This window comes from Cervus elaphus, chromosome 24 (genome assembly GCF_910594005.1).
Source record: "Cervus elaphus chromosome 24, mCerEla1.1, whole genome shotgun sequence".
NCBI classification, from domain to species: Eukaryota; Metazoa; Chordata; class Mammalia; order Artiodactyla; family Cervidae; genus Cervus; species Cervus elaphus.
In genome coordinates, this window is record NC_057838.1 from 19,492,527 (window position 1) to 19,563,418 (window position 70,892).

The 70,892-nt window shown below is 47.4% G+C and overlaps 1 protein-coding gene and 1 non-coding gene across 4 annotated transcripts; both read left to right on the forward strand.

The window, feature by feature from the left end:
* The first annotated feature begins 3,532 nt into the window (after positions 1 to 3,532).
* On the forward strand, positions 3,533 to 50,279 carry CMTM7 (CKLF like MARVEL transmembrane domain containing 7). 3 transcript variants are annotated; one of them, XM_043886240.1, is made up of 5 exons: positions 3,550 to 3,778; positions 40,772 to 40,945; positions 44,627 to 44,725; positions 48,000 to 48,081; positions 49,678 to 50,279. In XM_043886240.1, exons 1-5 carry the CDS (start codon positions 3,620 to 3,622, stop codon positions 49,686 to 49,688), a joined length of 525 nt encoding a protein of 174 aa, XP_043742175.1. In that variant the 5' UTR covers positions 3,550 to 3,619; the 3' UTR covers positions 49,689 to 50,279. The 3 variants fall into 3 exon arrangements, with proteins under 3 accessions (XP_043742174.1, XP_043742176.1, XP_043742175.1); XM_043886241.1 differs by lacking the exons at positions 48,000 to 48,081; positions 49,678 to 50,279 and adding an exon at positions 45,200 to 45,319 and having other exon boundaries at positions 3,547 to 3,778; XM_043886239.1 differs by lacking the exons at positions 44,627 to 44,725; positions 48,000 to 48,081; positions 49,678 to 50,279 and having other exon boundaries at positions 3,533 to 3,778; positions 40,772 to 41,326.
* On the forward strand, positions 21,630 to 21,702 carry TRNAG-UCC. The gene has a single exon. It is a non-coding gene; the product is annotated as a tRNA-Gly (tRNA).
* Positions 50,280 to 70,892: the final 20,613 nt, after the last annotated feature.

A 70,892-nucleotide genomic window follows, 5' to 3' on the forward strand; every position in this document is an offset into this window, starting at 1 on the left:
GGTGTATATAAAAGAGGGAAAGTGCTTGGCAACCCAGAGGCGATGATTTTTCAGAAACTTAAGGTGAGTGGCAGGAAAGTTGAGGCATTCATTTCATTTGGAAGGTGTGTTTCATGTCAATAGCAGACTTCTTTTCTAGAGTATTCAGACTAACATTTAAGTCAGGATGTAGCAGACCTTGCCACCGCGTCCTCAGCATCCCTTCTTCCTCTTGTCATCTGACTGCCCTAGTTTTTTTTTCAGTGTCCACACCACCCACTTACACCCCAGCGACTTCAGGGAAAGCCAGCTCCACTGTGCCCTGGGATGGAGCGTGTGGCCAGGGCTAAGCCCATCCCACCCTGGCCGCAGCAACTGGCTCAGGAGCATGTGACCCAGGCTTGCTGGGGAGTTCTGAGGAAATGTACAAGCGGAAAGTTGACAATTATCTTGTGACCAGGAGGAGGAGCCAGCCATGGGATGAAGGCAACTGGAAGAAAGATGAAGATGGAAAGATACTTCAGGGAGACACAGTGGAACTGCCAGCTCCTCCTCCAGCCTAGCGGACAGAAAACATCTGTACTGTGAGAAAAGGAAGTAGGTGAACACTGCATAGGCTGTGGGAGTGAAGTGGCACAACATTTCCAGAAACCTGAGTGTGTGTGTGTGTGTGTGTGTATATGAAGAGTCTTAAAAATGTTCATTCCCTTTGATTTGGGGATCCTTCTCTTAGGAGTCTTAAGATTCATGCCTAAAGATGCTAATCCTGGTCTTATGTATAATAGGAAAAAAAAAATTAGCCTAAAACCCTAACAGTGGGAGAATGATGGGTCAATGAATCATTGAATGAAACTTTATAAATGAATGCAGTGTAACCCAAGTTTATTCAAAATCAGAATTGGCTAGCACCATCATTGATGATTTAACTTTGTATTTCTCTGGGTCAGGAAGATCCCCTGGAGAAGGAAATGGCAACCCACTCCAGTATGCTTGCCTGGAAAATTCTATGGACCAAGGAGCCTGGTAGGCTACAGTCCATGGGGTCGCAAAGAGTTGGACACGACTGAGCGACTAACACTTGTATTTTTAACACATTTTTTAAGCTGTGCTTGAACTGTGGTTGGTAGGTTGATTACAAAATTGAAAATCAGTTGTTAAGCTGCTGTCTCTTTAAATATATAGAATGAGGAAAAATAAGCTATACACACACTAAAAAAATCAATGCTGCCACAAAAAACTCTTTGTGAGGAGTTTCTAACAGGAAAGTGTGGTGTAACTCAGAGCTTAATTGTAAAGGATCATGCGGTGATTTTTAATTTCTTTGTTTTTCCTGGAAAAGAAAAAAAGAATACACAGTGAGCATTTCTGTTCAGACTTAATTTAATACAACAGTGAAATTGATCTGACCTGTTTGATGGTCACAGTTATTCTTGGGCTGCATGGCTGTGCTGTGCTCAGGTGTGTCTGACTCTTTGCGACCCCATGGACTGTAACCAAGTTAGTGGGCCCCCTCACTCTTGTGAGTGCACCCACCTAAGCCCTTGCTCCCCAGGGGGCAGCCCTTCGCACCAAGAGGGCATCCCATTGTGTAGACATATCCATGTACTTGGCCACAGGTCTGATCTGTGGAGCCTCTTACCCTCCAGGCCAGCACATGGCTCTTGTGCTGCCAAGCCTCTTGCTCCAGCTTTTTAAAAAAGAAAAAAAAAATTTATTTGCCTGCACCAGCTCTCAGCTGCAGCATGCAGGATATAGTTCCCTGACCAGGGATCGAACCCTAGGTCCCCTGTATTGGGAGCGTGGAGTTTTAGTCCCTGAACCACCAGGGTAGTCCCTCTCACTCAAGCTTTTAAGTGATCATGATAAAGTGATTAACACAGAGTGGGCCACCACCAGTGATCTAGGCTGGATGGCACGTGGGCCAGGGGCAGTCAGAGAAACCCAGCCCAGTCTCAGCTCCACTGGACTTGGAAAAGACAGTGGTTCTCAAACTCTGAAATGCATCTGAATCACATAGGAGGGTGAGGGCCGACCTTGCCAGAACACAGGTTGCTGAGCCTCATACCCGGAGGTTCTGATTCAGCAGGTCTGGGCAGATGGAGGGGGGAAGCGGTCAGATTTGCATTTCTCACAAGTTCCCAGGTGATACTGGGAACACATATTGAAAATCACTGATTTAGAAGATTGGTGGCCCCTGGAAGGAAGCGTAATCCAGGGCTGGTTTTTTTCTGCTTCCCTGAAGCCTTCACAGCAACAAAGACCTCTTGTCATCTCCACAGTGTGTTGTGAGCCCTTGGAAAAGCACAAAAGTGAAGATGTGAAACTATATAGAAAATGGCATGCGATATCAACTTCATGCCTGTGGCGTCTGGAGCTGTCACAGAGCACCTGCACGGCTGTCCCATTGTCACAGCAGCCCTGAGATGCAATTACCTTTGTTTTAGAGAATGAAATGCAAGTACCAGGCACTATGACTGTTGTCCAAACAGAAAAGAGATATTGGAGGCAGTTTCTTTTTTTGGTCATGAAAATTTTCTAATGTACACAAAAGTAGAGAACGTGGCGTCATGAATCCCCAAATGCTCCAGCTTTGGCAATGACTGGTTCTCCAACTTGAGCGTTCAGTAGAAACACCTGGCAAACTTGTCAAAGCAGAGATTTCATGAGTATCTCTACATTCTAGAATTATCAAAGGACTTCTCCAGTGGTCCTGTGGTTAAGATGCCATGTTCCCACCGAAGGGGGCCTGGGATCTTAGTTGGGGAACTAAGATTCCAAATACCACATGGTCCGACCAGAAAAAAAGAATTATCAAGACTTTGCCAAATTGACAGTTCTCTGTTGACAGGATAGCACAGGCATCCAGTGACCTCAGGAGGTAGGTTTTTGTGTTCTGTGGAAACATTTGATGGTATAACAAGTTTGATGACTATCTCCTTTGGTATGATATGCTTGCTCATTTGAAAAATAACCCAGAACGCGGGAAACAGCATCTCTCTTGGATAGCTGTTTGACAGCTTCTTCTAGAGATAAACCTATGCACACTTTGTGACCCAGCAAACCCAGTGATAGTTACCCCCCCCCCCCAGAGAAATGAGACCTTCTGTCCACCAAAAGAGTGGACAAACGAAAAAGCAGCAAAACGAATCTATAGCGACAGGAAGTGGGAAAAGAGCGATGGAACTTTTCCCCCGTGGGCGGTGATTATACAGATGTACACTCATACAGAACAATTAATGGAGCTGAACACGGAAGGTTTGGGCATTTCAGTGAGTGTAGTTTATACTTCAGGGGCCCTTAGCACACATCCGCAGCCGCGCCCACACCAGATCCCAGGAGGCTCAGACCAGCTGTGCCCGGCCTCGCCCACCTCGGAAAGGCTAACACTCGGGGCATCCGTTTCCCTCGCCCCCTCCAGTCCAACTTCCGCGCCTCCCCGAGGGCGGAGGCTGCAGCCACCTTTCAGCTGCGCCCCGGCCTGTGGGTGGGTGGGCGTCGCCCGCGCGGGCCCGGGGCTTTGCGCCCCGCCCACCAAGGCCCCGCCCCTCCACACAGAGGCCCCGCCCACACAGGCCCCGCCCCTCTGGTACTGGCCCCTGGCCTCCGCCGCCGGAGGCGGCCCGCGGGCAAGGGCCGCGCGATGTCGCACGGAGCCGGGCTCGTCCGCACCACGTGCAGCAGCGGCAGCGCCCCGGGAGCCGGAGCCGGCGCGGGGCCGCTGGGCGTGAGCTCCTTGGAGAATCTGCTGGATCCCATCTACCCCCGCACCCACGGGGCGATACTGAAGGTGGCGCAGATGGTAAGAGAGGCCAGGGCGCGGGCCGGGGTCCTGCGGCGTGACGCGGAGAGCAGGGTCCGGGGAGCGGACGCGGCTGCGGCGGGAGCATCGCGCCCCGGGCGGGGTCGCGAGTCACCCCAGTCAAGTTGAAGGGGGCTTCCTCCGGCGAGGAACTCGGCGCACCCCCCCGGCCTGCTCCCCCGGCCCCTGCTCCGGGCTCCCAAGTTTCTCCAGCCGCTCCGCGGGGTCGGTCTGCCTGGGACCGTAAGAAACCACGGCCAAAGTTCCCGAGCGTCTTCCTTCCTCTTCTCGGGCCGCGCCGCTTCGGACCCGCGCAGGGGGTGGGGAGTGCCAGGGGCGGCGCTCAGGCCGCGGAAGCCGACCTCTTCCAGCGCTCTGGCCGCCGCGTCTTCCTCGCGAACCCCGCGCCGCTGGGCTTCCTGCCACCCGAGCGGCCTCGCCCGAGCGCGGGGTCCACGGCCCGGCCTTCCCGGGGGCAGAAGGCGCGGGGACCCTTGGGGCAGCTGTCCCGGGCCCTGCCCCTCGACTCCCAAGGGAGGGCTGGCCCTCGGGGCCGCTGGACGGCAGTGGTCACTGGGGAGGCCTCTGTACTTTGTTGGGGAGTGGGCATCTCCGGAAAGGGAGCCGGGCGGGACAGAGGCGGGGGCCTCCAGCAGGGCAGACCTTGCCCCGGCGTGTTCCCCATTCTTCTCTCTCTTCCCAAGTTTTTCTTCCTCACAAGTTTTAAACCTGAAACACCTTTCCCCTTCGTCTGATGTGTTTGGAAACTCGGCCGGGCTCTTTTTGATTCCACTCCTGATAATGTTTGCAGCGAGAATGGTAGAGGAGAAAGTGGTAGTTTTGAAAGGAGGGAGGCATGGGGCTTATACACAAGGCCACAGACCCAGAGGCCGGGCCTGCCTGGACACAGCGTGAGGGCCTCACAGGCATCCACAGCTCTGTTACTCTGGGGGCCAAGGGTGTGTAGAGGGGGCTCTGGTTTCCTGCTTAGGCCAGACCTGAAGGGAAGAGGGACTGAGTTCCCTTTTCTCAAAGAAGAGCATCTAGATGGACTAAAAATTAGGAAGTGGAAGTATTTTAGCTACTAACCAAAATAAATCATGTGCAGCTGTGTTGGCTTTGAGTAGGGCATTTTGGGGGATTCAGACTGAGAGATCTGATCAGCCAAATAGAGGGGACCTACCTACCTCCCCATCCTTAAGAAAGATGAATGGGAGCCTTGGAAGGTGTATCAGGAGCTGAATGATGAGTTTGGTGGACAAAGATTGGGGTCAGAGCCTCTATTTTCATCCATAAGTTTAATAGACACACACAGTGGAGAAGAGAAACCTCCCCTTCATTCAGCTTCTAAACTAGCCTCTTACCTTTGGCCCTTGGGCCAAGTTGCAGGTGACAGTGATGGCCTGATGTCCCAGAGAGAACAGAGACTTGGAGAGTTGCATCTCTGAGTGCCCAGAGGGTTCTTAACACCTTCTTCCTTCCCTGGGGACTGCCCTGTGGATGCAGGCTGGTTTGAGCAGACCCTCTGGGAGTGAAGTTGCCGTTGCCATGGTCATATTACTACACAGAGACCATTTAGGGCTGATCTCCTCCTCCTCTTCCTCTTCTCTGGGAGTCCCCCCAAATCCACTACTCGAGGAAGGAAGGCCCATCTGGATCCTCACAGAGTGTGAGCTGGAGGTGGGCCTCCTGGCATCATCCGAGTCCTTGAGGGGCCTGAGCTGGAAGGAGTGCCCTGACCCCTGCAGGCATCCAGAGGGCCTTCCTGGGGCTCCCCCAGCACCCCTCATCATTTTATTTGTTCATCAGACTTTGGTGAGTGCCATGTTCACCTCTGTTTCTCCGGAAACAGATGGCTGTGACAAAGCCCTTGCCCTCAAGGATTCTGTGGTTTTGCTGAGAAGACAGACTTGTCCCCAAACTGCCTGGTTGAGGAGTTGAAAGATCTGTGGTTGCCCACATAAGGAAGGAAGGACGGAGGGAAGATTAAGGTGACATTTGAGTTGAATCTTGAGTTGAGTGTGGGTGTGTCAGGCTGGGCATGCCCTGTTGGCCTCCTAGTGACTTTAGTCCGGCGATTCTGGGCAGGGGGACGTAGAAAGGAAGGAGGTAGGGTGAGAAGAGGGCCAGTGCTGGGCAGTTCTTCCTGACATTTAGAGAGGGGTTTATCTCTCTTATTGAGCATCTGCTCTCTTCTTACCTCTGTAGAAGCCAAGCCTGTGGAGTACAGCCGTTAACAAGATAGATCCTTTCGGCAGAGATTGTGACATTTGCAGAACCATAATAAGCACGGAGAATCAGAATGTAGTTTCATAAGCAGTGAAGATGGCAACCTTAAGTGTCTTCCAGAAACTTCCTTTTTTTAAAGTTTTATTTTCAGTCACGCTGTGCAGCTTGTGGAATCTTAGTTCCCTAATCAGGGATTGAACCCAGGCGCTCGGCAGTCAGAGCACCGAGTTCAAACTACTGGACCACCAGAGAATTCCTAGAAGGTTCTTTTATTTACTCAGTAAATATAGAGCACCTGCTGTATGCTAGGACAGTGTGGAAGGCCCAGTGAACAAGAGGGGTCAGGAACAGCCCCTGACCTCTTTATAGTATAATTGGGAAAATAAACATTAAGTGGTTTTAAATATAAAATTGTACACTGGGACAAAAGTTATGAACAAGAGGCCCATAGAGCAGCAGTCCCCAACCTGTTGGGCACCAGGCACCAGTTTCATGGAAGACAATTTTCCATGGACTGAGGGCGGGAGATGGTTCAGGATGATTCAAGTGCATTACATTTATTGTGCACTTTCTTTCTATTATTATTACATCAACTCCATCTCAGATCATCAGGCATCAGATCCCAGACGTTGGGGACCCCTGCCGCAGGGAATTAACTGGGAGGTCTACCCTGTCAGGGAGGTAAGAAAGGGCTTTTCTGTGGAAGGGATATTTGGAGGATAAGGGAACAGCATTGCCAGAAGAAGGAAGAGCACAGACAGGGGCTCAGTGACCGGAGGAAGGAGGAGTGATGATGGTTGGAGGGAAGGGGACAGGGCTGGGAATGGTGTGAGTGAGTCTGGAGAAATATGCCAGGACTAGCCCATCCAGGGTCTGCCGGAGCATGCTGAGAATACAGTGCTTGTTCTGAGATTATCCTGGAAGTAATCATATCAGTATCAATTCACTATTGAAGCGATGGTTCTCAACCTGGGACTGCACAGCCCCCTGGGGTCATTTTGGAACTTCATGGAAATTGTCTTTTGGTTGTCTTTGGGATTAGGATCGTATCCAGGATGTGTTTCATTCATTTCAGCAAAATAATGAAGGCATGACAAGTACTTAACTATCCTAAAGAGAGGTGTTATCAGGAATGCTATTGAAGGAGGAGACTAAGTAGGTGTGTGAGTCTGGGGAGAGTTCCTGAGTTTTCCTGGCTTCCTAAAGACTTTCTAGGAGTGTGGGGCAAGTACAGACTTCCCTTGGGTATTCACAGCCCACATCCCAGATGGAGTTAGACGGTGGGGGATCGCAGCCTCTGATACAGCCATGAAAAGACCTGTTAGTGGAGAATGAGCAAGCATAGCTCAGAATGGCTCACCTTTCATGCTCTGTCTCAGGTCTGTGTGGAAGGAGGAGCCCCAGTTTGGTTCCCAAATGCAGTTGGCATTCCCATGCCCTGTTTCATGGCAGCTGGAGGGTTGAGGGCAGCAAAGAACCTCATGTCATGAGTTTTTGACCCCTTGGGACTTCCCTGGTGGTCCAGTGGCTAAGACTCCAAGTTCTTAATGCAGGGGGCCTGACTTCGATCCCTTGTCAGGGAACTAGATACCACATGACACAACTAAGACCTGACCTAGCCAAAAAATAGTCTTTCACCCCAACCCAATCCCAATCCAACAACAAGAAACTGCTGTCCATCAACGGTCAAACAAATTAAAATAATAAGACGTAACTTACAGGCTTTATTCCCGATAACAGAAGTAATACTTGTTCATTGTAGAAACTTCGGGAAACCAAGAAAAAACTAGACCCTCCCATTCCCTCTCCCCCCGGGTTTATTACTGAAAGTAAAATTTTACACTATTTCATAGGCGACACACAATTTGCGGTTGCTGGTTTTGTCTTATTTTTAGAAAAGTAGGATGACACGCTACAGTTTTGTAAAGTGCTTTTATTTGCTTAACAGGTAATGGGTGATTTTTTCATGTCACCTAAGGTTTGCACGCAATGAGGTTTTCAACAGTGTTTTTGCAGCCAGTTATAAGTGCATCATGGTTTGTGTGACCAGCCCCCTCCCCTGTTTTTGTGGCTCGAGGAGCTTCCAGTTCTGCCTGTGGATGAACAAGACAGTGATGAACCGCCCTGCGGAGAAGTTTTGGTGTGCAAAGCCATTAATCCTTCCTTCGGATAAATGGCCATGACCTTTCACACAGAGAGAGATGGAGTGCGTCTTGCCCTGCTGAGCATGCTGGCATTAAACAACTCTCTAGCCTTGTTAACGTCCAGAAATCAATGATTGTCTCTGTATCATCCAGAAATTTCCAGGAGCCAAATGTGGTAGTAATAATATTTTAAGTCACAGTCTTCTTTTCAGTGTCTGATGGTTTAGAAAAGAAACAGGTGGGCTAAAAGACTTTGTTAAGGGTTTTATTTTCTTTTTTTAAGAGCTTCATAAGAAAAGATTTATTTCTTTGACGTTAATATCAGTCATTGGTTGCTGGTGTGAAAATATCTCTTTTTTAATTCTTTGACTCAAGGGTGATACCGTTGGTCAGAGTAGTCACGTGTCCTTTTCAAAAGCAAGAGGTCTTGGAGAAATCTGTGTGTCCAGAATGAAATAAGAACTGTATAATGTCCATTGCAGTCTCTCTCTTTTATCACATACTTTTGATGTGGACCATTTTTAAAGTCTTTGTGGAACTTGTTACAGTGTTGCTTCTGTTTCTTATGTTTGGGTTTTGTGGCCACGAGGTATGTGGGATCTTAGTTCCCCGACCAGGGATCAAACCCGCACCCCTCAGTACTGGAAGGCTCAGTCTTAAGCACTGACCCACCAGAGAAGTCCCTCTTTTCATCCAATACTTTGAAAGGCAGTTGTGTTTAAGCAATGGCAACAGCCTCCACGTACATCGGAAGGATGACGACACCTCATGGGTGTGAGGATTTATTTATTCAGGCTGCAGACCATGTGGATTTCCTAGCTACTGGCAAGAATTCCCCTGCAGGACACCCCAAATAACTGCACCCCGATCGGGAGCCACTGGCCAGAGGAGAGGGTCCTGATGAAAACAGCAGCTGAAGGGGTCCATCAGGCTAGGGGATGAGGGTGGGGGTTGGGGGGCTGTGTGTGGTCTCACATGAGTCCAGACAGTCTCACAGGGTCCCTGGCATCACCATGGATCCTGGAGACCCTCCAGAACATTCCGAGGCCTCCCTATGTGGGTCAGCGCATTCATTTCAGTTCTTTCCTCCCTTCCTCCCAGGCACATCCCCTGCTGTCCAGGCTGACGCTTCCTGCCTGGGGGCCCCTGGCCGCCCATCTGTTTCCTCACCCTGCCATCTGCCCGCGGCACCGGCCCAGGCCTGCCGCCCGGGAGCCTCCCAGTGACCCGCCGCCTGCCTCATGCTGTCCTCCTTTGTCACCAGTTTGGCTCAGAGGTTTCTTTGCCCGCTGCTCACTCCCGGGCATTCCTCTGCCGGGTTCTTAGCAACCCCCTGGCATTGGTGGCCTGGCTCAGGGCCTGGCACTGGCTGCTGGCCCTCCATCCCCTAGCCTTCCTGAGAGATGAGGGCTCGCAAGGAGAAGGGGCCCTCTTCCCAGCGCAGCCGCATCCTCTGGACCAGCGGCAGTCCTGCTGCGAAAGCCTTTGACCTGGTCTGCGTTTTACTTGGCAGTGACAAGGCTCTTCCTTTCCCTGGGGCAGCCTTTTCCCTTTAAAGAGATAGGTGGACAGATTCATTGATAGAGAAAGAGAGAAGTTGTCTCGAAAGTGGTTGCCACACATTACCTGCAGAAGAGATTGCTGTGAAACTTCAGAGTAATGCGGGTATCACTCTCATTCATAGAGGTGGAGACACTGAAAGGAATTCAGAAGGGAGTAGGAAAGGGAGAGGAGAAATGAAATAAATGCTTTTGGGCACAGGGTGACTTGGACCTTCTGGAGTGCAGAGAGAGTGACTGAAGAGAGCATGACCTCCATGCCTTTTTACTCACTTCTTCCTCTTAGGTTTTCTTTTTTTTTCTTTTCAATGTTTATTAATTTATTATTTTTTTTGGCTGCTCTGGGTCTTCGTTGTGGCATGCGGGCTCTCTAGTTGGGGTGCTTGGGCTGAGTTGCAGCATGTGGGATCTTAGTTCCCCCACCAGGGATTGAACCTGGGCCCCCTGCTTTGGGAGCGTGGAGTCTTATCTACCAGACCACCAGGGAAGTCCCCTCTTAGGTTTTCTTTATTCCCCTAGGGAGGCGGCAATAATGCTAGTATTGTTTAAAGGGAAGTCTTTTTAAAACTTTTTCTCTCATATGATGAAAGTGATACTTAGCTAATAATAATAGTAATAATAATAGCATTTATCATACATTGAGTTCCTGTTAGGTGACAATGACTAGGCTAGGTGTTTTACATGTGTGGGCTTATTCAGTCCTCAGAATAGGTAGTTCCTATAATTATCTGCATCTTACAGATGAGGAAACAGAGAAATTTGGCAACTTGCCCAAAATCACAAAGCCATAAATAATGAAGCTGCATTTGGGGCAGTTTGAGTCTAGATCTTGAATTCATAAAAGGACAACTTGGAGTCACTCTTTTTCATTATCAATATGCCATGAAAAGTTTCCCGTGTCTTTAAACCTTTTCTTTTTTTTTCTAATTACTTATTTGGCTGTACTGGGTCTTGGTTGTAGCACAGAGGCTCTTTGATCTTCTTTGCTGCATGCAAGATCTTTAGTTGCAGCGTGTGGGAGCTAGCTAGTTCCCAGACCACGGATTGAACCCAGGCGCCCTGCCTTGGTAGTGCAGAGTCTTAACCACTAGACCACCTAGGAAGTCCCCTCATGTCATTAAATCTTAGCTGGAAAGGATGCTGTGGTAACTACATATGAGTCCATTATTTGGTTAGAGGACCCACCTGGCTCCTCTTTGGTGGGCAGGCAGTCACAGAGTTAAAAGGAGGTGCTCTGAGATGTGCCAGTAGATGCTGGTGACAGTTTCACCTTTTGCCAGAGATGAACTCAGTCTGAGTGGGGAAATCCCTCTCTGGGGAATAGGACAGACAGAGTGTGTCGTATTTTAGAAAGCATTTCACATATTTCTCTCTGGGCCTCTGGAAGGCTTAAGAGGAAACCATTAGTAGCACTTCCCTGGCTCCCTGGTCAGAGAAGTAAGATTCTGCGTGTCACGTGGAGTGGCAAAAAAAAAAAAAAGTGAAATCATTAGTATCATCCTGGTGTTATGTCCTAAGTTCCTCCCAAGAGAAGAACTAAAGGGCGAGTGTCTGCTTTGTCATGTCAGGCAATTTCACATGCAGTTTCCCTTGGCTAATCCTTAACGACTATTTGTTAATTATTTTCCTTTCTTTTCTTTTTTTTTTTTTTTCCTTTTCCCTTATTTTCATTGAATGAAGGCTGAGAGATTTTGTCACTTGCACAAGGTTGGAAAATTCTATTTATTTCTGGAGCCAGAATGGGATCCTAAGTGTGGCCACAGACTAACCCTTCCCCTGCCATGGTGTGCTATCCCTCTGTGTGTGGCAGGCAGGCTCCAAGGCTCCCCCTCTGTGGCTGACACACCCTAGGGGGACCCCTCCCGTGAGTCCCTTGTTGTTCAGTTGTCTGTGATTTGTTGTCAGACTGTCAAGTGTCATGACTGTGGGCATGTTGTAGATCCCATGGGCTGCAGCATGCCAGGCCTCCCTGTCCATCACCAACTCCCGGAGCTTACTCAAACTCATGTCCATCAAGTCAGTGATGCCATCCAGTCATCTTATCTTTTGTCATCCCCTTCTCCTCCTGCCTTCAATCTTTCCCAGCATCAGGGTCTTTTCCAGTGAGTCAGCTCTTTGCATCAGGTCGTCATAGTATTGGAGCTTTAGCTTCAGCATCAGTCCTTTCAGTTAACATTCAGGGTTGATTTCCTTTAGGATGGACTGGTTTGATCTCCTTGCAGTCCAAGGAACTCTCAAGAGTCTTCTCCAATACCACAGTTCAAAAGCATCAATTCTTCGGCGCTCAGCCTTCTTTACAGTCCATCTCTCACATCCATACATGACCACTGGAAAAATCATAGCTTTGACTAGATGGACTTTTGTTGGCAAAGTAATGTCTCATCCCATGAGTCACAACCCTATGCAGTTCCATCCTCTGAAGTGTGGACCGGACCTTCGACTTTTTCTCACCATTCAGTTCAATTCAGCTCAGCCGTGTCCAACTCTTTGCGACCCCATGAGTCGCAGCACGACAGGCCTCCCTGTCCATCACCAACTCCCAGAGTTTACTCAAACTCATGTCCATCGAGTTGGTGATGCCATCCAGCCATCTCATCCTCTGTCGTCTCCTTCTCCTCCTGCCCCCAATCTCTCCCAGCATCAGGGTCTTTTCCAATGAGTCAACTCTTCGCATGAGGTGGCCAAAGTATTAGAGTTTCAACTTCAGCATCAGTCCTTCCAATGAACACCCAGGACTGATCTCCTTCAGGATGGACTGGTTGGATCTCCTTGCAGTCCAAGGGACTCTCAAGAGTCTTCTCCAACACCACAGTTCAAAAGCATCAGTTTTTCGGTGCTCAGCTTTCTTCACAGTCCAACTCTCACATCCATACATGACCACTGGAAAAACCATAGCCTTGACTAGACGGACCTTTGTTGGCAATGTAATGTCTCTGCTTTTTAATATGCTTTCTAGGTTGGTCATAACTTTCTTTCCAAGGAGTAAGCATCTTTTAATTTCATGGCTGCAGTCATCATTTGCAGTGATTTTGGAGCCCAGAAAAATAAAGTCTGACACTGTTTCCACTGTATACCCATCTAGTTGCCATGAAGTGATGGGACCAGATGCCATGATCTTACATTTCTAAATGTTGAGCTTTAAGCCAACTTTTTCACTCTCCTCTTTCACTTTCATCAAGAGGCTTTTTAGTTCCTCTTCACTTTCTGCCATAAGGGTGGTGTCATCTGCATACCTGAGGTTTTTGATATTTCTCCCGGCAATCTTGATTCCAGCTTGTGCTTCCAGTCCAGCGTTTCTCATGATGTATTTTGCGTGTAAGTTAAACAAGCAGGGTGACAATATACAGCCTTGACGTACTCCTTTTCCTATTAGGAACCAGTCTGTTGTTCCATGACTGGTTCTAACTGTTGCTTCCTGACCTGCATACAGGTTTCTCAAGAGGCAGGTCAGGTGGTCTGGTATTCCCATCTCTTTCAGGATTTTCCACAGTTTGTTGTGATCCACACAGTCAAAGGCTTTGGCATAGTCAATAAAGCAGAAATAGATGTTTTTCTGGAACTCCCTTGCTTTTCCGATGATCCAGTGGATGTCAGCAATCTGATCTCTGGTTCATCTGCCTTTTCTAAAACCACCTTGAACATCTGGAAGTTCACGGTTTACATATTGCTGAAGCCTGGCTTGGAGAATTTTGAGCATTACTAGTGTGTGAGATGAGTGCAATTGTGCGGTAGTTTGAGCATTCTTTGGGATTGCCTTTCTTTGGGATTGGAATGAAAACTGACCTTTTCCAGTCCTGTGGCCACTGCTGAGTTTTCCAAATTTGCCGGCATATTGAGTGAAGCACCTTTACAGCATCATCTTTCAGGATTTGAAATTCTCAGCATTAAGGAATAGCAAAGGAGATGTGATGTCATTCCCCTGGTTATGTGATGTGCCAGGGGGAAGGGATGCTGCAGATGTAATTAAAGCTCCAAGTCAGTTGATTCTGAGTTGATCAAGATGAAGTTATCTTCAGATGAAAGTCCCTCAGTCATGTCCGACTCTTTTTGACCCCATGGACTGTAGCCCGCCAGGCTCCTCTGTCTGTGGGATTCTCCAGGCAAGAATACTGCAATGGGTAGCCATTCCCTTCTCCAGGGGATCTTTCCCATTCAGTGATTGAACCCGGGTCTCCTGCATTGCAGGTGGATTCATTCTTTACCATCTGAGCCATCAGCCTGGCTTAATCAGATGACAGTCCTTAAGAAAGACACTGGGTTCTTCCCAAAGGGAGAGATTCTCTTGCTGACCCCGGAGAACTAACCTGCCTTCCTGGGCCCAGCGGAGGCCACGTGGGGTGCAGCTATGGGTTGTGTCTAGAAGCTGAGAGCAGCCCTCAGCTGAAATCAGCCAGAAAATAGGACCCCATAGTTGCAAAAGCGCATGAGCTTGGGTGAGAACTCCAAGCCTCAGAGGAAACCCCAGCCAAGCCCCCACCTCGACCGCAGCCTCATGAGACCCTGAGCAGAAGACTAGCAGAGCTCCCGACTGCTGGAAACTGTGAGATTTTAAATGAATATCAGTTTAAGCTACCTACTTGGGGTAATTTGTTAGGCAGCAGGAGATATCTCATACACCCACAGAAACCCGTGTCTCCTGCATGAGATCTGGTGCTTTCACGGCTGCTCCTCAGCCAGAAAAGAAGGGGAGTGGAGCGTCAACAGCCGTGCAGGAGGTAGGAGGTACAGTGGCCATTGAAAAAATATATTTACTTTACTTGGCTGCATTGGATCTTGGTTACGGCTTGTAGGATCTCTGTTGTGGCACTTGAGCTTACCCTGTGGCATATGGGATCTTAGTTCCTGGACCAGGGGTCGAACCCATGTTCTGCACATTGCAAGGTGGATTCTTAACCATCAGACCACCAAGGAAGTCCTTACAGTGGCCATTTTTACCATAACAATTAGATAAGTTTTTATCTCGGCTGTGGTCTTGTGCAGTCAACCTGTTGGTTGGAATCCTTGCTCTGGGCATTGTGCTAAATGCTTCAAAAGCCAAGAATTCACTCACTGTTAGGACCCAGGTTCAGATCTTCCCTGGTGGCTCATATGGTAAAGCGTTTGCCTATAATGCCGGTAGACCCCAGTTGAATCCCTGGGTCGGGAAGATCCCCTGGAGAAGGAAATGGCAACCAACTCTGGTACTCTTGCCTGGAAAATCCCATGGATGGAGGCTGGCAGACTACAGTCCATGTGGTCACAAAGAGTCAGACTCAACTGAGGGATTTTCACTTGAAGAGAACATTCTTTTCATCAGCTCAGAGTCAACTGATTTGGAGCTTTAATTACTCACCTCTGCAGCATCCCTTCACCCCAGCATGTGACATAACCATGGGAATGACATCACATCTCCTTTGCTATTTCTTAATGCTTAGAACAGTATTTCCACTTTACAGATGAGGAGACTGTGCGGGGAGTTTAAATACCTTCTGTGCAGAAGAATGGCCATAAGACAGGCCTCCACTGCCCAGCAGTCCCACTGTCCTCCAGGGTCCCTTCCTAGAGCCATTCTAAAAAATGAAAATGCTGATGCTCACAGTAACTGTGGTTGTACAACTGTTAAAAGTGTATTTCCTATTTTTGAGTAGATAACATTCACACGATCAAGATTTTAAAAGTGCATAAACTCTTCCAGTTTCCACATTTCCTTCCTGGAGGCTCCCACTGATAACTGTTTTCTTATATATCATCAGGAGTTATTCATAGTTTATGTTTCAGTGTGTGCTACACACAGAGAGGTAAAATATTAATCTCTCCATTGGCTTTCCGCCTTGGGGATCATTCCGTATGCATTCAGAGTGTTCTCATTCTCCTCATGTTCCTTAAGAGCTGCGTTGTGTCCCAGAGAATGGATTGACCATATTGTTTTTTAACCAATCCCCTGTTGATGGGCACTTGGGTTATTTCCCATCTTTTGTTATGTTGAAGTGCTGTCGTAGATACCATTTTACATATCATAGTTCTCTGTGTGTACAAGCTTATAAGAAGGAGAAATCCCTGAAGGTGGAATTCCTAGGCCCGCCAGCTGTTGCCTGCCCTTGGCCATTTTTTCGTCTGTTCTGTAACTCAGATTCTCAAACATCTCCTGTGATCTCCTCCCAGGGGGTGTCAGAGGTTTTCCACATCCACTGTCATTGGGAGGCTCTACTTGGGGTTCAGGGTTCAGAGTTCAAGCTGTCTAGACTCCTACTTGACTTAAGATGTTAGGGACCAGAAAAGCCTGGAGAACAAGAAGACCTGTGTGATCAGCATAGTTAGAATTTCCCAGAATCCATCACAGGGAGTGTTGAAGTCAAGCTTCTTAAAAATAGAGCTCGAGATGGGGATTCTTTTACTTATTTAATAATATGTATTTTTATTGGAGTATAGCTGCTTTACAGTGTCATGCTAGCTTCTGCCGTATAGCAGAGTGACTCGGCTGTGTGTGTACACGCACCCCTCTGTTTTTCCTCCCTCCCCATCTAGGTCCCCACAGAGCTCTGAGTAGATCCCCTGTGCCTTGCAGGAGGTCCTCAGTAGTTCTCTGTTGTGTACATGGATTGTGGATCCCAGTCTCCCAGTCCATCCCACTCTCCCGTCCCGCCTTGGTGTCCATGCTTTCGTTCTCTGTGTCTGTGTCTCCGTTTCTGCTTTGCAAATAAGATCACCTCTGCCTTTTTTTCCCCCCTAGATTCTACATATGTGGGTTAATAGCAATATTTGTTTTTCTCTTTCTGACTGACTTCACTCTGTTTGACCGTCTCTAGATTCGTCCATGTGTCAGCATATGGCACAGTCCTGCTCCTTATTATGGCTGAGTAATAACTCCTGCAAAAATTGCCTGAGTGAGGGCTGCAGTCCAGGGCAGGGGAGGACTAGACCATGGGTTTGAGAAGTCTAGCCTCAGCCTGATCTTGCCGGGAGCTCTGGAGAGTGAGGGGTCCCAGAGAGATGCTCCCATTTGGGGCAGTGGAGCTGGGCTTTGGTTCTGTTCATTGGCTGCAGACCAGAGAAGGGGAGTCGATAAACTCAGGATGGGGGGCCTCTGAACCAGACAGCTCCCACTGTGCAAGGAAAATCTTTAGAAGGTTGCAGGTGGGCGGAGTGAGCTGTGCCCTCTGCGGTAGCTGGGATGTGGACACTGACCTGGTAAAGGGGAGCTCAGTGGAGCCGGGGTGTCCCTGAGAGCTCAGTTGGTGAAGAATCCGCCTGCAACGTAGGAGACCCTGGTTCGATTCCTGAGTCAGGAGATCTGCTGGAGAAGGGATAGGCTACCCACTCCAGTATTCTTGGGCTTCCCCAGTGGCTCAGCTGGTAAAGAATCCGCCTGCAATGAGGGAGACCTGAGTTATATCCCTGGGTTGGGAAGATTCCCTGGAGAAGGGAAAGGCTACCCAGTCCAGTATTCTGGCCTGGAGAATTCCATGGACTGTATAGTCCATGAGGGGTCGAAAAGAGTTGGACATGACTGAGTGACTTTCACTTTCACTTTTCACTCACTTTCAGTGGAGCAGCGCCTGCCTGTGTTTCTCAGGAGCCTTTGGAATGAACGGCTTTGCCTCTGGTTGATCCCTGACAAGGCCCTAAGGTGGTGTGCTCTGGGGACATGCAAACCTGACCGAAGCCTCCCTCCACCTGCAGAACTGGTTTATCAGTATTCTTCCCTGGGGCACACCCTGGATCTGCAAGGCCAGTCTGCACCGAATTCGGATGTTACTTTTTGCTGTTCACTTAAGCAGTTTTGTTATTTTTGTTTTCAACTCTCATTTGAAACGAGGGGAGATGAAAAGAAATCAATATTTACTGAATGAAAAAATAAAATCAATAGGAACCAAAGTTATTTCTGTAACCTTTCAGGAAAGAATTGTGAGCAGTATCATGGTGGTATAAATAACTTGACCATATCTATTTTAACTCCTTGGAGGGACCTAATGATTTCAGAGATGGGGGCCTTATTGATATATCGTGTTTGTTGTGAGTCTCACATGGGGAAGGTAAAAAGAAGCACCACTGACCTTGTGTTGACAATGTGCCATTGGTTTTACAAGGGTCCTCAAGTGTCATCATTATGGAGCAGTGTTGACTGACTGCCACTTTGGGCAGAGGACAAGCTGCAGTGTATACGAGAGAAATTAACACAACATTGTAAATCAAAGCAAAACTGCAGTGTAGGGATGTCCCTGGTGGTCCAGTGGTTAAGACCCTGCCTTCCAATGCAGTGGGGCATGAGTTTGATCCATGACTGGGGAGTTAAGATCCCACACGCCTCTGGGTGTGCCTGAAAAAAACACCCTGCAGTGTGACATGCATCCCCTAAAGCTGATGGGCGTCTCCTTGCGGACGGAACGTCTACCATCACAGTTTGTTGTGTACATTTGGTTCCAGACCACCGCAGTAAAGTGAGTATCACAGTAAAGTGAGACATGAATTTTTTGGTTTCCCAGTGTTATATAAAAATTATGTTTGTACTGTATTGTGGTCTATTACCTCTGCAATAGCATTATGTCTAAAAAATGTACATACCTTAAGTGAAAAATACTCTATTGCTAAAAAAAAAATGCTAACCATCATCTGAGCCTTCATGTGTCATTGTCTTTTTGTTACTGGAGGATCTGGCCTTGATATTTGATGACTGCTGACCGATCAAGGTGGTTATTGCTGAAGGTCGGGGCAACTATGGCAATTTCTTAAAATAGGACAACAGCAAAGATTGCCGCATAGATTGACACTTCCTTGCATGAACGACTTCTCTGCAGCCTACAGTGCTATTTGGCAGCACTTGACCAAATAGTGGAGAACTTCTTTCAAAACTGGAGTCAGTCCTTTCAAACCGTGCCACTGCTTTATCACCTTAGTTTATGTAATATTCTAAGTCCTTTGTTGTTATTTCAGCAAACTTCGCAACATTTTCACCAACAAACTTCACAACTCTGTCTCAAGACACCACTTCCTTGGCTCTTCCGTAAGAAGTGACTTCTCATCCACTCAAGCTTTATCAGGAGAGGCAGCAATTACTTCCCGTCTTCAGGGTCTACTTCTAATTCTAGTTCTCTTGCTGTTTCCACCATATCTGCAGTTACTTCCCCTACTGAAGTCTTGAAACCCCTTGAAGTCATCTATGGGGGTTGAATTCAACTTCTTCCAAATTCCTGTTAATGTTGATATCTTGACCTCTTCCTGTGAATCATGAATTTTCTTCATGGCAGTGACAATGGTGGATCCTTCCCAGAGGTTTTCAGTTAACTTTGCCCAGATCCATAAGAGGAACCCCTGTCTATGGCAACTGTATAGCGTTACAAAATGTATTTATTGAATAGTAATACTTGGAAGTTGAAACGACTCCTTGATCCATGGGCTGCAGAATGAATGTTGTGTTGTGTGATAAGTCACTTCAGTCATGTCCAACTATTTGTGACCCTGTGGACCTAGCCTGCCAGGCTCCTCTGTCTGTGGGATTCTGTAGGCAAGAACACTGGAGTGGGCTGCCATGCCCTCCTCCAGGGGATCTTCCTGACCCAGGGATCAAACCCATGTCTCTTATGTCTCCTGCATTGGCAGGCAGATTCTTTACCTCTAGCGCCACCTGGGAAGCCCAGCTATGTAGCCTTACAAAATGTATTTATTAAATAATAAGACTTATAGCATACTAACACATATATATGGAATTTAGAAAGATGGTAATGATAACCCTATATGCAAAACAGAAAAAGAGACACAGATGTACAGAACAGACTTTTGGACTCTGTGGGAGAAGGCGAGGGTGGGATGTTTCGAGAGAACAGCATCGAAACATGTATATTATCTATAGTGAAACAGATCACCAGCCCAGGCTGGATGCATGAGACAAGTGCTCAGGGCTGGTGCGCTGGGAAGACCCGGAGGAATTGGGGGGAGAGGGAGGTGGGAGGGGGGATCGGGATGGGGGATACATGTAAATCCATGGCTGATTCATGTCAATGTATGACAAAACCCACTACAATATTGTAAACTAATTAGCCTCCAACTAATAAAAATAAATGAAAATAAATAAATAAATAAAAATAAAAACATTTCTTGGCAAAATGCCTATTTACATTAAAAATAAATAAATAAATAATAAGACTTGAAAGTTGAAATGACCCATGAGCTGCAGAATGAATGCTGTGTTAGCCGGCATGAAAACAACATTGACTTTGTACATCTCAGAGATCTTGGATGACCAGATGCCTTGTCAATGAGTGGTCAGATTTTGAAAGCAATCCTTTTTCAGAGCAGTAGGTCTTAAAATATTTAATAAACAATGTTGTAAACAGATGTGCTGTCATCCAGGCCTTGTTGTTCCATTTTGAGAGCATAGGCAGGGTAGATTTAGTGTAATTCTTAAGGGCAGCAGGATTTTCGGAATGGTAAATGAGCATTTAATGTTGCAATAGCCCAAAACAAGAAGATGAGCCTGTCCTTTGGAGTCAGGCATTGACTTTGTCTCCAGCTATGAAAGTCCTGTAGAGCATCTTCTTCCCTGCATGCGTGCTCAGTCCTGTCTGACCTTTGCCACCCCATGGACTGCCAGGCCCCTCTGTCTTTGATATTCTCCAGGCAAGAATACTGGAGTGGGTTGCCATTTTCTTCTCCAGGGATTCTTTCCAACCCAGGATCAAACCTACATGTCCTGCATTGGCAGGTGGATTCTTTACCACTGAGCCGCCTGGGAAGCCTGCTGTCTTCTTCCAGTAGAAGGGTATTTGTCTACACTGAGAATTTATTTTATAGTGTGGTTAACCTTCGTGAATTATCTTATCTAGTTCTTCTGGAGAACCAGCTGCAGCTCAGCATCTGCACTTGCTGCTTCACCTTGCACTTTGATGTTAAGGAGACGGCTTCTTTCCTTCAATTTCATGAACCAACCTCTGCCAACTTCAGATTTTCTTCTGCAGCTTCCTCACCTCTCTCAGCCTTCCTGGAATTGAGGAGAGTTAGGGGCCTGACTCTGGATTAGGTATTGGCTTAAGGGAACGCTGTGGCTGGTTTGGTCTGCTACCCAGGCCACTGAAACTTTCTCCACATCAGCAATAAGGCTGTTTTGCTTTCTTATCATTATGTTTTTTTGCTGGAGCTGCACTTTTCATTTCCTTCAAGGATGTTCCCTTTGCATTCACAACTTGGCTAACTTTGGCGCAAGAGGCTGAACTTTCAGTCTGCCTGGGCTTTCGACACACATTCCTCACTAAGCTTAATCATTTCTAGCTTTTGATTTAAAGTGAGAGACGTGCGACTCCTCCTTTCACTTGAACAATTGGAGGCCATGGCAGGGTTATTAGTGGCCTAATTTCAGCATTGCTGTGTCTCAGGGAGCAGGGAGGCCTGCGGAGAGAGCGAAAGACGGGAACGACTGGTCGGGAGACACAGTGCTATTTGTCCCCAGGGCTTGAGCGCACATTTCCCAAGAAGGCCCTTCTCTTACAAACTGCTCTACGGTTCGCTCTCAGGAGATCTGTGACATCAGTTCGGGTTTCACCAGTTGACCCACTAACGTCCTTTCTCTGGTCTAGCGTTGCCTTCAATGATTGTGTCTCTGCAGTCTCTTCAGTGTGGAATGGTCTGTCTGATTTTTCCTGACTTTGACACATGTGAGGAGTCCAGGACAGAGCAGCCCATCATTGGATGTTAAAGTCAGTGTGGAGGGAGCCTCTGACTCTTGGTGTTCCGTAGCCACCACGGAGGCAGGAGAGAAAGAAAGGGAAGAACATGTGTTTGGATCGTGGTGACCTTATCTCTATTTTACTACTTCTGTTGTCACAAAAGTCCCTTTCGCAGACTTGCTATCCAGAGCTAATAGTTCAAGTTGGACTTGATTGCATGTCCTATTAATAATAATTAATAAAACACAACAGCTTAGCTCAAAGATAACATCCTTGGGGGACTTCCCTGGTGGTCCAGTGGTTAAGACTCTGTGCTTCCAATGCAGAGGGCACAGGTTCGATCCCTGGTTGGGGGACTTAAAGGTGACATTCTTAGAAGAGTGGCTAAAGTTGCTTGAAGGATTATCACCCACCACGTCCTGTTCTGTGAACTTGCCTGAATTACCTCACTTAATCCTCAACAACGGCCCTATCCTCTAGGTACTATTATTTTTCATATTTTTGGCCAAGCACCCGAGTCCATAGTAATTACACCGTCAGATATGGAGTCCGGCACAGGTATTTAGCAGTTCCCCGAAACCCAGGCTTCTTCTGCCGGGCTGCAGGCTGGTTTCTGGTCAATGGCTGTGCAGAGGCAGCTCTTTGTCACCAACGGAGTGAGCAAGAAGGGCTCTTGGTTACTTCCTCTTTGAGGCTCTGCCAGGAGCAGGATCCTCTACTTTTTGAATGCAGGGGACTCCAAGCCCTATTTTGCATATTTAAAGATAAAGAATTGAAACAATCCAGGAGTCTATAAATAGCCTGCTTTCCCTCCCTAACCCCACCCCTCCCAGCCTGGGAAGAATTTCCCAACACCCCCACCTAAGGTGGTCCCCCCAGCCAGCCCCGCGCCGATTCCACCCAACTGCTGCCCCCGGCACTCTGTCCTGTCGCCCAGTTCTGCTTTCTTCCCAGCACTTCACCTGAAATCCCCTTTCTTTCTTCTTCCTCACTTGGTGGTGGTGGGCTTTTCCACCAGGACGTGACTGAACCGCAAGGGGGCAGTGACCACCCTGTCTGGGTCACCAGGGGATGCCTGGAATTTAGAAAACACTCAAAATCTTGGTTGCTGTTGTTGTTTGTCTAAGCTTAAAAAAAAAATTTTTTTTTTAATGAAAGTATAGTTGATTTGGGGCTTCCCAGGTAACTCAGTGGTAAAGACTCCACTTGTCAATGGAGGAGACGTGGGTTCGATCCCTGGATTGGGAAGATTCCCTGGAAAAGGAAATGGCAACCCTCTCCAGTATTCTTGGCCTGGGAAATCCCATGGATAGAGGAGCCTGAGGGGCTACAGTCTCTGGGGTCGCGAAAGAGTTGGACATGACTGAGCGACTATGCAACAGCTACAATAGTTGATTTACAATGTTGTATTCATTACTGCGGTACAGCAGAGTGATTCACACAAATACATTCTTTTTTAAAAAATCCTCTTTTCCTTGGGACTTCCCCAGAGGTCCAATGATTAAGACCCTGCACTTCCAATGCAGGGGGCCTGGGTTCTATCCCTGGTTGGGGAACTAAGATCCCATGTGCTATGGGGTGCAGTCACACAAAAAAATTTTTTCCACTATAGTTCTTATAGGATATTGCATATAATTTCCTGTGCTATGCAGTAGGACCTTGTTGTTTATCCTTCCTATATAGAGAAGCTTACATCTGCTAACCCCAACCTCCCACTCCATCTCTCCCCCACCCCTTCCCCCTTGGCATCCACAAGTCTGTTCTCTGTGTCCATTCAGAATCTTTTTTTTTTCCTTGCATGAATGAAAGAAGATTTTCTTTACCAAAGCCTCTGTGAATAGCACTCGTTTCAGAAAAGTCAGCCTGGGTAAAGTGCTTGAGAGACGTGGATCTTCTTCTGAAGACCCAAAGCTAGTTATTAATCATGATCATGAATGGTGATAACGAGGGGAGAGGGGTGACCTGGCTATGGGAGGGCCCGAGTCACTGGCCTCAGGCCTGCAGGCCAGGAGGCAGAAGGGGGAGCCAGCAGGGAGAGGCTGAATGCCCGGCGTGGAGTTTCCGGTGGAGACGCAGTTCTGTGCTGGTGGCCAGTGTGGGAGAACCTTTCTTTTTTATTGAGTTGGGCTGACAGCTTTGCACTGACTCACACACTCAAAACGGGGGGTTCCGATGCCAGGGCAAACAAAGATGAGCCATGGGGTTAGAGAAGCATCTGCCGGTCTGTCCAGCTGTCAGGACTGGCTCCTGATTTAAAGCGTCACCAGCAAACTCTGAACAGTAGCATCGCCACAGTGGATTAAAGACTGAGGGCATAGTGTGCCTGACGCGGGCCGCTCACTCTCAGACTTCGATTTCTGGCTTGAGTGGTGAGCCTCTGTGTGGTCCTGATCGTGGCGCTTCCCCTGGCAGAGGCTCAGCTTCGGGTCACTGCATCAGATGTTTATTTGGTGTCTCCTCTGTCCCAGCTGTTCGGGGGTACAGCAGTGAACAAGGCCGATCGTACCTTTCCCCTTGGGCAGAAGATGTAGACGTGTTATACATTCTCACCCCCAAGGCCCCATTGTTTTAGGCGCTGCTGGAAAAGGAAGCTGGTGTTAACTGTGTGAGGACACAAATCTCATATCATCTAGAAAATTTATGCTCACTGAAAGAATTCTTTTAGACTGAACTAAATGGAGATTTTGTATACTCTTGAAAGTCACTCAGTCGTGTCCGACTCTTTGCGACCCCGTGCCCTATACAGTCCATGGAATTCTCCAGGCCAGAATACTGGACTGGGTAGCCTTTCCCTTCTCCAGGGGATCTTCCCAACCCAGGGATCAAACCCAGGTCTCCCACATTGCAGGCGGATTCTTTACCAGCTGAGCCACCAGGGAAGCCCTTTTATATACTCTTGTGATTACCTAAAAAGGAAAATTGATGAAGGAAAATAAATCGGTGAAGATATTCCTAAAATGGCCCTTCTCTGTTAGCTTTTTTTTTTTAAGAATCTTTTTTTTTTTTTTAATATATTTTATTTATTGATTTTACTGCTCCAGGACTTAGTTGCAACACTCAGGCTCTTCATTCTTTGAGGCAGTATGTGGGATCTCGTTCACCGACCAGGGATCAAATTCAGGCTCCCTGCATCGGGAGCACAGAATCTTAGCCACTGGACCAGACCACCAGGGAAGTCCCTTAAGGAGTCGTTTTTTTTTTTAATTTTTTTTTTAAGAATCCTTTTTTAAGTATTTTCACATACTCTGGTCCTCTGTGTCATCAAGAGTGTGAGCAGTGCAGCGTTCCTTAGAAGAGTCCATGGAAGAACCGATAGCCATCGGTGCTGGGCTCATAAGCCAGCTGGCTTTTGACTCCTGGTTCTGGGAACGATGCCACACGTGCCCGGTTCACCATGTTGCCGTCTCCACCCCGCAACCTCTGGTCCCAGGGTTTCAGAGAGTGCTCTGCTCTGGCCTCGGGGGTTTTCTTACGTGTGCTGTGACGCCGTTCCCAAGTTTTGAGCCGGCACATGGCAGGCAATGGTAACTGCTTCACGACTGCTCTCCAGTCTGGCCAGCAGAAGGTGTAGGCCCATCTCTGGCTGGAGGGAACTGAAAATGTGAGAGACGGAGCATCTCTGAATCAGTGACGTGTGGATAGTGTGAGGGTGATGAGCCTTCTGCGGGAGGAGGCGGAGAAGGCCGTGATCTCAGCTAACCGGAGTCCTCCCAGCCTGCACTCATACCTGCCTGGGAAGGGAACCTGAGGCTGAGCTCTGAGCCCGGGAAGAGAGTTCCGAAGGAGGCAACAGCCTGTGCAAAGGCGTAGAGTTGGAAAATATTCTTGATCAGCTCCCAAACTGGGCTTTTGGGTAGTGGTGCAGTATGGAAGCTCTATTTGTTGTTCTGTTGCTCAGTCGTGTCCGACTCTTTGTGACCCCATGGACAGCCTGTCCTTCACTATCTTCTGGAATTTGCTCAAACTCATGTCCTTTGAGTTGGTGATGCCATCCAACCGTCTATCATCTGTCGCCCCCTTCTCCTCCTGCCCTCAATCTTTCCCAACATTAGGGTCTTTCCCAATGAGTTGGCTCTTCATATCAGGTGGCCAAAGTAGTGTAGCTTCAGCATCAGTCCTGTCAATGAATATTCAGGACTGATTTCCTTTAGGATTGACTGGTTTGATCTCCATGCAGACCAAGGGACTCTCAAGAGTCTTCTCTAACACCATAGTTCAAAAGCATCAGTTCTTTGGCACTTAGCCACCCAAAAAGCCTGCCAGGCTTTGATTGGGATTGTATTGAATCTATAAATCAGTTTGGGGGATGGCATGTTAACTATATTGCATCTCCTGAGCCATCAAAATCTCTCCTTTTATTTAGGTGTTCTTTGATTTCTTTCATCAGTATTTTGTAGTTTTTAGCATACTATAAAGTTAGATTTATATCTAATAAATATTTCCCTTGTTGCTGCCACTATAAATTGTCCTGTTTATTTCAACATTTAATTTCAGTTGTTCATTGCTAATATATAGATCTACAGTTGATTTTGGTACTGATCTTGCAACCTCTGACATTGCTAAGCTTATTTGTTTTAGGATCTTTTTCTGTAGATTCTATTGGGACTTATAAGTAATCTTGTTGTCAACAAATAAAGCTGTTTGGTTTTTTTTTTTTTTTTTTTTTTTACAATTTATTTATTTATTTGGCCATGTGACATGTGGGATCTTAGTTCCCTGGCCAGGGATCAAAGCTGTGCCGCCTGCAGTGGAAGCACAGAGTCCCAAATAAAGTTTCATTTTTTCCTTTTCAGTCTATATGCCTTTTATTTCTTTTCCTTATTGCAGCCCGCAGAAGAACATGGAATATGAATGGTGAAAAAGGACGTCTTTGTTGGCTATCTTAGAGGGAAGCTTGCATTCTCTCACCACCAAGTACACTGATTATTTTGGTCTTGTCGTTCAGTTGCTCAGTCGCGTCCTACTCTTTGTGACCCCATGGACTGCAACACACCAGGCCTCTCTGTCCTTCACCAGATTATTTTGTAGGTGGCCTTTATCTGGTCAAGGAAGTTCCCTGCTATCCTGAAAGTTTTTATAATGAACGGATATTGAATTTTGTCGAATGCTTTTTCTGCGCCAGTTGATAAGAATATTCAGGTTTTCTTCCTCTGTTAATGGGCGTCTCTTGTGGCTGAGCGCAGGTTCTAGGTGCCCAGGCTTCAGTGGTTGCCGCTTGCGGGCTCATTAGGGTGGCATTCAGGCCTTCAGGCGCTGGGGCTTTAGTGATTGGGTGTGTGGGCTCAGTTGCCCTGCAGCATGTGGAATCTTCCCGGGCCAGGGATCAAACCCATGTCCCCTGCACTAGCAAGCAGATTCTCATCCACCGTACGCGAGGGAAGTCCTGTGCCCTTATTCTTTGGCGGCTTTTGATAGCCTGGAAAGAGTTGATCCAGCAGCTTGTAATGCTCCGCCGAGACTTGGGCGCGCTGGTAGCCGAGCTCGGGTTCTTCTTTTTGCTCTTCCTGTGGCTGCAGCCCTTTGGGCTTTGCCCGTGTCTGACTTCTGCACACACCTTAGAACAGGATAAAGTTGTGAAACTCAGTTCAGACACAGGATGCAGGAGGAAGCCCTCGACTCCATGGCTAGATCTAAGTTGACTCGCCTCACCTTGCTGAGGCTCTGCTGAGTGCCCGGCCCCAGGGCAGCTGTGGGGACAGTATGTCCCTGCGGCGTTTCTCTGAGCGGGTCTCTTAGCAGGTGCCCAAGAGGAGGCTTTGTTTAGCAGGAACTGTTTGCTCCTGTCTCTGTCCTCCCGGCTTCCTCCAAAGGCATCGAGACCAGGGCGGAGGCAGGACGGAAAACCTCTGTGTCTCACCAGCAGGCAGCTTCCAGCAGCCAGGAGGCCTGCAGGGAGCCTGCGGGCCCGGGAAGGGGAAACGTGGGGACGGGCTGCGCTCCAGCCTAACCGGGGTTGTTTCGTAAGCAGAGGCCGAGGGGGTGGGGAACTTTCTGGAGGAAAGTCTTTGTTTTCACCTGGCACACGGGTGATTTGAAAGTGAGAAAGTCGGGGAGAGTGAGGCATGGGAGAGAGGCTGGCTTGGGGGAGTGATGTTGCCGAAGCCGGGGGTGCGGGTCACTGTTAACTGTGCCTTTGAACCAAGGGTGTGGCGGCTGGAGACGGAAGCGGTCAGGGGCCAGGCATATACTCCTGCCCGTTGTCTTGTCCCCTCTGGGGAGTCATTTTCCAAAACCCGACCAAAGAGCAGCAGAGGGGACGCTGACGGCCCTCTGGAGGCAGGGGGCCTGGCGCGTTTTATCTTTCATCCAGGGCTCTGTTTGTGCAAAGGTCTAGACAGACAGCTCTGCCAGCCGGTTTGGAGCCTGTGGTCAGCAGTCTGAGGAATCCGAGGCAGCCATCTCCCATTTGAGCTCGCGGGGGAGTTTCCTGTCTGCCCCCGAGAGCTGTGATGCAGGAGGGGCTCCCCACGTCACCCCAAGGCCCCCCCGGACATCTGTGCCACCTGTCACCCGCGTCCCCTCCTCCCCGCCGCCTCTGTATTCCTCCGGCTGGATTCTGCTCCTTATCCAACCCTGCCGGACACAGGCTCCCCCTCTCTGAGCCATCTCCACCGCCTGTGTTTTCTAAGCCTGAAGTTCCACTTGTGGCTCTTCCTGCTCAGTGATCTTCACTGGCTCCCCACTGCCCACCCCTACTCGCCCCTACCGTCTTCTTTCTCTCCAGGACCTGTTGCCCCCTTTCCTGCGCCAGTTTAGTTTCCATCACACAGGGAGGGTTTGCTAACAGTGGACAGCTCACCCGCCCCCAAATATCTGCCCCATGCTTCTCCAGCCTCACCTTCCCACCAGGTTCCCCCCGCCGCCCGACCGCCTCCGCTGGAAGCCTTCTTCGCTTCTCCACGTGTTCGAATCCTGCAGCCCCTGAGCCCACCCTGAACCACACCTGCTCTTTACAGAGGACGTGCCTGCCTTCCTGCCCTCCAGCAGCCTTCCTCACAGATGGTACCTCCCTGATGGCGTTCGTCCCGGTTTTCTTTTTTTTTTTTTTTTTTAAGTATTTATTTGAGCTGTGCTGGGGCTTAGCTGCAGCATGCGGGATCTTGAATCTTCATTTGGGCATGTGGGCTCTTTAGTTACAGCATGTGGGATCTAGTTCCCCGACCAGGGATCAAACCCGGGCCCCCCTGCGCGGAGTCTTAACCACTGGGCCACCAGGGAAGTCCTCGTCCCCTTTTTCTTTTAATGTCCCCGTGTCTGGGTCTGAAGCCCCTTGTCCTTTGAGGCAGGGCCCGGGTCTAAACTGTCCTCACGGTGCACTTATTGCCTGCTGACAACTCGCGTGCTTAGATGAGCCACCGGTTAACGATTGCCGTCTGCTCAGAGCTTCTCAAACATCATCCCGTGTTACTCTTCTCAGAATACATCCGCAGGGACTTTTAATACTTGGTCAAATGTTTACTAGAGCACTACCAGCCATTCTAAGTGTTTTGCTCGAATTGTCTCACTTAATCTTCACATCAACTCTTTGTGGTAGGTTTTCTTCTTACCCCATCTTAAAGATGAGGAGGCTGAGGCCTAGCGAGGTTAACTGGCCCATCAGGACTTGTGTTTGTTAAGTGAGTGAGTGACCCACGGGGTTTGCTGGCTGTGATTCCAGCTCCTTTCAGGCGCACTTGTTCCGACTGAAGACCAGCCTCTGGCTTACACTCAGGTTTCCTTCTCCTCTCTCTGGGCACCATATGACAATAATATACCCTAATCGCTGTGGTTTTCCATCAGTGATACATGCTTACAATCCCTCAGTGGCTCTTGTGTACTTGCTTTGTCATTTTTTATCCCAGACTAATTTCTTTTTCCCCCAGGCCGGTACTGAGTTGGCATCGTGCTGCCTGGGTTTTTAATCAAGGCAGCCCACACCCACAGTGTCAAATCCAGCAGGCACTTACTTCTGGCAGGCGCCCAGGGCTGGATGCCAGGCCTGCTGCTGGGGCCGGACCACACAGCTTCTCCAAATATTTACTTCACCAGGATCTGGCCAAAGCATTGAATGGCGTAACTCACTCTCTCCTGCGTCAAGGTTTCCTTAGGATCGTCCTTGGCAAAATGGAAACCAGTGTAGCCTTGTGTTCCTAAGCAGGGCTGGGAACATCGTTAGGACTCAATAAATAATCACTGAATAAATAACTTTATTCTTCTTTCCACTGTAAAAACTGGGGTCACCCGAATGGGAAACCAGGGAAGTTCTGAAAACACATGCGTCAGTTAGCGGTTGCTGCATGACAAACAGCCCTAAAATCTTGGCGGCGTCACATGATGGGGGTCACTGCAATTGGCCCCGCTGATCATGACCCCAGCTTGCTTCTGTGTCCGGAGGCTGGCTTTTCATCCGATCTGGACTGGGTCCATCTGGAGTAACTGGGTTTCAGGACTGTCTGAATGTCTGCCACCAGACATTTCCTCCTTAGATGCCACTGCAGAGAAGCCCAGACCAAGAGCTGGTGGAGGTAGCCTGTGACTGTCAGTGGCATTTTTCGTTTTTCTCAGCCGAGCCCGGAGCATCCAGGCTGGGACCTAGCAGCTTTGAGTCTCCTGATGTGGCGGGAAGTGGCGTCGTCACAAAGCACGTGGTGGGGTACCTGCTCCCCAGACTTAGGGGCCTGCCTGTGCTCAGCACTGTGGAGACAGTCGCTGCCCTGAATTTGAAGAAGATCAATATATAGATGTATCTGGTAGGAAGATCTTCTCTTCAAATGAAATCTTAACCAGAAAGCATAAATAAGTGGTTCTCACCAAGCTGAGCTGCTTGGGGTGGACCCAAGAGAATTCAGAGATAGCCATCCAGGGCTCCTTCTTTTTCATTTTTGCTGCCTTATGCAGCCTGTCAGATTATAGTTCTCCAATGAGGGACCATACTTGAGTCCCTCACATGGGAAGTGCAGACTCTTAACCACCAACAGAGTCCTGGGTCCTCCTGCATCTCCTTCTTAGATGCCACTGCAGGGGAGCCCAGACTGAGAGCTGGCGGAGTAGCCTCGGACTGTCACTGGCATTTTTTCATTTTTCTCAGCTGAGCCCGGAGCATCCAGATCCAGCAGAGCCTCTCGTTGAGGACCATCCAGGTTGAGCATCGTTTTGGGGGTGTGACATGGGATGGAGGTGGGGATTTATGGAGCCGTCCTCAGCCATCCCCACTGCAGCCAGGGGCTGCGCTGTGTAATCATCAGCGACCGGGTTCTTGGAGGCAACAGCTGCCTCCCAGCTGAGCCGCCCGAGAGCTCTCGGCAGAGGGGCTGTGTCTACGCCAGGGTCCCAGGTGGGGACCCAGATGTGATCCCTCACCTGGGCCCTCTGCTGCCCTCTGAACGGACCTCAACTTCCCTTTGCACAAGAATCAAAACACGAAACCCAGAACAATGCATATGCAACTTTCAAAACAGGCCAGGCGGGACATTTTTTTTTTTTTTTGGTTTAAGTGCCTGCTCTAGCTACTATGGTTGCACCGCAAGTTGCCGCTAAAGTTAGTGTGTGTTAAACAGCCACTCGCTAGGCTCACAGATTCTGTGGGTCAGGAGCGTGGGCGGGACACGGTGAACAGGGCTTTGTCTTTGCTCCATGGTGACTGGGCAGCTGGGAGAACTTGAGAGCTGGGCCGGAGGAGCCGAAGGCTTTGCTTTCTCGTGCGTTGAGCTCGGTGCTGACCGGTGACCCACCCTCAGCTGGGGCTTTGGCCAGACGCCCACTCTCAGCCTCCCCGAGTGACCTCTGGTGGGAGAGCTCCAGGGGTGCATTTGCAGGTGGGGTGGGGGCTCAGGAAAGTTGCATCAGCATCCCTGATCCAGCCGTGGAAGGCCAGCGGGGTCACTTTCACCACCTGCCAGGAGGCCGTTCAGGCGACCCAGGTTCAAGGCAGGGGATGTGTTCTGCTTCAAGATGAGGAGCAGCCAGGGTCTAGAAGAACATAGGACCCTGGAATTGTTGCTACATCTATCCTCTGAAAGCACAGTCAGCTGGCATGCAGTAACGAGGGGTGAGATGTTCCTTCTACCCCTCACTGCTGAGGCTGAGGGCGTCAGAATATCTGGCTGCAGGGAATTTAAGCCTCTTGTGCAGTCCATCCTGTCTCCTACCCCAGACCATTGAGTCCTCAGGGAGAGCTTTATTAAAACTTTGCCAATGAAGTCATCTGCCCTGTCCCATGTACGTGCGTGCATGCTAAGTTGCTCCAGTCGTGTCTGACTCTTTCCAACCCCATGGACTGTAGCCCACTGGGCTCCTGGGATTCTCCAGGTAAGAATACTGGAGTAGGTTGCCATGCCTTCCTCCAGGGGATCTTCCCGACCCAGGAATCCAACCCACATCTCTTTCATCTCTTGTGTTGGTAGGCAGGTTCTTTACCACTGGGACCACCACCTGGGACCTCAACCTGGGGAGAAAAAACAAACATAAAAGGGGGCAGAAGCAGGGTTCTGTGATTAAGAACCAAACTGTGGAATTGGATGGAAAAGACTGAATCCCTCCTCTGGGCAAATAGCTCTATGGCCTGGGACGGGCACTTCCCACATCTCGGTTTCCTCATCTGCATAAGGGGAATCATGTGAGCAGAACCCAGGGCCAGGCTCGTGGGAGGTACCTGATGCACAGTAGCCATCCCTGAGAATAAGCTTCATCATTTTAGCACTTTGTAGAAAGCTCACATCCCAGCAAGGGCCGTTGACCCTGCCCCTGCTCCCCCCAGTCCTGGAGAAGATTCTCTGCAGTCTCTCTCTTTTACTTTCTTTTCATGATTCATCAGGGAACCTCTGAGAAACACTAGCTCCTAATCTTGAGTCAGACCCCGGGGGCGGGGCGGGGGGAGGCGGTCACACAGTGGGGTCTTTTCATCCCATTTTCTAGATTTTAGAATCTTTAAAAGAAAGAGAGAGAGCATTTCATGTATTTTCTGTTTTCCCCCATTCTAAATTAATACTGTGTTTCCTCAGTTAAGGGCTTCCTGTTTCAATAGGGTAATTTAGTAAAGATGACGTTACTGGATCAACAGATGTGCTAATTCTTTTTAGATACATGACAATTGGGTGTTAAATCGGGCAGTGCCTCCCAAGCCTGAGCTTAGTATTAGTCCTCATGTGTTAGGTCAGTGTTAACTGTTACTTCATGGTTCACTGCATGCGTGTTTGGGGGTGAAGCACCAGGACTCTCCGTGTGTTACTCGAAGTTATTCTCATCCCATCTTTACCTGCATTGCCTGTGGCGGCAGTCACCACCAGCTCATGCCCAATCCTCCTTGATTTTTTTTCCCTATACCTCGTGGCAGATGAGATCTTAGTTTCCTGACCAGGGATGGAACCCTTGCCCCCAACAGCAGAAGCTCGGAGTCCTAACCACTGGACCACCAGGGAATTCCCTCCATCCTCCTTGAATTATACCTTCACCTCCTTAGACTTCCCTTTTAATTTTTAATAACTTTATTGATGTATAATGTACATACCATAAAAGCTCCTCATTTCAAGCGTACAATTCAGTCATTTTTAGTAAACTGACAGAGTTGTGCAGCCATCACCATAATCCAGTTTTAGATCTTTTCCGTCATTCCCAAAAGATCCCTCATGCACACTTGCTCCCATATTATTCTGAAGAGGCAGCTCCTGTTCTACTGTATTTATCTCATCCATAAATATTTCAGGGTATATGTGTGTGTGTCTTTTTATTCCCGCATGGCACGCGGGATCTTATTTCTCCAACTAGGGATAGAAACTGGGCCCCCTGCATTGGAAACGCAGAGTTTTAACCACTGGACCACCAAGGAAGTCCCAGGGTGTGTCTTAATCATCCAGTGCTCTGCGTGCTTGTTGTGGTGGCCCCTGCTAAGGCCCCTTCCCGCCTGGGAAGCAAGCGGACCCCTGAAAGCAAACCTCTGCGTTCAGTGCTGTCTCCCGTAACTCGAGCCAAGGCGACGTGATTGCAGAGAAGAGGCTGCCGTCCACCTACAGGCCGTGTTTACCCTGGGGCGCTGGTGAGAATCCAGCTTTGCCCCAAATTCAGTCCTGCACCCATCATCGAAGGCCTCCTCGGTGCCGGGCCCTGCCCTTGCGCCCACCGCTGAACTGCGTACAGAGAAGAACGCACAGGGCTGGGGTGGCCAGCTGGTCACAGCATCACTCTGGCCCGATCCGCACCTGAACACGTGTGTGCGTTTTGCAGAGCTTCCCTGATGACCCCTTGTGTCTGGGGTCAAAGCTTGCGCTTGTTTCAGATGCACAAGAGAAGCCTGAACGTGCGGGTCTCCTCCCACGTGTTAATGGTGGGGCCTGTCCCAGGGGAGGCTTTCTCCTTTCTCTCTCCCCTTCTCGGCATGAGGGGGCAAGAGCGTGGTCCTGCCGGGTGCCTGCAACATGGAAGGCCTCGGGAGTGGGTGGACTGTAAACTGTATTCATTCATTCCAGCCAAAAATATTAGCTATGGAGAATCCATGTGCCATTCAAGGTCCTGACTTTGGAACAACAACAGTGAGCAAAACAGACCAAAACCCTCAGCACCGTGGGGCTTACAATCAGGGGTGACAGACAATAAAAACTAAACAGATGAAATACACACAGGGCTCTGAAGCAGAATAAGTGAGTGAGGACGGACTACACATGATAAAATACTTATCTTTTTAAAAAGCAGGGTGTAGGGACTTCCCCGGTGGCCCAGGGGTTAGGACTCCACTTTCCAGTGCAGGGGGCATGGGTTCCATCCCTGGTTAGGGAGTTAAGATCCCATAAGCCTCCTGGCCAAAAAAACCCAAAACATAAAAAAGAAACCAGAAGTGATATTGTAACAAATTCAATAATGACTTTCAAGATGGCCCAGGTAAAAAAGAAGTCTTCTAAAAAATGAAAAGCATGGTATAAAACAGGGTATAGAGGTTTCCTTGGTGGCTCAGTGGCAAAAAAAAAAACCAAAATCTGCTTGCCAACGCGGGGGACACAGGTTTGATCCTTGAACCAGGAAGATCCCACTTTCTGCAGAGCAACTAAGCCCATGGGCGACAACTACTGAGCCTGCACTCTAAAGCCACAGCTGCTGAAGCCGCATGCCTAGAGCCCGCGCTCTACAACAAGGGAAGCCACTGCAATGAGAAGCCCCCACTCAACGCAACTGGAGAAAAGCCCACGCAGCAGCAATAAATAAATAAAGTTTATCTAGTGCAGCCAAAAATAAATAAAAATTATCTTAAACAGCTGTACATAGCGTGCAATCCATTCTTTGAAAGGGAAAAATAATATGTATGTGTTCAAAACATCCATATGTAGAAAGAAATACCCTAAACTCCAGAGGTGGTAGTTATCTCTGAGAAGTGGGATTATGGGTGATTTTTTTGTTTTCTTAGACACTTCATGCGTTGATTTTCTATTCTGTATAAGTATCGATCATGTAATTAGAGTGACCCTGTTACTTAAGCGGGACGCCTGACATGACTGTCATTTCTAAAGGGCCCCCCCTTTCTGAGCCAGAGCCCCAGAGCCCTGCCTCCCGGTGTGAGAGCATTGGAATCAAGGCAGGTTTCCCTTCTATTATCCAGGATCCCACAGGCTGTTCTGTGCTTGCTCCCAGCGGGAAGCAGACAGAGGGCTCAAGCCCTTGGCTGAAAGCAGAGGCCAGGAGCCAGGAGAGGGGCCTGGAGAGACGCAATCAGGTCCCATGGGCAGGGCGGTGTTGTGAGGAGCAGGGGTGCACAGCCATGTGCCTTATTTTCCTTATAAAAGGATGACAACAGGATTTGCCTCCTAGGACTGCTATGAGGATGAACGTGGTTAAAAACTGTAGAGCACTTATCCCTGGGCCTGGGTATAATGCCGTTAAAGATCTCCACGAGGTCTCATAAAGCGCCTTTTACAATCCTTTGGCCACCTGATGCGAAGAGCTGACTCATTTGAAAAGACCCTGATGCTGGGAAAGATTGAGGGCAGGAGGAGAGGGGACGATAGAGGATGAGATGGTTGGGTGGCATCGCTGACTCAATGGACATGGGTTTGGGTGGACTCCGGCAGTTGGTGATGGACAGGGAGGCCTGGTGTGCTGCGATTCATGGGGTTGCAAAGAGTCGGATACAACTGAGCAACCGAACTGAATTGAACTGAACAACTTTGTATGGGGATTTTTTTTTTGGCCAGTGCCTTGCAGCTTGAGGGATTTAGTTCTCTGACCAGGGATCTAACCTGTGCCCCCTGCAGTGGAAACGTGGAGTCCTAACCACTGGAGTGCCAGGGAATTCCCCATATGTGATCTTTATAATACAAGAAAATAAGTGAATTTTACCACGGAACAGTGCATTGGCACATGCCTTTCCATGAGCTGGCGCGGGGCCATTTCCTGGAGGCTAGAGGAGGGGGCTTCACCGACAGGCAGGGGTGCGTCTACGCGAGCCAGGGCAGAGCTCAGCCACAGCTTGAATATCGCAGTCTCCTGCCATCCTCCCCACCCCAGGCAGAGCCACCGATGGGCCCGCTTACACCTACAGATACATTTGCCCATCACTGCATCATCTCCCACATCTCTGACTTTTTGAACAAGCCAGCTTTCATCTCCTGGCCTTTTCCAGAAAAGCCTCTTAGAGCGGGTCTGCGGCCTTTTGGTCCTGCCTTTCATCACTTACTTTCCCTCCTCCTGTCTGTGTCTCTCACTGAAACATTATTCCAAGGTCAGAAGAAAAACCCTGCGAGAGGGTGGGGTGGGTGAGCTGCCGGCACCCAGCCCCGGCAGGCTCTCACACAAAGGTGCGTGATGCCATCTGCAGCCAGACGTGGGCAGGGTGTTAGGGGACAGACCTGCCGAGGGGATGTCCCTGGGCAGTTCATCTCCTGAGCACCGCCGCTGGAGGCTTGTCCAGAAATTGTCCGTCTTAGACTTCAGAATTCCATTTGCTTTTTGAAGGAGACCCACCCAGCCTGAAAGCCTGGGCTCACTGCCTGGCACGTGGCCGTGGACTTCAGATCTGCCTGTGTTAGTCTCCAGAGTTCTCAGGGGATGACAGTCACTTCTCTCGGGTGGTTTCATCTGTGAAATCGAAACTCATGCTGCTTTCAGAACACTCATCTCCTTCCTAATAGTAAGAATTCTGATAGCACGGAGTCCGGAAGAACTCAGTCTAGGGGAGAGGGGGTGGTTTCTCATCTGAGGCAAAGCCAGGGTCTCTCCAAACAGTGCCATGGCAGATCCGAGAGACGTGGCTTTGAGTTGAAGGTTCTTGCACCGTGACTTTTGAACCCCTGGACTTTTATATTAGATGCCTTATTTTCAACTTGCGTGACAGTTTGTTATAAAAGAACAGGTTGGGAATTCCCTGATGGTTAAGACTCAGAGCCTTCACTGCCAGGACCTAGGTTCAGCCCACAAGCCGCGTGGCACAGCCGGGGAAAAAAAAAAAAAAAGAAAAGACCTATATGAGAGGATCTAGAGAATTCCTTGGATAGAGGGCTACAGTCCATGGGGTTGCAAAGAGTTGGACATGAATGAGCAACTAACACACACAGGAGGTACCCAGAGAAACAAGTGAGTCCTTCAGGTGGTATCACACTGATAGTACTCTCAACAGAACTAATTGTGTCTTCCAGAAATTCTCCAGCCTGCTTCACTTCAGTTTCTCTGAGTTCAGACTTTTTTAACTGGGAACACGAAAAGGTCCTAATAGATAAACAATAAGGACTTACTGTACAGCGCAGGGAACTATATTCAGTATCTCATAATAACCTATAATGGAAAAGAACCTGAAAAAGTACATATATATATGTATAACTGACATATATATGTTTGTGTGTGTTTATATATGTGCATATATAACTGAATTACCTTACTGAAGCTAACACCACATTGTAAATCCACTCTACTTCAATTTTTTTTTAATGAAGGGGGAAGGGGAAAAAGAGGTTCTGAGAGGGCTGATTATGGGGGCAGCGGAGTTGTCCACATCCCAGCTCTTTTCTCTGCATTGTCTGTTCCTTCTCTTGCTTCACCCTTCCACGTGCCCCCTGAGTGTCAATCTGGAGGATTCAAGGCATTTGCAGAGGTTACTGAGGAGTTCCTGAAAAGTCTAGAATACAGTGCACTAGCTAAGATGCTGGCTAGCTAAAGTAGCAGTGATGCCTCCTTGGGCAGAAAGGAAGCTTTTGGTAGCGTGCACGAGTATACACCATCTGCCCTCTAAATGAGATTGGCCAGAATTGGGCTTTACTGGAGAAGAATGCATGACTGGCGGCCTGAGACCCAGGGATGAGAATTCGGGGAGTCTTATTTCATAGTCAGGGTTCCCAGAGAAGATGGAGATAGTTTGGGGTCATAGAGCAATCGTGTACTTCTCGGCTCAGCCCTGGGGCTCGAGGGGAAGACCTGCCTGGGCCCCTTCTGTTGCTTGGGGAAACTTACCCCCGTGTCCGCAGACTCAGTCCCAGATAAAGACTGATAAAAATGATTCTAATCTGTGCATTCAATGAGGTGCAAAATTGCTTCTCCACCTCGAAATCACACTGCATAATCCTGGGTTATTTGCATTTTAAGTGAATTAAACCACCCCAGCCTGTGTGAGAGGATCCTTGCCAGGTGGGGGGACTCCCCCACCTAACTCCCCAGATAGGCGAAGGCTGGAAATGGAGGGGGGGGGTGTTGATGGAGCAGCAGAGCTGTGACCATCAGGCACACTCCTGGGTGAAGCAAAGTCTCCCTTTGGAGCTTTAAAACAGCTTCAAGGTGTGAGTCGTTATATCATCCGTGGCCAGTGGGCTGGAGAGGAACCGAAAAAATGAAACTCCTCAGGCTGCTCATTAGCGAAGGGAAATATGCAAACGTTGAGGGTCCCTGAGTGTCAGGGCCACATTCTTCTGCTTTGATCTGTTAAGTAGAACACTCTTCACGCCCACTTCAGGCCTCAAGCAGAACGTTCTCTGCTGGCTGATGTCTCTGTAACCTAGGACCTTGATAGAATGCTAGCAACGAGGAGCTTTAGAAAACAGCGTTTTTAGAGTTGGCCAGCCTTAGATTGATTTCGTGATTGAATTCTCATGATAGCCGCTCACTTTCTGCAGTGAGGTTTCTCCACGGCAGCACCGTAGCTTGAGGGCTACACTTGAAGCCAGATAGTTCTTTATTATGGGGGCTGTCCTGTGCATGGAGGGGTGTCAGCATCCCCCCACCACACACACACACGCACACACACACTGTGACAACCAGGAATGTCTCCAGACATCACCAGCTGTCTCATGGAACACAATATTACACTCCCTTGAACAGTCACTGTTCTGTAGGCCAGAGGCAGTATGAAAGATTTAACCTTTGTCCTAAATTGGTTGCACTTTTAATATTGACTGAGACTTTACATACATTTAACACCTGTGTTATCAGTTCATCCCCTGTTTGGGCTGAGCAACACTTTCTTCTCTGTGAGTGGCCTTCATAGCAACTCAGCCTTCTCTTCCCTCTTCCAGTCTGCCCTCCCGTGTTTGTTTGTTTGTTTGTTTTGGCCATGCCGTGCACATGCGAGATCTTAGTTCCCCAACCAGGGATTGAACCTGGATCCCCTGCATGGGATGCATGTCCTCTTAACCACTGGACCACCAGGGATGTCCCTCCCATGGTATTCTTATGTTGCTAATAATCGACCCGACCTGCGCATTCATTACTAGGTCATGAGTTTATTACTTGTGCACACTCATTCATTCAGGCAACAATATACTTACTTAGCGAGTTCCCATAGCAGGCCCCAGGATGGGGCAGGGTGCGGGGCAGGGGGGGGCAGGGCATGGAGCAAGCACCACCCTGTAGCCGGGATTCCCACACGTTTGATGATGCCTCTGGCCTCCTCAGGTCATTTGTGGTCAGGGCTTACATTTTGGAAAGCAAAACTGCATCCGAAGTGGAGGAACATGATCCCTGGAATCAGTCTTAAGACTCAAATCCCTCTCCCACTGCTTACAAACTGGGTGTTAGTCACTCAGTCGTGTCCGACTCTTGGCGACCCCATGGACTGTAGCCCGCCAGGCTCCTCTGTCCATGAGATTCTCCAGGCAAGAAGACTGGAGTGGGTTGCCATTTCCTTCTCCAGTGGATCTGCAAACCCAGGGACTGAACCCAGGTCTCCTGCATTGCCGGCAGATTCTTTACTGTCTGAGCTACCAGGAAAGCTCTAACTGGGTAGCCGTAGGCTGATGATGGAGACTGTCTGTCTCCATTTCCCCACAAGCAGGAATGGGGGGATTTTGCTGACTTGGCAGAGTTCTGGGACGTCTCAATGAGATCATGTACATCAAGCAATCAGTACATGGTAACGATGAGGAAAATTGTAAATTTTCTATGGTAGAACAATCAAACTGAGACATAAGAAAAAAAAAAAAAAGCCAGCAATAACTAAGGACATGCCCTCTTTGTGGACCTTTCCCAAAGTGCAGTGTGAATCTATGTTATTCATTAACCAGACCTCCTCAAAGCAGAAAGATGAACTCAACCTTTGAGAAGAAGGCCTCTTTCTTCAGATTCTTTATAACCCTATGATTAATATATTTCTTTTCCATCTCAAACAAGGGGTCACATTGACCAAAGGCTTATCTGTACATGCATAATTGAAAAAAACAAAAACACTTCAACGAACTGTGTACTCAGTGCTAACCTGTCAATATGATACATAATTTCTTTGCCTTAAAAACGTATAAAACTGCACCTCTCACTTCTGCTCAATGGAGCAGTTCTCAGAGTTTCTGAGAATCTGTTTGCCGGGTTATCATCCTCGGTTTGACTCGAATAAAATTCTCTTATCTGTCTTCTTAGCTGGATTGTTATTTGATTTCTTGTCAACAGCTACTTACCTTCTGCCAGCTGGTAGGTTATTTGTATGAACTGACATCTTGGTGGGTCAAAAATAGTCAAGTATTGGCAACTTCCTAGGTCAACCTAATGGAACGCTGGGGTCCACTGTCTGACTCTGTGGAGGTTGAGCAGGTAGGGGAGTGGTCCTGCCTGGTTATTTCCAGAACCCCTGCCCTCTCTCTAAGGTTGCACCCTGCTGCTACATAGACTACTTAGAGCGGACACGCCACTCCCTCCCATCCTGTGTTCACAGTGGCTTATGTGTCAGAAGCTTGTCCTGTGGGGGAACTGCTCTGTTCCTTGCCAATTTGTGAGGAAGTAACCTCAACTGTGGCAGCTCCTCAGTCCCCTGTGGTTGGTTGTGTTCCTGGTGTTTTGTTTTATAAATCTATCTTATCAACGTATTCATTTTGTTTTGTTTTCTGGGCCTGTGGGATGTTAGTTCCCTGACCAGGGATCGAACCCGGGCCCCCCGCAGTGGAAGGGCAGAGTCTTAACCACCGGACCTCCAGGGAAGTCCCTGTTGTCTTGTCCGTTCCCTGGGTGCCCATCTCGGGCCGGCACTTCTCTGATGTGTCTGTGTTCCCACCCCAGGTCACGCTGCTGATCGCCTTCATCTGCGTGAGGACCTCTTTTTGGACCAGCTACAGCGCCTACAGCTACTTCGAAGTGGTCACCATTTGCAACCTGATCATGATCCTCGCCTTCTATCTGGTGCACCTCTTCCGCCTCTACCGCGTGCTCACCTGTATCAGCTGGCCCCTGTCGGTAAGGGAGCGGCCGGGCCGCTGTCCCCCGGCGCGAGTCAGGACGCAGGCTGGGTGCTTGGACCTGACGGCATCCTTCCCGTCTACCCACCCCGCCTCCTTGGCTGCCTCAGCTCTGAATTTCCCACTGTCGGGTGGCCCTCTCTGCCTCGTGTCCTACTGGCCTCTAAAACTCACCTTCAAGCTGCAAGAAGGCTGCGCTTCTCATCGCATGCTGGTTTTCTCAAGTGACAGAAAATGGGCTGAATGGGGGGTGACTTGGAGGTAGAATGTGGAAGCAGGAAGCTGATAGAGGTGGTGGGTATTTACACTGTCCTACGGATAAGATCTGTCAGCTAAAGTGGACAGGCAAAGTGTGAAGAAAGATATCAGAAGTTGCTAAGGTTTCTTCTTCCCGTTATATTATTTTTAAAACGGCTTTATTTACACTTTGTTGACATGTCATACAATTACTGATTGAAGTGTACAGTTCAGTGGATTTCCGTATGTTTCTAGACTTGTGCAACTGTCGCCTCATTTTTAGAATATTTTCATCACCTCAAAAAGAAACCCTGTACCCTTTAGCTGTTACCTCCTACCCCTCATCTCCTCCAGTCCTGAGCTACTGCTAATTGACTTTCTGTCTCTATAACTTTTCCTATTCTGGAGATTTCATGTAAGTAGACTCATAGATGTGGTCTTCTGTGACTGGCTTCTTTCACTTAGTAGAGTGTGTTCATGGTTTATCTATTTATAGCATGTATCAGCACTTCATTTCTTTTTATAGCTAAGAAATAACCCATGGAAAGGATATACCACATTTTGGCTTTTTGTTGATTTGTTTGTTTGTTGCAGGTGCACCACGTGGCATGTGGGATCTTAGTTCCCCGACCAGGGATCGAACCCATACCCCCTGCAGTGCAAGCATGGAGTCCTAACCACTCAATCACATTTTGTTTATTCATTTATCATTGATGGATATTTGGGTTGTTTCTACCTTTTGGCAATTTGAATCCTGCTGCTGTGCACATTTGTATACAAGTTTTGTGTATGGACATGTTTTTATTTTGCTTGGGAATATACCTAAGAGTGGAATTGCTGGGTCACATGGTAACTGTTTAATTGTTTGAGGAACTGCCCGGCTATTTTCCAAAGTGGATATAACATGTTGCATTCCAGCAGTCTTCCCGCTTTTTCTTTTTCAGGATTATTTTGAATTGTAGTTCCGTAAGAACTTTATAATCAGCTTTTCAGTTTCCACAAAGAAGTTAGCTGAGATTCTAATAAGAATGACATTGAATCTGTAGATAAATTTGGAGAGTATTGCCATTTTAATAATAATATAAAGTCTTGTGATCCATGAGCATGGAAGGCTTTTCCATTTATTTAGATCTTCTAAAACTTCTTTCAACAATGTCATGTAATTTTCAGAGTATGAGTTTTATACTATTTTTGTTTAGTGTGTTGCTAAGTATCCTACCCTTTGTGATACTATTTCAAATGTAATTATTAATTTCATTTTCGGATTGTTCACTGCACGTGGATGGAAATACAATTGATTTCTGTTTATTGATCTTGTATCCTCAATTGTGTTGAAATCATTTATTAGATCTAATAGACCGTTCATTCGTGGATTCCTTAGTGTTTTCTATCTATGGGAGCATACTGTCTGTAAATAGAGATAGTTTTACATTTGTTTGCAGTCTGGATGCTGTTTACTTCATTTTCTTGGCTTATTGCAAGAAGTTGAATGTTGAAGTGGCAAGAGTGGATATCATCTTGTTCCAAGTCTTAGGAGGAGACTATTAGTTTTTTATCATTCAATGTAACATTAGCTGGGGTTTTTGTAGATAACTGTTAGTCACTCAGTCATGTCCAACTCTTTGCAACCCCATGGACTGTAACCTGCCCTGCTCCTCTGTCCATGGAATTCTCCAGGCAAGAATACTGGCATGGGTAGCCATTCCCTTCTCCAGGGCATCTTCCTGATCTAGGGATCAAACCGAGGTCTCCTGCATTGCAGGCAGATTCTTTACTGTTTGAGCCACCAGAGATGGTATTTATCAAATAGAAGACATTATCTTTAATTCATTTGTCTATTAAGACAATCATACAGGATGATGAATCCCTCTAGGATTTTGTTATTGTACTGATTTTCATATGTGGAACTAACTTTGCATTCCTGGGGGAAATTCTGATTGGCTGTGATGTATAATTCAGTTTACATGTAGCTGGATTTGGTTTGCTAGTGTTTTGTTGACATTTTTGCATTGGTGTTCATAAGAGATATTATTGGTCTGTAGTTTTCTTGTGATTTCTTTGGTTTTGTTATCAGAAGTGTATTCTTCTTTTATGTTTTTAGAAAAGTTTTGGAAGAGTCGGTATTGATTCCTCTCTAAATGTTTGTAATTCTGCATGGAAGCCATCTGGTCTGGGCTTTTCCTGTGGGTGTTTTTATTATTCATTCAGGTTCTACTGTTATAGATCTTATTCAGATTATTTCTTCTTGAGTCATTTTCAGTAGCATATTTTTCTAGGAATATCTCTATTTCATCTAACTTATATAACTTATTGGTGTACAACTGATCACAGTATTCTTTTAAAATCCTTTTTATTTCATCAGTAGTGATGTCCCCTCTTTCATTTCTGATTCTGGCCATTTGAATGTTTTTCTTCTCTTTTTTTTTCCCCTTGGTCAGTCTAGCTAAAGTTTTCTCTATGTTGTTGATCGTTTCAAGGAACCAGCTCTTGATTTCATGGACTTTCTCTGTTCTTTTCTCTGTAGCATTTGTTTCTGCAGTGATCCCTATTTCCTTCTTTCTTCTTGTTGTAGGTTTTAGCTTGCTTTTCTTTTCCCAGTGTCCTAAGGTGAAGGTTTAGGTTATTCATTTGAAACCTCTCTTCACTTTTAATATATGCCGTAACAGCTACAAATTTCTCTTTAGAGCACAGTCCGCTCTCGGTGGCCCTAAGCCCCAGTTCGCCCTTCTGGTGTTGGTAGGGAAGGGGCAGCATGAGGCGAAGCATCCTCTTGTTTTCAAAAGACAGAGACCCCCACCTCCTCCAGGACCTGCAAAGGGCATAAAGAGATGGCCCTATGGACCCAAGGGAAGCAAAGATGGAGTCAGCCCTTCCTGCAGACCCTCGGCAGTCTGGCCTGAGGGCATGTTTTCAATAGTCAAGAAGAGGGAAGACAAAATGTGGATAGAACTGGGAGGACTTTTGTCCGCAGAATGGGGAGGCCCTCCAGGCAGCCACCAAAGCCAGCACGTTGCGAGCCCAGACCTTTCTTTGCAGCGGAAGCGAAGGCACACATCTCTTTAAGGGGCTTTTCTTCTCAGAGCTAGAACTGCACTGAAACGCTGCAGCCTGGAAGTTGCAAGCAGCTCATTTGCTTGTTAGTAGCTTTAGCCTGAAGGTCAAGGTAACCATGGACAGCCTGACCTCAGGAGTGGAGCCATCCTTAGGGGACATCTCTGCTCACCTGGGAAGCATCTCTGTCTCTGCCGCCTCTCTTCCTGCCTGCCCAGTGTCTTTTCTCTCCTGCTTGGCCTCATCCTGGCCAGCCGTCCATCCTTGTTGCCTGTGAACTCCCCTGCCCCTGCTGGGGTGTTACCAGGAGAAGAGGAAGTGTCTGTCCTTCTCTCCTGAGAACCGGGAGCAGAGCTCCCTCCCCACTGACCTGCTCTGTTTCTGCCCGCAGGAACTCCTGCATTATTTAATCGGTACCCTGCTCCTCCTCGTCGCCTCCATCGTGGCAGCTTCCGAGAGTTACAGACAGAGCGGACTGGTGGCTGGAGCGGTGAGGACGCTTCCCAGGAGGCGGCAGGGAGGAATTCCTATTCTGAATGCCCACTTTCTTCCTCACAGGGCGGCAAAGGGATTGTTCTCTGGGGACTTTCTTTCTCAGGACTGGTCTCCACCTTGATCCATCGGCAGTAGTCCCCAGAGAGCCTGAAATGTGGGCCCATGGCAGAGGGCGTCAGGTGGTGATGGGCAGGGCTGTGCAAACTCAAATGGCCCCAGCGGCCCAGACCTCTTTCTCTTACGGCCACTCCTTAAATCAGGGGATAAGTAGGTTTTAATTCTCATGCTTGCCCTGGTCATTTGCTCGGGGCTGTCTCAGCCCTGTGCAGGGAAGGGTTCTGCACAGGGAAGTTCCCTTTGGGGCCCAGGGAACAGTCCTGCGATCAGCTAGTGATACCCACCATGAGCTTTGCCATTCCTGACTATTCACAGTATTCAGACCAGGAAATAACACTTCTGTACCTTTCAGAGGTGAACACTGACCCACTGGCTAACCTGAATGGAAGTAGCATGAAGTGGACAAAAATAGAGCATGGTGGGAGCTACATGTATTTATCACCCAGAGACACACAGATGTGTCTGTGTGAGTGTGACTCACTCAGTCGTGTTTGACTCTTGTGACCCCATGGACTGTAGCCGCCAGGCTCCTCTGTCCATGGAATGAATTCTCCAGGCAAGAATACTGGAGTGGGTAGCCATTCCCTTCTCCAGGGTATCCTCCCGATCCAAGGATTGAACCCAGGTCTCCAGCATTGCAGGCAGATTCTCTACTGTCTGTGCCACCAGGAAACCCACATGTGTCTTAGAAGTCACATATGGGAAGCCATATTCTTTAAAAGATCTATAGGTTCCTGTCATCTGATTTCTGATTTAGCTTATTGTTTATAGTTTGGAAGCCTGTGGGCTACAACCAATTTGCCTCACTTTTCAAATGAGTTTGAAGAGAAGCTGTCTGTGTGATATTCACTCACTTCCATATGGAACTCAAAATCTCTTGACTTTGGGCTGAGAGCCAGTGAGTGCCTGGGATTCCACCAACGGGTGGAGTCTGCAGGGGGCAGAAGGTCCCTGCAGAGGGGCAGCCGGACCTCTGAGCACTCATGCCCCTTGAGCTTAGTCATTCAGTCGTGTCTGACTCTTTGTGACCCCATGGACTGTAGCCTGCCAGGCTCCTCTGTCCATGGGATTCTCAAGGCAAGAATACTGGAGTGGGTTGCCATTTCCTGCTCCAGCGGATCTTCCTGACCCAGGGATTGAACACTTGTCCCCTAAATTTGTGCCCCTTAAGCCCCTCCCATACCCCTTCCCCACTGTGGAGGTTAGTTTCCAAGAAGAGGGATAGTTCCCACCTGCCCGCTGACAGAGGAGCTTTATGCTTACCGTGGTTCAGGACCACACGGGCAGAGTCCCACTGGGTTTTCTGATTCGGGTGGCGCGTGACAGTAGTAGCCCTGGACTCCCAGCAACCCCCACTTGTCCTCCACCTGTCCTGTGGGAACCAGCCTGGACCCAGAGAAACCAGAAGAAATGAAAAGATACAGTCCCTGCTGATGAGAAAGTGATGCTCTTGCTTAGGAGGCCGGGGCCATGAGACAATTAGCACACAAGGCCCTGTCGTCCAGAAGCACATTATGTAGCCCTGTAATAAACTGTTCAATTATGCAGTGTGAACAGTTGGGGGGCAGGACAGTGTATAATGTGCTAATTGTGCAGAACAGACAATGAGAGGCCGGGACAGGCTGTAATAGGCTGATTATGTGGTGCAGACAATTGGTACAAAAGGAACCAGGGAGATGGATAAGGGGGAAGAGGAGGCTGGGGGGGTGCTGGGCAGGGCAGCCACTTGGGAACCAGCAGGCAGGCAGGATAGTCCTGCGCTTTGGCTGGCTGCTCTGGGCCATTCCTGCTGGACCTTCAGGGGCCCCGGCCATGCACTTGGGGGGCCTGTGGACACCTGGCAAGGTGAGCAGAGAGGAACCCTGGGCTCAGACCTCTGGTCTCATCTGGCAGAGCTATGAGGGTTGAAGGAAGTCATGCATCTGAACGGCTTAGAACACTGCCTGGGATGAAGTAAATGCTCCATCAGTGTTAGTACCTGCCACTGCAGTTGTTGTTGACCAGAGGTCCCCAACCTCTGGGATCTAGTGGCTGATGATCTCAGGTGGAGCTGATGTAATAATAATAGAAATAAAGTGCACAATAAATGTAACGTACTCGAATATCCTGAAACCATCCCTCCTCCCTGGTTCATGGAAAAATTGTCTTCTCTGAAGCCCAGCCCTGGTGCCAAAAAGGTTGGGGACCTCTGTGACAAGTCGGGAAAGGCTACAGGCTTCCAAGTCCCAGGCAGAGACACCTGAGTCTGTGTCTGCTTCTCACTCCATCATTTAATAATCCTCCGTGAGGTCCTTTAAAGTGTTAGTGAAATTGTTAGTCACTCAGTCATGTCCGATTCTTTGTGATCCCATGAAATGTAGCCCTCCAGGCTTCTCTGTCTGTGAAATTCTCCAAGCAGGAATACGGGAGTGGGTAGCCATTTCCTTCTCCCGGGGATCTTCTGACCCAGTGATCGAACCTGGGTCTCCTGCATCGCAGGCAGATTCTTTACCATTTGGGAAAGTAAAGAAGGTAAAGAACTTCCCCACCAGGGAAGCCCGGGAGGCCCTTTGCCTACAAACGAGAAGTCTGCGCAGGGCTGGGTGCTCACAACGGAACGCAGGAAGGACAGGCATGCCGCTTGAACTTATTTTAGCCCAATGTTACTTAAATACATGTCAACCTGGCGCCAGGTGTGGGGGCCTCAATTTCTGGCTCCAGCACAGCTGGGAAGCCAGACAGAACAGAAAGCCTTTATGGGTGAAATGCATATGATGCCACCATACCAAGATCCATTTGAACATTAAATGTTAAGAACCCCAAATAAAATGTACTGTTCCTCCTTTTTCTGTCTTCTTAGTCCAGGATAAAGACTGGTGGCTTGGCCCCAGCTGGGTTGTAAACATAAACCTGAGCGGGGGCACGTAGTTGTCTGGAGAAGAGGTGAGAGGTGGTGCCCAGAGGCCTGGCTGCGACCCAGTTGCAGGCCTGACCAGGGCCAGGGCATCACCCCCGTGCCTGCGTGAGGACAGGTGGCCAGGTCAGATGAGTCCCCGGGCTCCCTCACGGCCACAGCCAGTACAGGAAACAGGCACAGGGATGAGCCGCTGAAAGGGCTGCCTGCGTGACTGGCCCTTGCCCTGGGCACCTCCTGGCCCCTCTCTCTTGCGCAGATCTTCGGTTTCCTGGCCACCTTCCTCTGCCTGGCGAGCGTGTGGCTGTCCTACAAGATCTCGTGCGTGACCCAGTCCACAGGTGAGTTCTGGTCTGAATACAGATGACCAAGAAGGTTCCCTGTGCTCAGGAATGGGAGGATATGGGCTCTGGAGCTAGGCAGTAGGGGACCATTGACAGAGCACCATCTTGTCTCCATGGTGCCCAGGGTCACCCCAACATTCTCATTCTCTTGATGGCAAAGCGTTTTCTCTAAATGAGTTTCCTAATGACAAAAATAAAAGGTAGTATATTTAGAAAATAGAAATTTAAAAAATTTTTCTTAAATAAAAACCATTATCACACTACCAAGAAATAGCACCTGCTGGGTATCTGTCCCTTCAGCATTTCCTTGCTCTGAATATACAAAGAGAGAGATGTGCCATTGTTTTTTGGGCCGTGCCATGCAGCTTACGGGAGCTTAGTTCCCTGACCTGGGATCAAAGCTCCTTTCAGTGGAGGTACAGAGTCCTAACCTCTGGACCGCCCGGGAAGTCCCAAGAGATGTGCATTTATTAAAAGATCAGACTTCGTGTATGATTTTGCAAACTGCTCCTCTGTTCCTGCCCAGCCCCTTATCGGTCACTTTCTCCACATAATTAAGGGTCCTGCTCTGGCATCCTTCATGGCTCGGTGGTGTAGCACTGGCTCCTTTGCATGTCAGCATCGTAGTTCACTGAAATTGTCTCCTATTTGGGCACATTATATATATATATATATTTTTTTTAATTAAAAATTCTTTCCTACTCAACAGTGCTGTAATGAACATCCTTGTAAATATATCCCCACACACATAACCTAATGTTTTTTCACCTTTAGAATAAATTCCTAGAAATAGGATTGCTGAAAGTTGAACCAGCTATACTTTACTTCTTTCTTTGAATAGCACTCTTGCTCATTCTTTTCTTTGTTTTTAAAACATACATTAAAAATATCAAAGCGTCTTACGTAGTGTTTGCCACAGTAGAGCTTCATTATCCTCCTAATACTGTCACTGGCAAAAAGCTAACAGAAGGCTGGGTGAAGAGTCAGTCACCAAGGACCACGGTGGTAGGATTCCCTTTAGGAAAAATGTCCAAAATAGACAAATCCACAGAGGCAGAGAGTGGAGTACCGGTTGCTTAGGGCTGGGGGCAGGGGATACAGGAATGACTGCGTGTGCGTTTGGGGCTTCTTTTGGGACACGATGAGACTGTTCTAAGATTGTGTGGATGGTTGTACAATTCTGTGAATACAGTGAAAACCACGGAATTGCACACTTTAAATGAGTGAACTGTGTGGTAGAATAATTATATCCCTGTGAGGCTGTTTAAGAAAGAATGAATGACGAAAAAAGAATGTGAAAAAGTTAATAGGTAATGTCTAAAAGTGATACATCAATCAACGTTGATATAAATATGTTAAAATTACGGAGGAAGACCCGAAAGAAATAGCTAAAGGAGTTCACGTACCTCTGAGAAAGAAGCCTGGGGTGGGGAGGAGCGGGGAGGGGACTCTTTTATTTAGTTTTTACAACCGGACTGAAAAAGCCAAAGTAATTCCCCAGCCTTGGTGTGGGCAGGGGAACGCAGGGCATGCGCAGCCCCGGGGCAGCCCTGCGGGCTTGGCCCCCTCAACCCTGCCCTTCCCTTCCCCCAGACGCCGCCTGATGCCCCCAGGGCCCCCCAGCCCTGTAGGAGGCCCTGCAGGACGTGTGACCCCGCGGATGGAGGGTCATGAGCTGGCGACCCCAGAAGAAACCGGGGTCTCGGGCCTCGCACCGGATCCCCCGGGTGGGAGGCGCGGGAAGGGCTCTTCTTCCGGCTTCCAAGCGGGTCCAGCCCCTCTCTCCAGCCTTCCACACTTCATCAGAGAATATGCCTCCCTGTCTGGGAAAGAAAAGCAGCCGCCAGGAAAATCTGATCTCTTCCTCCAGCTTTAGAACTGCCTCAGGGACTGATGCCCCCCACACCCCTCCGCTTATGGTGATGGGGGGAGGGGGTTCTGAATACTCCTGTGAAGCCTGTTCCTCTCCCCAGCCCTCAGGAGGGGCGCTGCCTTAAACTCTCTTATGAAAACACAGCCATCATCTAATTTATCTCGCTTGGAAATTCGGTCTTGAAAGTGCACTCTTCCTTAAAAGCTAGGCCTCATGGTAGCACCATGCGGTCAGCCGGTCCCCAGCTAGGAGGTGTCACGGCCCCTTTCCTCTTCTTCCCATTGTGTATGTATGTTTTTAAATAAAATGTCAACTTGGCCAATTGCAGGAGTTCTTATTAAATTAGAAGAAGGCTGTACAACCAGAGTGAGGCACGTGCTACCTGGGGACCCACGACGTTCATGTGCCCTCTGGAGGGGAGAAGAGGAAAGAATGCATATCATCCTGGCCTCAGAAGACTTGTGTATTTTCAAAGTACATTGATATTAAGGGTGGAAGCCAGCATAATTCACATAAGACTCAAAAGTAACTTGAGCAGCCTTAAAAAGTAAATTTTGACACATGGTACACCATGGATGAACCTTGAAGACACTCTGTTAAGTAAAACGAGCCAGACATTAAAGGACAAATACTATATGATTTTAGTTACATGAGGTGCCTAGAGTAGGCAAAATTCACAGAGACAAAGTAAAATGGTGATTGGTTGCCAGAGTCTGGAGGGCGGAATTGGGAGTATTTAAGAGGTTGAAGAGTCTGCCTGCAATGCGGGAGATCCAGGTTCGATCCCTGGGTCAGGAAGATCCCCTGGAGAAGGCAAGGGCAACCCACTCCAGTATTCTCGCCTGGAGCGACTTCACTTTCACTTTCAATGGGTAGGTACAGTTTCCCTTTGGGAAGGTGAAAATATTATGTTCTGGTTGGGTCTTCCTTGGCAGTCCAATGGGTAGGCTCTTCACTTCCACTGCAGGGGCTGTGAGTTTGACTCCTGGTTGGGGAACTAAGAACTCACATGCCACCAAAAGAAAAAAGAAGACATTCTGGAGATGGTGGTGATGGCTGCACATTAATCTGAATGTAATTAGCACCTGAAAATTGTTTAAATGGTTAACATTTATGTTATATATATTTCACCAAGAGTTTTTCTTCTTTTAAAGCAACGCAGGACCTTCTGTCTAAGGCTCCTAAGTAACTGATAAGCTTCTTGGGAAATGGAGAAAGACAGAGACACAGTTCTGCCCACCCACAGCAGGCATCCCAGTCCAGCAGAGGCCAGCACCATGTTCTAACAGCTAAGACTTGCGGGTCTAGAGAAAACAGGTCTGTCATCTCAGGGGCAGTGCCCACAAGCAAGCCAAACTCTGTCCCCACCACCCCAGCTCCCAGCACGGGGAGGTGACCCACCAAGCAGTCCCAGCCAGGCTGGACCAAGCGGAGATATGAGAGGAGGGATGTTTGGACCCATAGTGGGAGGATGGTTCCACTTCAGGGGGCATGAGACCTGCCCTAAGGACCAAGAGCCAGTCTTAGCTCACCATGACCACTGCAGACCCAGGAAAGGGTGTTGACATCTGTGGCATCAGGGACCCTGGGAGGTGAGACCAAAGTGGGTCAGCCCACATGGTCTCCCATGAACAGGCAGCAGAGCCCTGGGGAGGGACCTGGAAGGTGAGGTGATGCCCTCCATCGGGCAGGCCTCTGCACAGACGTTTCCTCACCATCCACAAGAAAAGACTTCTGCTCACTGAGGCTCCCAAGTGTGGCCACAGAACTGCCCCTTCCTCCAGGGGCCCCATGAGGAAGCCCATCTGTCCTGAAGGCCAGGCGGAGGAGTGGGGAGACCCCAGGAGAAAGCCGAGGGCACATGAGGTCAGGGCTGGAGATGGGGTTTGAGTCCAGGTCCTCACCCTGGACCGGGAGGCTCGGCCTGGACTTGAAGGCTCCATTCTCAGCCTGGGCTGAAGCATCAGGATGCTCAGGTGACCCGAAGCTAGCCCACTCCCTGTGCCACCACCTCCCAGGCCTCTTCTCTAGCCTGGGTTGCTACCTTCTGTTGCCATGGAAATACCGCAGGCCTTTGGGTACCACTTCCTCCCCACTGTAGGGCGGTTTCTGAACTGTAGCAGTGAACAGGGGTTCACAGAGGTCAATCTTTATTTTAAATTTTTTAAAGAAAGTTATCCTATTTTTAAAATTAACTCATTAATCTGGCAGTGTTAGGTCTCAGTTGAGGCACTTGGATCTTGTCCTTGCCCACTCAAACTCTCTAGTTGTGGCATCAAGCCTCAGTAGTTGCAGAACACTGGCTGAGTTGCCCAAGGCATGTGGGATCTTAGTTCCCCAACCAGGGATTGAACCCTGGTCCCCTACATTGCAAGGCAGAATTTTTACCACTAGACCATCAACGAAGTCCCTGGATATCAATGTTATGTGCAAAATATATATTAACATCTTAAGATGCACACTCCTCTGTTGATGGCAAACGCTGACAGTGGGAACCTCGCCTCACACAGCCCTAGAAGGCTGGCCTTGCACCTTGGCTGGTCCAGGGAGACACCAGGAATGGGAGGTGAACTTCTGAGAACCTTCCAGGATATCCTGGGCAAGCCAGGCTTCCTCCAGCGCCAGCCACTAAAACAGATAGGTGAATGAACAGAAGAGGCTACAGCCCCATTTAGCGCCTTCCTCCAAATGGCATGTTGTTCCAATTAACCTCATTACTCTCATAGACTGACTTCATTAGAAGTCAGTGTTATAAATGTAAATGAGCAATTTATATGAATGCCATATTTCCAGTTTTATATAATGGAATTTGATGTGTGATTTAGATTGACATGGGGGACTTATCTGCTTTAAAAAAAAAAAAAAAAAAGAGGCACCCCTTGAGCTGAAAGGAGCTGCCTGGCTGCCCACTAGACACCAGACAAATGGACAGGGTGACCAGTTCAGGTTGTAGAAGGCAAAAACACCAGGAGAAACTTCCTCAGGAGGCCGCGGTGACAATACCTGGTGCCTCTGGACCTTGTAAGGAGACTGAGGCAACCGGTAGCTTGTTGGGGATTCACTGTCAAGAAAAAGAGACCATGATTAACTCTGTATAGAGTTGTGCAAAGAAGGAAACGCTATGGTATGAAGTCTTGCACCGGATTCAGTTCTGAAGAGGGATTAAACAGTCAATAGCCAGAAAGCTATTGATCTGATCGAAACTATCAAAAAAGGAAAAAGAAACGCCGGGCCGGGGATGCACGTGGAGGGGCGGCCGCAAGCGCCGCCGGGGTCGCCAGAAGCCCCACGTGACTGAGAGAAGTAGAAATCTGGATTTTTAGGCCAAATAAAACTTGCGTGGCCTGGCTGCAGCTAGTTTGCAGAGCACCCCCGACTCCTAGTAGGGGTCCTCGGGCAGGCAGGGGAGGCGCGGGGGCGCAGGAAGTCAGCTGCTTCCTGCGCCCGCTCGGGCGGGGCCCTCCCCGGGGAGCCGGGTCCCCCGCCCGAGCCGCGCCTCTGCTCCCCGCGGGCTCGGCTTCCTTCTGCGGAAAAGCACCCGGCCCCGCAGGTGGCTGCTCAGCTCCTCGCGGCCGCAGCGCCGCCTTCTGGTGGCCGTGGGGAGCGCCGCCGCCCGGCCCGGAGAGCCGAGACATCCGAATCCAGGGTTCGGGATCAGAAGTGCAGCTTGCAGGTTTTATTGGAACCTCAGGCACTCAGACGCATCATAATCCCCTAGTTAGTGATGCTCACGCGCTGATCACTGGCTTCTGACCACACAGCTTCTGACCACATTTAACTGTAACTACACGCTTCCCACCCCATCCCCGCTCCTGGTTCTCCTTCCTTTCGAAATCTCCATTCACCCCACCTTTGCTTTTCTTACCGCATAATTCTAGTGTCGCTCGATGTATTGCCTAAAACGTGCAGATATAAGTGTGGCAATTCTTTATAATTAAACGAAAAGGACCCTATGCCGTAGGTCATCCTTTCATTGTGTTGCTGTAACAGACACCCCCCCCCCCCTCGCGCCCCCACCTCCTTTCAGGCAACACTTGGCATCCTCTCGGCCCTTTTTCGCACCATCTCTTAATCCAGACAGGGACCACGTGTCTGCCCCGCAAAGGCTGTGACCAGTTCCACTCCAGCGCAAGCACAGAGCTGGGCCGCAGGCTTCACCGACAGCTTTTGACTGCCACACCAGAGCTTTCCCGTGGACCCCACTGTGGGTGTGCAGCCCGCAGCTACACGAGAGTTCCTGCCCGTAGGGGGATGCTGGCTAACTGGACACAGCGGTCAGTGGATACATTTGTCCTCCTCACCCGGGACAGACTGGTCTGTGTTAGTCGCTCAGTCGTGTCCGACTCTTTGCGACCCCATGGACTGTAGCCCGCCAGGCTCCTCTGTCCATGGGATTCTTCAGGCAAAAATACTGGAATCGGTTGCCACACCCTCCTCCAGGGGATCTTCCCAACCCAGGGATCAAACCCAGGTTTCCCGCATTGCGGGCGGATTCTTTACCGTCTGAGCACCAGGAGAGCCCAGACTGTGCTGAGGCAGAGTTCATACAGTGTCTCCCATGGGACCCTGCAAACGCTCACACAGGGTGGTCCGTTCGGCAGCCTCCTACTGGCTGCGCTGCCCAGGTAGGGGTCCATCTGGGTCTGTGAGTACTACAAGCCAAAAATAGGCCGCAGCTGCGCCAACTAACTGCCTTACTGAGGGCAGTAAGGCAGTTAGTTACTTGTAAGTAACTTGGAAGACAGTTACTTGGAAGACAGTAGTGAAGGTTGCTGACCCCGGTGGTTGCAGCTCGGCGCATCTGACTCTTCCGAGGAAAGAAAATACATAGCCTGGAGGGAGCGGTGAACGGCCAGGGACAACCCCCCACGGCCCCCTGCAAGAAGTGGGTGGGCAGAAAGCCACCAAGATTCGCAAACAAGCCAGTCGTTTGGACAAGAAGTGAGTCACCTTCCCAATAAAAATCCTGGGTAAGGAGGCCACTGAATGCCAGGAAGAAGGCAACCCAGGAAAACCACTGTGCAGATGAATCTATTTTACAACTAATGGCCAGGGCAGGTGATTGACAGCGATAAAAGGGGCGGGCGGAGCAGACCGGAGGAGGCGTGAGCCTGTGCAAAGGAAACAACGCGAGAACCTGGAGTGAGCCCACGAGTCCTGCGCGCGAAGACCTGCTCGGTGCGAGCTGACCCCGCTGAGACCCGGTGAACCAAAGCCATGGGACGAGCGGGGACAAGACTCAGGTATGGGTCGGCTCTCCGGCTTCACCCCACGCAGGGGGAAGCCCTGCATATGCCTGAGCTTACGGAGTACTGGCTGTAGTTTTGTGGGGGGTGTTTGGTTGGCTTTGGCCTGGGCTGTGCTTGCCTCTCTTTCATAAGAACCTGCTCACGGGACCCACTCGTTGCGTCCACTGTTGGTGGCTCCTCTAAGAGTCAGATGCAGGTTCCAGGATAGACTTTTCCCCGTAAAGTTCGCCAAGCGTAACAGTTGACACAGCGCCTTCTTCCTGGGAGAAGAAAGGGCCCACGGTCTTTTCACCCGAGGTTTCGGATGGCCAGGGGTGCAGCACGGAGTTTCCACGCTTCCTCAGGAGTTGCACCCCCACTGTCAGGCCGAGGGAAGCCGGGAGCTTTACCGTGGACTCTGGGTGCTTCGGTAAGAAGGTGGCCACGTTCATTTCCGCCACGCTCGACGCTCCCAACGTGGACGGAGCTGCCGCTTCCGTCATAACCTGGCTCTTAGTCCGCAGTCTGGGGTATGGCTGGTAGTTTATTCTTTTAATGGGGGTTGAGGGTGGCGGCGAGGGATGGATGAAACCTGTTTGCTTCCACCTGGCGTAGCACACAATACACTTATGGCCCTGAATTCTCCAGTGAGAGAGCATCAGTGGTTTGGACACAACTTGTTACCATGGGAACTGTTGGTGGGTATGCAGGCGTCTCTATAATGGCTTCACAGGCCAAACTGCTTTTGCTTAGTCACCCACGCTCCCCTCGGCTGCCTTCCAAGTAGCCCTCTTGGGAGCTGCATCACAGCTCAAAGAGACATTTCACAATCAATTAACAAGAAACTTGGTTGCAACCACAAATTGCGGCAAAAATCCCAGCTCCACTGGCCCCGTCGCATATTGTCTAATTAGAGACAGTACATCCCAAACCTGGGAATATTCCTGTAACCTCCACCCCCAGACGTCAGACCTGTGGCCGTATTTGAATGAGGGCCCCAATACCCAATAATCTTGGAAGCCCTTTAGGCACCCTGCCCTAGCACCTTCTTCAGACCAATGAGTAACAGGTGCTTGCTACTCATTGCACAGCTGATGGAGGTCTTTTACCATGACGGTTCCTCTGGTTCTCCTGGCCCTCTGAGCTGGAGGTGGTGTTTTAATAAAAAGTATAATAGACTAGCCAGAAGAATATAGAGGTTGAAGAAATTTTGGCCAAAAAAAAGTATAATAGACAAATAAAAAGTTACATATTTAAAGGAGACAACGTGGTGATTTGACATATGTCTACTTTCTGAAATGATTACCACAGTCAGGTTAACACATCCATCACCTCACAGATACCATTTTTTTTTTTTACGTGTGTGGTTGAGTTTTTTTCTGTGTGTGTGTGTGTTAAGAAAACAAGACTTATCAAAACTTATCAAAAACAAGTCTTATGAACAGGCATTTAAAATGTTTAATATTGAACTAATACAATAATAAAACATCTGTGAAATTTTGAACGTTGTTGTTGTTCTGGATACAAAAGGTCTAATTTAGTTTAAGTAAGATCTGAAACACCTTTATGAAACTTATTTTGCTCAATGGGTATGATATTAAAGTTATGTATATATAGAGGTGAAGTGAAAGCTACTCAGCTGCTCTTTTTGACCCCATGAACTATAGCCCACCCGGCTCCTATATCCATGGGATTTCCCAAGCAAGAATAGAATACTGGAGTGGGTTGCTGTTTCCTTCTCCAGTGTGGTTGAACTTTAGAATTTGAGAACTTCCTCCTGCCATTGAGAAGCGACTGTGAACGTGACTAACCTCTGGTCAAAACAGCCTCCAACTTGACATCCTGCAAGTCTGAACTGAATTCCATAGGTGGGATGAGCTCTAGGAAGTTCTGTCGTGAAAACACTATGGATCTTGCAATTAAGCCCAGTCCCTAAGCCTTTAACTTCACCAACAGGTGTCTTCCTTCATCGAGTGCTAGTCTCATGAAAGTCAGTTCACAAGAGTCAGTGAAGAAGCCCATCCAGCTCCAAGGTGAGCAGGTCCTCTATAATGCTAGAGCCTTTCAGTGAAGGCAAACAGCTGATGGCCTGCAGCAGTGGGTGTCCCCTGTGATAAGCTGAGCTTCACGTGGGACTTTCTAGTCAGAGTACATTGCCCACCCCCGCTCTCCAAGGAATTAATGAACAATATCTGTATATCAGCTCATGAATAGTCACTTATGTCCCAGCTTTAATGGTCAGGTCTTTGGGCCCCCAGGACTGGATTTGTAAAGAGATCTCATATATTAGATGACCTCCCCTTGGAAACATAACAGTTTTCAAATTCAGTATTTACATTAAATGTATAGTTATATGAAATAACCACACCTAGAGAACAGTGTTGAGACAAACATACGTGGAAAAAACCAACATGTGTGGCCACTACCTCTTGTTGTTTAGTTGCTAAGTCGCAGATGACCCCATGGACTGTAGCCTGCCAGGCTCCTCTGTCCATGGGATTTCCCAGGCAAGAATACTGGAGTGGGTTGCCATTTCCTTCTCCAGGGTATCTTCCTGACCCAGGGATCAAACCCGGGTCTCCTGCATTGCAGGTGGAGCCATTACCCTTACTGCAGACCAGTGGACTATGCTCAAGTCCACCATGGTTGTAACGGAACAACCATAAAGCTTGAGATGTCCAATGAGGAATCATGGAAGTAGCTCTTCACTGTAAAGACTTGTATCGTTGGTCCACTATCCTAGAGTCCTCAGTGAGGTCTTTCACAAGGCCACCTGGTCTGTCTTCACCTACTGGCTGCTTGTACAAGAGTGATTAGCCCCTCTGTCTACCTGAGCTCCTATGCATTCAAGGGCTTTTGCACCTGCTTTGGTCTCAGCAGGTGAATGGGTGGATGTTTCATTTTGTTCAAATCTATGTAGATAAACTTGACCACTTTGTCCCAGATGTTTTATGGTCACCCTCCCCTGCCCACTGTCTACATCATTGGAAAGTAGCAACTCCTGGGCCAGAAAGGAAGATGATCTGGATCATCCCTGAGGTGGGGGTGACACATCTCAGCTGATCAGGTGTGAACATGGCTGACCCCAGAAGTGCACTGAGGTCAAGGGGAAATGGGTAACTTTTTTTCTCTTTTTACAAACATGGACCAGCAGTTTCAAATGTCCTTACCCCAGTATTCTAGTTCTCATGATGTCGAAAATCTCACCTTCACCTAAGCTGCTGCAAGGTCCCAAGGGCCAGTGGCCAATCAAGACAAGCGTGGAAGGTCCTGGAGGTTCATTTCCTCTCATTTTGGGAGCTTATTGGAGAAATGGCTCAAAAAGACTGAGTTAGCACAATAGAAAAATATACTGATTCCAGCTCCTGGGCTTTAAAAATAAAAAATTTTATTGGAGTTTAGTTGCTTTACAATGTTGTATTGGTTTCTGCTATACAGCAAAGTGAATCAGCTATGTATATACACATATGTTTTCTCTCTTTTTTGGATTCCTTCCTATTTTAGGTCACCACATAGCATGAGTAGAGTTCCGTGAGCTATAGAGTTCGTTCTCACTAGTTATATATTTTATACATAGTAGTATGTATATGTCGACCCCAATCTCCCAATTCATCCCACATCTCCCCCCCCCCTTGGTAACGATAAGTTTGTATTTTTACATCTGTGACTTTATTTCTGCTTTGCAAATAAGTTCATTTGTACCATTTATTTCTAGATTCCACATATAAACAATATTATACATTTGTCTTTTTTGGACTTCACATTGTATGACAGTCTTTTTTTTAATGTGTTTTAATTGGAGGCTAATTACTTTAAAATATTGTAGTGTTTTTTGTCATACATTGACATGAATCAGTCTTGGGTGTACATGTGTCCCCCATCCTGAACCTACCTCCTACCTGCCTCCCCATCCCATCCCTCAGGGTCATCCCAGGGCACCAGCCCTGAGTGCCCTGTCTCATGCATCGAACCTGGACTGGCGATCAGTTTCACATATGGTAATATACATGTTTCAATGCGATTCTCTCAAATCATCCCACCCTCGCCTTCTCCCACAGAGTCCAAAAGTCTGTTCTTTACATCTGTGTCTCTTTTGCTGTCTCACATATAGGGTCATTGTTACCATCTTTCTAAATTCCTTATATATGCGTTAATATACTGTGTTGGTGTTTTTCTTTCTGGCTTACTTCACTCTATATGATAGGCCCCAGTTTCATTCACCTCATTAGAACTGATTCAAATGCATTCTTTTTAATAGCTGAGTAATATTCCATTATGTATATGTACCACAGCTTTCTTATCCATTTGTCTGCTGATGGACATCTAGGTCGCTTCATGTCCTAGCTATTGTAAACAGTGCTGCGATGAACATTGGGGTACACATGTCTCTTTCAATTCTGGTTTCCTTGGTGTGTATGCCCAGCAGTGGGATTGCTGGGTCATAAGGCAGTTCTATTTCCAGTTTTTAAGAAATCTCCACACTGTTCTCCATAGTGGCTGTACTAGTTTACATTCCCACCAACAGTGTAAGAGGGTTCCTTCCCTTTTCTCTGCACCCTCTCCAGCATTCATTGTTTGTAGACTTTTGGATAGCAGCCATTCTGACCTGCGTGAGATGGTACCTCATTGTGGTTTTGATTTGCATTTCTCTGATAATGAGTGATGTTGAGCATCTTTTCATGTGTTTGTCAGCCATCTGTATGTCTTCTTAGGAGGAATGTCTGTTTAGTTCTTTGGTCCATTTTTTGTTTGGGTCGTTGATTTTTCTGGAATTGAGCTACATGAGCTGCTTGTATATTTTTGAGATTAATTCCCTGTCAGTTGCTTCATTTGCTATTATTTTCTCCCATTCTGAAGGCTGTCTTTTTACTTTGCTTATAGTTTCCTTCATTGTGCAAAAGCTTTTATGTTTGATTAGGTCCCATTTGTTTATTTTTACTTTTATTTCCATTACTCTGGGAGGTGGGTTGTAGAGGAGTCTGCTGTGATTTATGTCAGAGTGTTTTGCCTATGTTTTCTTCTTGGAGTTTTATAGTTTCTGGTCTTACATTTAAATCTTTAATCCATTTTGAGTTTATTTTTGTGTATGGTGTTAGAAAGTGTTCTAGTTTCATTCTTTTACAAGTGGTTGACCAGTTTTCCCAGCACCACTTGTTAAAGAGATTGTCTTTTTTCCATTGTATATCCTTGCCTCCTTTGTCGAAGATAAGGTGTCCATAGGTACGTGGATTTATCTCTGGGCTTTCTATTCTGTTCCATTGATCTATATTTCTGTCTTTGTGCCAGTACCATACTGTCTTAATGACTATAGTTTTGTATAGTATGAAGTCAGGCAAGTTGATTCCTCCAGTTCCACTCTTCTTTCTCAAGATTGCTTTGGCTATTCAAGGTTTTTTGTATTTCCATACAAATTGTGAAATTATTTGTTCTAGTTCTCTGAAAAACGCTGTTGGTAGCTTGATAGGGATTGCATTGAATCTATAAATTGCTTTGGATAGTATATTCATTTTCACTATATTGATTCTTCCAATCCATGAACATGGTATATTTCTCCATCTATTTGTGTCATCTTTGACTTCTTTCATCAGTGTTTTATAGTTTTCTATTTATAGGTCTTTTGTTTCTTTAGGTATATATATTCCTAAGTATTTTATTCTTTTCATTGCAGTGGTGAATGGAATTGTTTTCCTTAATTTCTCTTTCTGTTCTCTCATTGTTAGTGTGTAGGAATGCAAGGGATTTCTCTGTGTTAATTTTATATCCTGCAACTTTACTATGTTCATTGATTAGCTCTAGTAATTTTCTGCTGATGTCTTTAGGGTTTCCTATGTAGAGGATCATGTCATCTGCAAACAGTGAGAGTTTTACTTCTTTTTCCAGTCTGGATTCCTTTTATTTCTTTTTCTGCTCTGATTGCTGTGGCCAAAACTTCCAAAACTATATTGAATAGTAGTGGTGAGAGTGGGCACCCTTGTCTTGTTCCTGACCTTAGGGGAAATGCTTTCAATTTTTCATCATTGGGGATAATGTTTGCTGTGGGTTTATCATATGGCTTTTATTATGTTGAGGTATGTTCCTTCTATGCCTGCTTTCTGGAGGGTTTTTTTAATCATAAATGGATGCTGAATTTTGTCAAAGGCTTTCTCTGCATCTATTCAGATAATCATATGATTTTTATCTTTCAATTTGTCAATGTGGTGTATCACATTGATTGATTTGCAAATATTGAAGAATCCTTGCATCCCTGGGATAAAGCCCACTTGGTCATGATGTATGATCTTTTTAATATGTTGTTGGATTCTGTTTGCTAGAATTTTGTTAAGGATTTTTGCATCTATGTTCATCAGTGACACTGGTCTGCAGTTTTCTTTTTTGAGCATCTTTGTCTGGTTTTGGTATTAGGATGATGGTGGCCTTATAGAATGAGTTTGGCAGTTTACCTTCCTCTGCAATTTTCTGGAAGAGTTTGAGTAGGATAGGTGTTAGTTCTTCTCTAAATTTTGGTAGAATTCACCTGTGAAGCCATCTGGTCCTGGGCTTTTGTTTGTTGGAAGATTTTTGATTACAGTTTCTATTTCCATGTTTGTGATGGGTCTGTTGAGATTTTCTATTTCTTTCTGGTTAGTTTTGAAAGATTATGCTTTTCTAAGAATTGGTCCATTTCTTCCATGTTGTCCATTTTATTGGCATAGAGCTGCTGATAGTAGTCTCCTATGATCCTTTGTATTTCTGTGTTATCTGTTGTGATTTTTCCATTTTATTTCTAATTTTGTTGATTTGATTCTTCTCCCTTTATTCATGATAAGTCTGGCTAATGGTTTGTCTTTTTTATTTATCTTCTCAAAGATCCAGCTTTTAGTTTTGTTGATTTTTGCTATAGTCTCCTTTGTTTCTTTTTCATTTATTTCTGCCCTAATTTTTAAGATTTCCTTCCTTCTACTACCCCTGGGGTTCTTCATTTCTTCTTTTTCTAGTTGCTTTAGGTGTGAAGTTAGGTTATTTATTTGATTTTTCTCTTGTTTCTTGAGGTAAGCTTGTATTGCTATGAACCTTCCCCTATGAATCCCATAGGTTTTGGGTTGTCATGTTTTCATTGTCATTTGGTTCTATGTGTATTTTGATTTCTTTTTTTATTTCTTCTGTAATATGTTGGTTATTCAGAAGCATGTTGTTTAGCCTCCATATGTTTGTATTCTTAATAGTTTTTTTCCTGTAGTTGACCTCTAATCTTACTGCATTGTGATCAGAAAAGATGCTTGAAATGATTTCAACTTTTTAAAATTTACCAAGGCTGGATTTATGGCCCAGGCTGTGATCTGTCCTGAAGAATGTTCCATGTGCACTTAAGAAAAAGGTGAAATTCATTGTTTTGGGGTGAAATGTCCTATAGATATCAATTAGGTCTAAGTGGTCCATTATATCATTTAAAGTTTGTGTTTCCTTGCTAATTTTCTGTTTAGTTGATCTATCCATAGGTGTGAGTGGGGTATTAAAGTCTCCCACTATTATTGTGTTACTGTTAGTTGTTAGTATTTGCCTTGCATATTGTGGTGCTCCTATGTTGGGGGCATATATATTTATAATTGTTATATCTTCTTCTTGGATTGATCCTTTGATCATTATGTAGTGTCCTTCTTTGTCTCTTTTCACGACCTTTATTTCAAAGTCTATTTTATCTGACATGAGTATTGCTACTCCTGCTTGCTTTTGGTCTCCATTTGCATGAAATATCTTTTTCCAGCCCTTCACTTTCAGGTTGCATGTGTCCCTTGTTTTGAGGTGGGTCTCTTGTAGACAGCATATATAGGGGTCTTGTTTTTTTATCCATTCAGCCACTCTTTGTCTTTTGGTTGGGGCATTCAACCCATTTACATTTAAGGTAATTATTGATAAGTATGATCCCATTTCCATTTACTTTGTTGTCTTGGGTTTGAGTTTATAAACCTTTTCTGTGTTTCCTCTCTAGAGAAGATCCTTTAGCATTTGTTGAAGAGCTGGTTTGGTGGTGCTGAATTCTCTCAGCTTTTGCTTGTCTGTAAAGCTTTTGATTTCTCCTTCATATTTGAATGAGATCCTTGCTGGATATAGCAATGAGGGTTGTAGGTTTTTCTCTCTCATCACTTTTAAGTATGTCCTGCCATTCCCTTTTGACCTGAAGAGTTTCTATGGAAAGACCATCTGTTACTTTATGGGAATCCCCTTGTGTGTTATTTGTTGCTTTTCCTTTGCTGCTTTTAATATTTGCTTTTTGTGTTTGATCTTCATTAATTTGATTAATATGTGTCTTGGGATGTTTCACCTGGGGTTTATCCTGTTTGGGACTCTCTGGGTTTCTTGGACTTGGGTGGCTATTTCCTTCCCCATTTTAGGAAAGTTTTCAACTATTATCTCCTCAAGTATTTTTTCATGGCCTTTCTTTTTACCTTCTTCTTCTGGGACTCCTATGATTCGAATGTTGGGGCATTTAACATTGCCCAGAGGTCTCTGAGGTTGTCCTCATTTCTTTTCATTCTTTTTTCTTTTTACCTCTCTGCTTCATTTATTTCCACCATTCTGTCTTCCACCTCACTTATCCTATATTCTGCCTCAGTTATTCTACTCTTGGTTCCCTCCAGAGTGCTTTTGATCTCATTTATTGTGTTATTCATTATTGACTCTTTTTTATATCTTGTAGGTCCTTGTTAAACATTTCTTGCATCTTCTCAATCCTTGTCTCTAATCTATTTATCTGTAACTCCATTTTGTTTTCAAGATTTTGGATCATCTTTACTATGATTATTCTGAATTCTTTTTCAGGTAGACTCCCTATCTCCTCCTCTTTTGTTTGGTTTGGCAGGCATTTATCATGTTGCTTTACATGCTGAATGTTTCTCTGCCTTTTCATTTTGTTTAGATTGCTGTGTTTGAGGTGGCCTTTCTGCAGGCTAGAAGTTTGCAGTTCCTCTTTATTGTGGAGCTTGCTCCCTGTGGGTGGGGTTGGATGAGTGGCTTGTCAAGGTTTCCTGGTTAGGGGAGCTGGCATCTGTGTTCTGGTGGGTGGAGTTGGGTCTCTTCTCTCTGGAGTGCAATGAAGTGTCCAGTAGTGAGTTTTGGGGTGTCTGTGGATTTGGCATGGCTTTGGGCAGCCTGTATTTTAATGCTCAGGGCTGTGTTCCTGTGTTCCTGGAGAATTAGCATGGTATGTCTTGCTCTGGAACTTGTTGGCTCTTGGGTGGAGCTTGTTTCAGTGTAGGTATGGAGGCTTTTGGATGAGCTCTTGTCAGTTAATGTTCCCTGGAGTCGGGAGTTTTCTGGTGTTCTCAAGTTTTGGATTTAAGCCTCCTGCCTCTGACTTTCAGTCTTATTCTTACAGCAGCCTTAAGACTTCTCCATCCATACAGCACAGATGGTAAAACATCTAGGTTAATGGTGAAAAGATTCTCCACAGTGAGGGACACCCAGAGAGTTTCACAGAGTCACATGAAGAAGAGAAGAGGGAGGAGGGAGATAGAGGTGACCAGGAGGAGCAGAGGGGGAATCCGAAGGGGAGAGAGCAGTCTAGCCAGTAGTCAATTCCCTATGTGCTCTGCACAGTCTGGAACCCTCAGAGAGGCTCACAGTGTTACATAGAGAAGAGAGGAGGGAGGAGGGAGATAGAGGTGACCAGGAGAAGAGAGGGAGTCAGAGGGGGAGAGAGCAGTCTAGCCAGTAATCAGTTCCCTAAGTGTTCTCCACAGCCCGGAATTCTCAGAGAGATTCACAAAGTAGAGAAGAGAAGGGGGAGGGAGGAGATAGAGGTGACCTGGGGGAGAAAAGAGAGTCAGAAGGGAGAGAGCAATCAAGCCAGTAGTCACACCCCTAAGTAAAAATGGGCACTGAAGATTGGATTCTTAAAGGTGCAAAATTGATAACAAATATCAAAAAGCAAAGACTAAAAATCTAGGGTAGAGGTTAGACTCTCAAAAATACAATATTACAAATATAAAACAAAATCACAAAAATTATAAAAAATATATATATGAAATTTGCTTTAAAATAGGGTCTTTTTTTCAAGGTAATAGGTTACAAAAATGAAAATTAAAGGAGTATTAAAGAACTTAAAATTTTTTTAATTGTTAAAAATTAAAAAATGGTAATAGTAAAAATATATCTAGGAATTTCTCTGGAGCTGTTGAGAGCAGTGTGGGGTCATTTCAGTTTCAGGTAGTTCCTTGTTCCAGCTTATGCTTCTTCTCAAGGTAGTCAGTGCTAACTACAGGATTTTAATCTGTTGCACCTGTCACTTCCAGAGCGGTTCCCTCTTCTTTGTTTATTTTGGCTTCCCCTGTTTGCAGGTCTCTTCAGTGTCTGATTTCCGCCCTGACACAAGGGGGCGGTGGTGGTCACTTATTTAGGCTCACGTGTTCAGTCGTGCTGTGGGGAGGGAGGAAGCCTGCAGGCAGATCTCACTGGCGTGTGTGGAAGCTCGCAGTGTCTCAGCCAGGCTCACAGTGTCTCAGCCACACTGGGTTTGCCCCCGCTCACGGCGTGTGTGCTTTCCGGGTCTACACTGCTCAGGCTCCAGGTTGCTCTGCAGGGGCTCTGTCTAAAGCAGGCCCTGGGTTGCGTGCACTTCCCAGGTCTAAGCCTCTCAGCTTCAGGTTCTCGGGTACCCCACAAAGGCGCAGACTCGGTTGGGCCTGCGTAATGTGCCCTTCCCAGGTCTAAGCCTCTCAGGTTCGGTTCTCGGGTACCCCACAAAGGCACAGACTCGGTTGGGCCTGCGTTTTGTGCCCTTCCCAGGTCTAAGCCTCTCAGGTTCAGGTTCTCGGGTACCCCACAAAGGCACAGACTCGGTTGGGCCTGCGTTTTGTGCCCTTCCCAGGTCTAAGCCTCTCAGGTTCAGGTTCTCGGGTACCCCACAAAGGCGCAGACTCGGTTGGGCCTGCGTTTTGTGCCCTTCCCAGGTCTGAGCAGCTTTGGTGACCTGGTGCTTGGCTAGCACACTCTCCCAGCTGGGCGGAGCATCTTATCACCTCCCCGTCCCAGCCCCTCGGTTTCCCGAGTGCACCGCAAGAGCACTGTCTCAGATGTGCCGTGTGTCTCCTCTGGGGAGCTGATCTCTGGCTGCGACCCTTCTGGTGGATGTCAACCATCCAGCATCCCAGGAAGACTTGGTTAGCAACTGGGAGCCTGCTCACAGTTTGGTGGAGGATGACGTCTCTGGGGCTGAGATTGCCCCTCGCCTTATGGCTCTGGCTGTCGCCCGCCTGCCTGTCTGCCTCTGGCAGGGGGATTGGCTGGTCTGCAGCTGGCTGGCTGTCCTCTAGTATTCACTCAGTCCTTTGTTCTGTGAGCAGGCCAGGCTGTGCCTTAGGTTAGAGCTTTTCCGGGAAAGTTCTCGTTCCCTCTCTCTCTCTTTTGTTTCTCTCTGGCTATCCCACAGTTTGGGTTGCTATCTCACGTTAGCTCCCTCAGATTGTCCTCAGGGCATTCAGGCCTGGTCCTTACCCTAAGCGTACAACCCGTGCCTCCCTGTTCAGCCCCTGCTCACTGGTGGACAGAAGAATCTGGGTTCCTTCTTTGCTGGGAGTTACAGTTAGGCGGGGTTGTTTTTCCCTCCTGGTTATGTTGCCCTCTGAGATTCCAAAACTCCCCACAGACCCGCTGGTGAGAGGGTTTCCTGGTGTTTGGAAACTTCTTTCATGACTCCCTCCTTGGGATGGGTCTCCATCCCTAATTCTTTTGTCTCTCTTTTTGTCTTTTATATTTTGTCCTATCTCCTTTCGAAGAGAATGGGCTGCTTTCTGAGTGCCTGGTGTCCTCTGCCAGCATTCAGAAGTTGTTTTGTGGAAGTTGCTCAGCATTCAAATGATCTTTTGATGAATTTGTGAGGGAGGAAGTGGTCTCCCCATCCTATTTCTCTGCCATCTTCTGTATGACAATCTTTAGGTCCATCCATCTCACTGCAGATGGCATTATTTTGTTCTTTTGTATGGCTGAGTAGCATTCCATTGAATACATGTACCACATCTTTATCCATTCCTCTGTCAATGGACATCTAGTTTGCTTCCATGTCCTGGCTATTGTGAATAGTGCTGCAGTGAACCTCAGGCTGCACGCATCCTTTTGAATTACAGTTTTCTTTGGATATATGCCCAGGAGTGGGGTTGTCAGCCCCTGAGCTCATAAGGGTCTCCTTTTCCAATAAGGCCCCTCCTCCACAGAGCTTCCATTTTTTGAGAGAGGTGTGATGACTCAGTTGCCCCCTCTGCCTTCTGTACGTACATGTGGGACACTGTGGGGAGGGGGTTCTTTCTGTGTGTAGTCCATATATGTTCAGAACAAACTAGGTTAATAAAAGTTTAGAGAACTGCACACACTCTACTTCTAACCTGCTTGTTTTCCCTCACATGCCTGCCTTTATTTCTGTACCAAGAGGTAGAGTGTCTTATTAAGTTAGACATCTTTCTGTATCAGAATTTCCATACTCCATTCAGTGAATGTAATCCCCTGTAGATTCACACTTGAGGGAAAATATTCTTTAATCAGAGGATGCCCATCCACAGTGGCAGCTCCCACCCTTCACTGTGAGGGTGCACGCTCAAGGAAGTAGAGACATGGGACTTGAAAAGCACTTTTCCTTTGGGGCTTGTCCCTCTTGTATCTCCCCACTGCCTGAACTGACAGGAAGCTGACCCAGAGGCATGAGCTTGCAGGCAACGGCAAGCCTACCTTCAGGCTGCAGGTCAGCCCTGCCAAGGACAGAAAAGCCTTACAACCTAAACCATGACCCATAGACTCATGAGCTGAATAAGGGGACAAGGCACTGAATTGGGGCATTGCTTAGTATGTGTCTTTGTCTGTAGTGCTACAGAAGGCACCAAGGATGGTTTAAAACCTCAGTGTAGGGAATTCCATGGTGGTCCAGTGGTTAGGACTCTGAGCTTTCACGGCCATGGCCCGGGTTCCATCCCCGGTCAGGGAACTGTGATCCCATAAACTGAGTGGCATGGCAAAAAAACAAAAAATCTGATTCTGAGTAGCTACAAAAAGAAGTATCTAAAGAATAAATGTGACAAAAGATGGGGAAGACTCTTATGAAGAAAACAATAAACTACTGAAAAACAATAAAGCTCCTAAGTCAATGAAGATTGTGTTCACGACTGTGAGGTTTAATCATAAGTCACTTCCCCCCAAATTAACCTGTAAATTTAATGCAGCTCCAAGAAAAAAAGGTTTTCATTTTTTATGGGACTTGCCAAGTCCATCTTAAAAATTCATAGTAAAATGTAAAGTGCCTCTGTAATATCTCTTTCAATTTTCCTGTAAACCTAACACTGTTCTAAAAAGCCTTAAAATTAAAAAGTACCAGGAATAAAACAGCTTTGAACTTGTATTGGATGTTAAGATTTTTATCAGGACTTAATATCTTGATAAGAATAAAGGGATATAACAATGTTTTTATATCCCTTTATTTCTATAAAATTTTATTTGGTATTAGCAAGGGATAGTAAAATAGCCCCAGAAAGTCAGCAGCAGATCCATGCACACGCATAAATCTGGTATATAACAAAAGGCAACATTGTCTTTTAGAGGAGCAGAGTCTCTCACTGAAGCAATCAGTGAGAAGGTATGAGATACTCACACCACACCGAAAAATCAAGGCAGGATCAAAGTACTACATATAAGGTGAAAATCCTTAAATATTTTAGAAGACAGAGAACATCTCTGACCTTGACGTAACTGCAGAACCAAAGTTAAAATATATTTCACAAAATAGGAGAAGATATGTCCAAGCCATGTTACAAAGGGTAATATCTATAAAATGTCAAGAACTCTCAGGATGGACATGTATACACTGTTCTATCTATTTTAAAAATAGGTAACCCACAAGGACCTACTATATAGCACAGGGGAGTCGGCTCAATATTATGTAACAGTCTGAATGGGGAAAGAATTTGTGAAAGAATAGATACATGTGTAACTGAATTACTTTGCCTTACACCTGAAACTAACACATTGTTAATCACCTTTACTCCAATATAAAATTGTTTTTGTTTTTTTTTTAAAGAACTTTCTAGACTTCACTGGTGGTCCAGAGGTTAAGACTCTGCCCTCCTAATGTAGGGAGTGCAGGTTCGATCCCTGGTAAGGGAATCAAGATCCCACAGACAATAATAATAAAAGAACTCTCAAATGAGGAAGAAACAACTCAATATTAAAAAAAGGCTGCCAAGGTTGTTAACAAACCATAGACCCATGGAAGCCTAAAAAGTTAGTAAACAAATGAAAAGCTGCTCAGTCTCACGTGTCTCTGCTGAAGCTGTTTTAGGCACATTTCTTTCAGAATGAATGACGGAATTTTTAATGGTTTTTTGTTTTCAAGGATGAGGATGTAGAGACTGTGGTTAAATTTAATGAACTATGGGATTGTGTTATTTATGATACCACTAACTCTGGATTTTTCACAATGATGCTCTAGCAATTGCTGTGTTGTACAATTTTAGTACTTGATTACCAATTGTTATTAGCTGATCACTGCTTGTAAGTGTTGGAGTCATGATGTCGATTAGTAACTAAATAGAATTATGCTCAGGAGGAGGTAATGAGGAATGAGAAGAAACAGCTCCCTCAGGCAGTTTTGGTCTGATGCTAGTGTAGAGGTTTTTCTTTGGCTAAGAGAGGTGGATTTTGGTAAAACATGTTGTAGTCAGATTAGAAGTGATGATGCTGGTTTTTGGCTAGCTGAAAAATTTAATGATGGTAAGAGGCAGTGCAGGATCATTGGAAAATATCCTAAAAGATGAGAGAATTTGAAGAGGTTTGAACAATAATTCAACTTTAGATTTTGCGTAGTACACTTGATTTCAAGGGCCAGAATAAAACCTGAAATAGTCATGGCCAGGGCAGCTCATTTCCAATAACAGGGCATTGTCATTTGTGGAATTGGTGGGCCAGGGAGAATATTGTTGGAATATTGTTGCAATCCAGCGAAGATGCTTCCAGCTAATAGACGTTTGATGGGATGGATTAGGAGCAGGTGATTTTCGTTGAGCATATAGAGAAGCAAGGTCGTCCTGGGAGTGGGAAGAAAATTTGCATACTGTAGACAGCTGGGAGCAGTGTGGTAATGAGAGTGATTAACAGGACTCAGGCATTGGTTACAAGGAGTTAGCAGTTTTCATCATCAGCTCTTTGGAATAAGAACCTGTGAGGACAAGGCTTCCTGTTCTCAAGAGACTTCCAGCGACAAGGGAGGTTGCAGTGAAAAGGTATGGCTTTCCATAAGCTTCCTGTTTTTCAAATGTCTTGTTCACCATTTAAATTGTGGATCGTGGATCCGGAGCTTGCAAATGCTATGGCTTTAAAGAAGGCACGTGTATGTGTGTGCAGGAAGCTCAGTAAGGTTGGCTTGTGGCCATCATTACCTTAAGGAGGCCTAGTTGGCCCAAGTGGAGAAAGCAACCAGTTTTCGGACGTTGTTTTGGGTGAGAGCCCAGCCTGGCGGGCTACAGTCCGTAGGGTCGCAGAGAGTCAGACAGGACACAAACTGCTGAGTATGCATGCACGCACACATGGGTGTAAGTAGTGTGGTGATGGCTCCAACGCGTAATGTTCTTGTTTGAGTGAACTTACTGTTTTCTATTAGGACGTGAAAGTGGGTAAGTAGAAAAATGCCTGTTATACATCTTGCATTTAAGTGGAGCAGAGCTGAATGGGGGGAGGGGTGGAGGTTGGGGGTTGGG

What these genes read in the sequence shown, in the direction of transcription:
- CMTM7 (XM_043886239.1), top strand. Translation starts at nt 3,620, where the DNA reads ATGTCGCACGGAGCCGGGCTCGTCCGCACCACGTGCAGCAGCGGCAGC. An exon ending in TACTGAAGGTGGCGCAGATG is followed by an intron (nt 3,779 to 40,771) that starts GTAAGAGAGGCC and finishes TTCCCACCCCAG; the next exon opens with GTCACGCTGCTGATCGCCTT.